We start from the raw sequence: 72,089 nt of genomic DNA, 5'->3' as shown, positions 1-72,089 counted from the left end.
ACTCTAGGTGCTTCACTATTTGGGGTTGAGTTTTACATATTTGTGGCAAATTGCTTGGCATTTAGACATAGTGAATAGTTAATAAGGTTAAAGCATAAGAAACTTTCCCAGAGCACAGTGCTGTAGCACTATTAATTAGGAATTTGCCAACATGTTGTGTAGCTAATCCAGATGGAACTGACAAGTCAATATTAAAACCTTAATTAATGGAAGTACTGTATTGTTAAACATGGTATTCACCTTAGCTAACTAAAGCAATGATTTCCTTCTTTGACAGAGTAACTGATTTGGTGGATAGGGGAAATGCAGTGGATATAATATACCTGGACTTCAGCAAGGCTTTTGACACAGTCCCACATGACTTTCTGATAAGTAAACTGGAGAAATGCGGGCTCGGCGGAACTACCATTAAGTGGATACATAATTGGTTAAACAACCGCAAAAAAAAAGTAACTATTAATGGAATATATCGGATTGGAGGGAGGTCTTAAGTGGGGTTCCACAGGCATCTGTTCTGGATTTAGTGTTGTTTAACATCTCTACTAATGACCTGGATGTAGGTATGAGAGCATACTGATCAAGTTTGCAGATGACACAAAGCTGGAAGGGGGGTTGCCAATACTTAGGAAGATAGAGCTAAAATTCAGAGGTATCCTGATAAAGTGGAGAACTGGACTTTAGACAACAAAATTAAATTCAACAAAGACAAATGTTAGATGCTACATTTAGGGAAGAAAAACCAAATGCAGAAATACAGTATGGGGGATAACTGGCTTGGTAGCAGCACTGCTGGGAAGGATCTGAGAGTTGTGGTGAATCATAACCTAAACATGAGTCAGCAATGCGATGCTGTTGCAAAAAAAAGCAAATGCAGTTTTAGGTTGCATTAACAGAGGCGTAGCATGCAAGTCATGGAAGATGATAGAATGGCTTTATTCAGCGCTGGTTGGGCCTCAGCTGGAGTACTGTGTCCAGTTTTGATCACCAGTGTATAGAATGGATATGAAGAAACTGGAAAGGATCCAGAGGCGAGCGACAAAGATGATCAAAGGGATGGAATGCAAGCAATATGAGCAAAGGCTGAAGGAACTGGGTATGTTTAGTTTGGAAAAGAGGAGACTGAGAATGGACAAGATAGCAGTGGTCAGATACTTCAAAGGCTGCCATAAAAAAGATGGAGAAAACTTGTTCTCTTTTGCCACAGAGGGCAAGACAAGAAACAATGGGTTCAAACTACAGACTAGCAGATTTAATATAAATCTCATGAAAAACTTCTTAACTTTAGAACAGTAGGACAATGGAATGGACTGTCTCAGGAGGTTGTGGAAGGTTTTCAAAAGGAGGCTGGAGAGCCATATGTTTTGCATGGTTTAGACACAAGAAGTCCTGCATCTGGGCAGAGGGTTAGACTAGATAACTCTTGCAGTCCCTTCTGACCCTATGATTCTATGATTCTAATAGAATGCTATAGAATTAATTGGATGTCTTATTCTTCTTCCCCTCTCTTTAAATGTAGAGATGCTAGAGAAATGTATATTTGCAAGCTTGTACAGGGCTGAAAAGATGTTAGATCTGCTATTCAATTAAGTCATAAAGAGAATAGCATGTTGAAAAATGGGTGTGATCTATTTTTATTGGAGCCTAGATTCTTCTGGGGAAACATGGTCCTTAAAAATGTCTGTCATTCATGTAGCTGAGACAATAAGGCTGACAGATTAACAAGATTGAATAACTGGTGACTCCAACCAATCCAACAGCAAAAGAGATGGTTTACCAGCCCAGCTGTTTCCAAAGACTCTTACCCTACACTCTGTTGCTGCAGATGTTATTTTTTAAGAAAGAAAGAACCCTCAATGCCTAGTATTTCAAGAGAGGCTAACTTCATCCACCATGGTAACTGAACGTGAGAGATACCTGGAAATATAAAACAATTTTGGGTGCAATTTTCAAGGGTAGTTAAGATAGTTAACTTATATTGAAAGTTAGTGGCCATTGAGCATCTAACTCCTTTAGATATCTTTGAAAATCTTACTCTTTATAAACAGATCACTGGCAAATATGAAGGAGATGCTGGCTCTAACAAGGAGACTCAAGGTTAGGAATAGAGCTGCTAGAAATTTTGCAAATTTGTTCTGAAAAGCGGTAAGAATTTTTGGAAAAATTTTGTTCAATAGGAAGTTCTGCCATTTTTTTTCAACCAGCTGTAGCTAGGAACCAAATAGTAAACATGCCGGAAAGGAAGATAATCTTATGGGCCTTGATCCAAAGCTCACTGAAATCAATGGGAGTTTTTCCATTGACTTCAAAGGGCTTTGCATCGGGTCCTTGGCCATCTATTTATGTAGGGACTATGATCCAAATTCATGTTGATGTTACTCCTACTGACTTGACAGGAGCTACACTAGGGAAGAGTTTAACCCTATATATTGATTGTTAATTTTCCAGTACCCTATTTGTCACCAGGTTGCTGTCATTGGGTTGGGTGGAAGAAAGCTGTGAATGCTGACTATAATTTAAAAAGGTAATAGGTTTAGTTATTTGCCTATAATAACATAGTTGTACTATACTCCATGTAGGACAGAAACAAAAGGGAAGTTTGTATGATGTATCTAGCCTGGTTTTAACTAAAAACATTCAATAATACTCTAAATATCATATTGAAAATGTAACATTTAAAAGAGTGAAGGAGGGGGAAATGTAAGGTTGTTTTCATAAATCATCATTAAAATGACCATCAGTTGAACACATAGTGACTTTTCCAATGAGAGAAAATGTACAATCCTATTGGCTTCAGTGGAGTGAGGAACAGACCCAGAACATTTATCTATTCATTTCTCATCCATGAATTTTAATTTCTTTCTGAAACTTATCAAATATGCAACTTCCAAATACATAGGTAAGGTTGGTAACTCACTCTACTGTGACTCTTTTATGTTTAGATGGAAGTTGCACACATTGCCTGGGGATCTGCATCAGAAATTTACTTGTTCTGACAGTTGCATCTGGTCTGCATAATTTCTTTAGATCTTTAACTGACAATCAGTTTCTTAAATTAAATGTAATTATTTTCAAAAAGTAAAGTTGAGGTCTTTTCCAAAGAACATATGGAGGGCTCTGTTCCTAATGAAATCACAACTTCAGCATATGACTTTTGTCATATAGTATTGAGTTTAATGGAGCATAGTACATACACTATGGGCATGTCTACACTACAGCCCTAAGTCGACCTATGCTAGGTTGATTTACAGCCACCGCCGTAATTACTGTGTCGCCCTAACTACACCGACATAAGCACTACGCCTCTCATGGAGATGGGGTTATTATGTCAGTGTAGTAGGGCACTTACATCGGCGGGACAAGGCTGTAGTGTGTACACTGACATAATTAGGTGCACGTAAGCTGCCTTATATTGACATAACGGTGTAGTGTAGACCAGGCCTAGGGTAGGAAAAGAGGTTTGTTTTGTAGCATCCCCTTAAGTACTTACAAATGAGAGAACCCACAAAAATTCCAAGTCATTTTTCCCACACAAACTCTGCTGCAATGCATTTTTTCTTCAAACAATGTGTGGGAGTTAAACAGTGTCACCACTCACCATACAGACAGTTGAGTTATTATAACTTCTTAATCGTCTTAACTTGCTAATAGGTTTCAACAAGGTGCACACAGTGTCTGAAATGAGGGATGGGAAAGAAAGGAATGTTGCCCTACACTGTTTGTGTGTATCCAAGAGTGGAAAAGTACACTGTTCAAGATGTTTGACTCATTTCAGTCTCTGGCCCCAGTCCTTCCATCTTGCTTTTGTGTAGTGTTGAGTCATCACTTCCGATGGAAATGCTTCCTCTTACTGCCTGTCAGAAAATGTCACCTCCAGCAGTGCCAGTTCAGCTTGGATGATGGCATGACAGGTGGACTAAGCAGCAGGGTAAAGGCTTTCATACAAAGATAAAGTTGAAACTAAAAAAAACTAAGAGATGTGAGTCCACATAAGAGAGAATACAACCACTTCTGTGTTCTGTAGGGTTTTTGTGAAGGTGTCTTTATGGCAGAGACAGCCCGTGTCTCCATTGTTTTAGTTTGTTCCTGGTTTGTTCCTGGTTTCTGAATTATCATTTTACCTGTATGCTTATCACATTTCAAAGTGTCAAAGGCAGTACTGCCCTGGGAAGAAAAAGTAGGAAAACTTTGAAAGCCTTCAGATCAACTATATCTGAAATTCTGAATATTAATTAATTTCAATTAAATAAAGATAAGTGTGTCAATAAAAACATCATTAGGAGAACATAATTACTTTGAAAAAACAAGGAGGAGTCCTTGTGGCACATTAGAGACTAACAAATTTATTTGGGCATAAGCTTCATCAGATGCCTGGAGTAGAAAATATAGTAAGCAGGTAAAAATATACAGCACGTGAAAAGATGTGAGTTGCCTTACCAAGTGGGGGGTCAGTGCAAAAAAGGCCAATTCCCAACAGTTGACAAGAAGGGGTGAATGTCAACAGAATTAAAATTATTTTTTGTAGTGCTAACGAGGCCAATTTAATCAAATTTTGCTGTTTGGAGAACATAACTGCTAAAAACTTGTAGCAGATAAAATAGACTATGGATTTTCAAAAAAGGCTGAGTGGCTTAGAAACAAGTCTATTGACTTTCATTTTGTGCTCCCTCTCCCTGTATTTAGGTTAAAATCTTCAAAGGTTTCTTTAAAGACTTTTTGGTGCTCTTTTGCCTATTTGAATACAGAACACGCTTCATTGGGAAAGCTCGCTTAAGGGGCAATCACCTAGTGATCTGAAAGAGTAAGGTATACTTACTAGCAATGAATGCTGCTTAATGAGAAAGCAGTGCCACTGCTTTAATGGGGATGCCTTCAGGTGATGTTTGGACCTTTTATGTGATTCATTCTCATAATGGATCTGTTTGCTCTTCTAACCTATTATATATTCCCTCCCTAACGGATACATACAGAAAGTGTATTAATTGCTTCAGTATTCTTGTACCTGCTCCTTACTGTTAGTTTTACTTATTCCCCATACCAGCTACTGTACATATATTGGGCATCCATGGTGAGGCCCCTGACACTAGGCAGACAGCAGACTCAGTCCAATAATATAATGTCTCCAATTCTCCTGAAGAGCAGCATTACTATTTATTAATATTCTATGTATTGTTAATTGGAAAGTCTCATAAGGGGTCTGATGGCCACCCACAGAAGTGACCTGATTAAGAGGATTCTACTGTGTAACTAAAATCACTTGTGGTTGTTGTCTGTTTGTAAATACAAACCGGCATCAAGTCAAGTGTATAAGTTATGTTGTCTCCTATACATCCATCATGAATACCTTGTTAAATTAGCCTCAAACCTCAATTGAACATACACCTCTACCTCGATATAACGCTGTCCTCGGGAGCCAAAAAATCTTATCACGTTATAGGTGAAACCGCATTATATTGAACTTGCTTTGATCCACCAGAGTGCGCAGCCCCGCTTCCCCCCCCCTCCCCCGGAGCACTGCTTTACCACGTTATATCTGAATTCGTGTTATATCGGGTTGCGTTATATCGGGGTAGAGGTGTATTTTGAAGTTCATAAAAGTTTGGTTAACTTTTTTCCCTCCCCTCTAGACTTCCGTATTCTATTGGAATGAAATAGCAGAAGTGCCAAATGCCACAAGGAATGTTATTCTTATGTTGCTCCCAACCTGACATCTCAAAACAAACCCTGTTTTCATAATTCTACCCTAATTTTTCAGCCTCAGTATGTAAGTAGAGTTTACTTACGCTTTATATAAGCATCTGAGCTACTGGCTGACTGTGTGTCCCAATTCTCTGAAAAAGTTTGAGGGTCACCAATCATTGCGTTCAGTGAGTCAAGTCTGCAGGACTGTACTAGGGTCTAATTAATCCTCATTCAAGCAGACTCCTTTTGAAGGCTAACGGAATTTGCCTAAGTATCTCATGATTTGGAGCTATATCTACAAATCAGATATCTGGTCCTTTCCCATCCATTTTTTCCTATAGTTACTGGGACTCTAAGCAGTCAAAGGCTGCAAGTCATTATAGACTTTGCAAGGAAGTAACTTTCAGCTGTGATATATTTTTGATCAGAACTTATTAAATGAGAATCTGGACCTACAACTAGAACTGATCTCCTGGTTAGAAAACTCATCTAGAAACTGGATAGTGTGTCACCAAAATAAATGTGCATTAAGAAAACATAATAGATTCATAGATTTTTATGGCCAGAAGAGAATAAAACAGGCCCTAGAATTTCACCAAGTAATTCCTGCATCAACCAATCATTAATGCATTTCATAATAAACTGTAGTGTTGTCTGAGAGAATAAAATAGGGGAATCTCCCAGTCTCAACTACCTCAAAACTTTGTGCTCTAGTACATTTATACCATGCTTTGGAAATACCTTAGAAAGGTATCATTTTAGCTAGATGTGCTTGAGGAAATGTGCAGGAAAACAGACTGTACAGCAGTACCTGGATCCCTTTTTGTGCTTACTTTGTCATATTTTCTGGCTGAAGAGTTAATAGATTACAGTACTGACAATTTTCACAATTCTTTTTAATTTTCAGTGTGAGAGACAATTCTGTGCTGGTATATAGCTATATAGTCTTGAAGAATGAGGTCATGTTTTGGCTCACATAATGTGCCTACAGAGAATAACTACTTTTCCAATTAAGACCATGAATCTTTTTAATAAGAAAGAGGAATTATTTCTTCTTACATTAAACAAACTATAGCTCTTATTAAATCTGGCTGTAATAGTGACTGTAATAAAACTCATAGACCAAGGTTGGCTGGGAACAAGTGTCAGGAAAAATATGTTGTTGTTAGATGACTTTTTTTTCCATTTTGCATTAAGATTAAATGTCTCTGAATTCAGGCCTCATTGCCTGAACAAACAGCTTTCTGTCTTCTCTGAGATCTCAAAATCTACTATCATTGAACAAAGTATTATGGTTGCCCTGTGTTTATTCAGATTTATCACTTGTATTTGTATCATTTCATAAAACTGCTCTACTCAGATTTACGGGGGATTACTTTTTCTGATCTGAAACGTAATAATTTTCTTATGATTAAACTCTGCATTCAGAACTTTTTATTTTTGAAAGATGTAACTTTATTCGGAGTTACCAGATGATTCTATTACAGATAGGCTTACAAATTCTATTTAACTGACTGTAAAGGAAGTTAGTTCTTGGGAAAATGCTTATTGTTAGTTGTGGTGCATTTGCTTTAGAAGCTGCATATGTCACCAATAACAGTGTGTTGTGTGTGTCCATCCTACTTTACTAGGTTCTTAAATGACATTTACAACCATTATAGCTGAGTCCCTGAATCTCTTTGACTGAAATAATTTCTTAAGTGCAGAGTTACTGCCTACAGGTTATGCAAGTAATCAAAGAAATGGAGTTGTACCAAAACATCGTAGGAGGTATGCTGCTTTTCTTAAAAAGTACAAAGCCATCATATTTTTCTATATACTGAATTTCTGACTGGTTTTCTCTTTGTTTTAGAAAACCTACATTGTTTTGTTAATTTCCATTCTGTGCTTCAAAGTAGTACACATTTTATGTTGATTTTCCAATTGTTTTATTTTGGAAAGAGTTACTTTCAAGGTACATCTAATATTTCCTGTTCTTTGTCCTTTATTATGTTCCTTGTCCAAGCTATAGATCAATCTGATTTGAATCAAGGGTACTGAGTGGGTGCATGTTGATGTAAAATTGTCCTTTGTATTACTGACATTGTTATTCTTGATGGAAACAGAAATGTATTCTTTCTCTTCTACACATTTGGAAGGATATACAAGAAACTCAGGATATAAAACCATTCTAGGAAAATCAAGTTTTATCTATGTTACAATGAAGGCCAAGATTTTAAATAGTGGATGCCTAAAGTGAGGTTCCTGGATCATATTTAGGAACCAAAACAAGTGGCTTGATTTTTAAAAGTGCAGGGTATCCAACTGCTACCACTGAAATCAACACTGCTAATAAACTCGTTAATTAGAATATTCACAGGAGGTAAATACAATTGCTATTAAACTAGCAAAAGGAATTCCATTTTTTATTTGAGCAAATGTTTATGGAAATTTTTTTTGTTAGTTGCCCAGCTCTGGTTGATGCTACTGTGTACTCACTTAGGCCTGGTCTACACTTACCCCCCAAGTCGAAGTAAGGTACGCAAATTCAGCTACGTGAATAACGTAGCTGAATTCGACATACCTTACTTCGAATTTACCGCGGTCCACACGCGGCAGGCAGGCTCCCCCGTCGACTTCGCGGTACTCCTCTCGCCGAGCTGGAGTACCGCAGTCGACGGGGATCACTTCCTGGTTCGATTTATCGCGTCCACACCAGACGCGATAAATCGAACTCGGAACTTCGATCCGCAGCCGTCGAACTACCGCGTAAGTGTAGACTAGCCCTTAGACCACATATTATTATTACTATTTAGTATTACTATTATTGTATTACCATGCCACTTAGGAGCACTAGACATGGGCCAGGATCCCATTGTGCTAGGGACTGTATAAACAGAACCAAAAATATAGTCCCTAATTATCTCTGTCCTCTTTAAGGCGTCAATTCAGCAAAGCACTCAAGGGTCTTAAGGATGAGCTTAACTTTAGACAGGTGCTTAAGTCCCATTCAAGTCAATTAAGTCCTTTACTGAATAGAGATGGACTGCTGAATCCACGCCTCACAGTGCTGCTCTCATTGTATATCATCATCATCACTCCCATAACCGCATTGGCCGTTGGGGCACCATCACTGATGAGCAATCAACTAATTGTTTCCACCCCTGACAATTGTGTGTCAGTGCTTGAGTCTCCGCGAAGTCCATTCCTGTCCACTCTTTTATGTTGTCAATCCATCTCTTCTTCTGTCTACCTCTTCTTCTCTTCCCCTGTACTGTCCCTTGGACGATGATCTTGGATAGGAAAGATGATCTTGATACATGGCCACACCACTTCAGCTTGCGCTTCTTCATGGTCATCAGGAGGTCTGCATATGACCCAGCGCATTGGGTGATGATGTTGCGGACCTCTTCATTAGTGACGTGGTCGAAGTAGGAGATGCCCAGGATTTTATGGAAGTATCTCATCTCTACTACCAGTATTTTCCGTTCAAGTTCCGCCATAAGGGTCCATGTCTCGCACGCATACAGAAAAATGGAGATGACCAATGCGTGCAGCAGTTTCAGTTTGGATTCCAGGGAGATGTTCTTATTCCTCCACATTTGCTTTAGCTTTGCCACTACTGCTGCTGTTTGGGCAGTTCTTGCCTGAATTTCTGCCTTGGATCCTTCATCAATGATGATTGCCCCCAAAAACTTGAACTGTTTCACTGTCTCCAGATCTTGACCATTGACTGTGATATGTGAGCTGATCCCATCACGTTTGTTTGTCATCAGCTTGGTTTTCTCTGCACTGATTTCCATGCCATATTTTGCAGAGGTTTCATCCAATCATTTCACATGGTTGGCAAGTTCATCTTCGCTGCCTGCCAGGCCGTCAATGTCATCCGCAAACTGAAGATTTGAGATTGTTCACCCCCCCAATGCTGACTGTGCATATGTGATCTTCTAGGGCATCAGTCATTATGTGCGCCAAGTAGATGTTGAACAGTGTGGGCAAAAGAAGGCCGCCTTGCCAGATCCAACAGTGGTGCGAAACCACTCTCCTATTGTGCCATTGATGAGAACTGCACTGCTGGCCTTGGCATACAGTTGTTTAATGGTAAGAATAAGCTTACGACCAACATTGTACTTCTTCATGGTTGCCCAGAGAGCTTCGTGCCATACTCTGTCAAACGCCTTCTTGAAGTCAACAAATATGTGGTAGATGTCCTGCTGGCATTGCAAGTACTTCTCACATAGAACATGAAGGTTGAAAATCTGTTCTGTGACACTTCTTCCAGCATGAAAGCCAGCCTGTTCTTCAGCAATGATATTCTTTGCTTGTGGTTTCAATCTGTTCAATATGACTTTCAACATCACTTTGCTGGGATGGCTAATTAAGCGTACGGTCCAGTAATTTTGACACAATTGCAGGTTGCCTTTCTTTGGCAGAGTGATGATTAGTGACTGTGTTCACGTGGAGGGCCACTCACCGGTCTGCCAGATCTTGTTGCAGATCTTGGTGAGTACATCTATTACAATTTCTCCTCCGAATGTCATCAGTTTGGCTGGGATGTTGTCAATACCTGTAGCCTTTCCGTTCTTGAGTGATTTCACAGCTGTCTCCACTTCTTCACGTAGTATTGGAAAGTCATCCTCCTCTGTTGAATCTAAGACACTAGGATCTCCATTTGTCTGGTGGTTGTACAGATCAGAGCAGTAGTGTGTCCATCTATTGATGATGTCCTTTCTTCTGTAAGACTGTTCCCTTCTTTGTCTTGATTGCATTAGCTTTAGTCCATCTTTCCTTTGTCAGATCTTTTACAACCTGGAAGGCTCGTTTGCTATTTTTATTATTGATACACTCTTCAATTTTAGAGCATTGTTTTTCAATCCATATCTCCTTGGCCACCTTCATTCCTTTCTTGATCTTTCTGCCAATTGCTCTGTATTTATAGCTCCCTCAGTGCTGTTCTTGTCTCTCTTAAGTTCTCTTCTAATGTCACAAATTTGTAGTATTTCATTTGTGACCCATGGTTTTGTCTTCTTATGATGTTTCCCAAGGATGTCTATTGCTGCCTCATTCATTACAGCATTGCAATTGTTGGTCATTGGTTCTATGTCTTCCTCTAGAGCAAGCAGTGGGACAAATTTTCTGTCGATCATTGCTTTGAAAGACTCTGCAATGTTTCGGTCTCTGAGTCTTTCTAAGTCAAACTTGGTTCTGGTGAACTTTGGCCTGATGATTTTCCGTAGCCGCAGCCAAAAATTTAGCATCACAAGGTCGTGATCACTTCCAATATCAGCACCAGGGAAGCTCCTTGTTTTAGCTCTGTTAATCCCAGAACGAAATTGGTTTTGCACCATGATGTAGTCGATCTGGCTGTGATGTAGACCATTAGGTGCATGCCATGTTGATTGTCTGGATGCTTTATGTGCTCCTAATGTGTTTGCAAGAACCAGATTGTTATAGTTGGCAAACTCCAAAAGTCTCAATCCTCTCTCATTGGTTACCGCTTTACAGAAAGGGCCACAATAATCTCACTGATCTGCCTATGTGTCAGTACCCCCACTTTAGCATTCCAATCTCATTGCAATCATTGTATATACTGAGATGAAATAGCTGCCTTTCTTGTCCTGCTCTATATCAGCACGCTGTGTTTATTTCAAAAAATGAAATAAAAATCCACAAATAATCCAGAGTAGATATTATTACATCAAAAATAAACTACATTAAAAGAATGTTATTTAGATGGCAAAGTCAAGCAATTGTAAGTTAGGAAATATCAGATGTATGGTTTCTTATGCAGCCTTAATTCTACCCTTTTGTGTGTCCGAGCTGTGCACTGAATGAGGCAGGAGTCCTGTGGAAAGAATAATATGTGATCATGTAATTAGGAACTGTATCATAATACATACACTACACACAAAGGGACAGAATTAAGGTTGCACAGCCAACCATAAACCTCACATTTCCTATCTTTTGAGTGCTTAACTTTGCCACCTAAATGTTTAATTTTTTATGTAATTTTCTAGGATTTTTAATAAAGGAGAGAGATGTAAAAAATGTTGCTCTTTGCAAGTGTAACAGTGCACTTATTGTGTATCAGCAGCAGGAGTGGGATCCTGAGTCTGCAGCCCAGCTTGTTACCACTTCAGCTACAGAACTAACAGGTAGTAGAAAAAGGCTGTTTCCCAGATGGGGAATGGACCACTAGGGATTGGTTAGGGTAGGGAGACCTGAGCCCAGCCAGCCTCCTCACTCTTTCCCTATTCCCTGGGAATTGAGGATCTCCAGCTGGATGTGGTGCCCCGAGGGGTGAAGGGGATTTATGGTGGGGAGTTCAGCCTGACTGTCTCCCTTGAACCCAGCAGAAGATGTGGAGGGTGTGGAGAGGGGTATATCTCCATATATTATTGGGGGGAGGGATAGCTCAGTGGTTTGAGCATTGGCTTGCTAAACTAAGTTCTATGAGATAGGTATATCTCCATATATATATATAGCTCCCCGGCATTCCCAATACAGTTGTGTTACTGCTGATGCTTTGGGGTAGCATCAGCTCAGCCTTAGAACGTTCACGTTCAGCTATTATTTTGGCAGGCTGAGGAATGAAGGAGAGAGGGTGGTTTTAACAGTTTATATCCCTGAAAAAGCTGGATGGAATTTCATGGGGCAAAGAAAAGACAGTTCTGTAGTCTGAGGATATTCCCTCTGCTGAATAGCAAAGACCTGTTGCAAACAAAGGATAATGTGAGAGCTTCTCAAAGAAAAAGTTTGAAGACTCTTTTATAATGGAAAGCATTAGGCATTCTAAATATTGGAGTGGCCACCGGCTCCCACTATCTCAAATGTTTGATTTGCAGCCAACCATAACTGTAGAATGGAGCCTCGCATTCATTTCAGTCTGAATACAACAGAAGGGCCTGACTGCTGCCCACTGCAGAAAAAGACTCGAGTAATAAGGGCCTGATTCTGAGAGATGCTAAGGACCAAGAGTTCCCACTGAAGTCAATGGAACTCAGGATGCTCTGCGCTTTGATGGGTGTACTCGATGCCTTGAAGGAGAATGTTTGCAAATATTATAAAAAAAATGTATTGCAAACCTTGAGCAAGTGAGAGCCACTTAGAAAAATGTACAACTGAAAAGTACCATACTGTGAAAAGAGAGTTTTCTCTCACGTGCACACACACGCCGCCTAGTGAGAGATAATAGGAAAGTACACCTGGCTTTTTTGCCAGTTTCAGTGCCACTTCCTTCCAGTGCTTCAGATTTCATGAATACGCTTTCCTTTTGACGAAACACATACTTTTAATTAAATCTTTAGACTCATTGCTCTCTTTTTCTTTTTATTCTGCAAGTGGAAAAATTTCATTTACTGTCAGCTTCTCTTTTGCTGCCTTTCTAGTTCCAGCCTAGGGATGCTTTACATCAGCAGAGTTAATAGACCCTTTTCCTGTCAATCAAAATTAATTAGTAGCCCTTTCCGTATCAAATATGTTCCATGGACTCTGAAAAATACTTTTCTAAGGCATGCACAAAGGTTCTTTCAGGAAGGTGTTGAGGGATTCTGTTATGTTAGGATGCACAATTTTTAGGGATTTAGAACACAGCTTTAAAGATAACCAGCTGGCATACACTTTTTCAGCCCAAAATAATTTTTAACACCCTTTCAAATTAATTTAGGCTAGAGAAGCAAAAATAGAGCTTAAAGAAATTCATTGGGTTTTCTTTTAACTTTAGATTGTCCATTACAGAATCTGTAAAATAAAATCAACCTAACTTTCCATGTCTCCTGTTTTATTTTCTGGGTTTATTTTGTCCATTTCCATTTTTACCTTTTGTTGTTGGCTCTCTCTAATTTTATTTTAAAACTAAAACTGAGCTTATCAGAGTTAGTAAATTTCAGGGGGAAATTTCCTCACACAATTTTGATTTTACCCCCCCCCCTTTTTTTCAATGACCTCTACTAAGGATTGATTCTTTTAAACAGTACAAATTGAGTTAGTTTTCAAAATATCAGTGAATCCAGCTAGTGTTGTGTGCAGAATCAGAGGGGCTAAAAGTGCTCACTGGGTGAACTCTCCAATAGATAGTCACAGCAAAGCCAAGAGTCATTTATGCAAGTTGTCCCAAAGAAGTGCCAATAAAATTTTATACCCCTGACCCCCGGTCAGGCCCTGATGCTCTTTCTTTCCCTGAGAAAAATTGTCTTTAATTAGGAGTCAGAGTGATGGAGCCATGCTGCTAGGGATTCCACCACCAAGTCCCTGCCCCTGGAACTCCCACTTAGAATTAATCTTTGCTGGCCTGTTCCACAGGTTGGGAGGGAATGATGGTATGGAAAGTCTCTGTGCCTCCATCCCAGTTTGTCCACTCCACATCCACTGAGCCCATATCCAGAGGGCCTGCCATATGTTTGCAGGGAAGAGACAAGTTGCTTCAGAGCTGGCAGTCATCTTCTCCCCTTCATGAATCTTGGACCAGATCTGCAGGTTTGTGCTATTCTCTGCTCACATGTAGGTGAAATTTTGGCCTTGAACACCAAGGTAAGCCCCCACTTTTATGAATGATATATTAAGTGGTCTTTTATACAAGTAGAACAGGCAGGACCTCATTTTTTAAGATCTTATTGTAGATGCCATGTGCAGTAAGCCTTATGACATACACTTTATCCACTATGAAAGGCCAAATCACCCCGAAGGTGGAAGGAAGGTTATGGTCTCTGGGAAAGTAGGTATTCCAAACATGGTACTTAGACCACAAAGTACCCCTCCCCAGGCTTCGCTGCAAATGTATTTATAGTGAATACCAGTTTTCCGTCAGGAAATAGGTCATACCTAGAGGAGGATACTCTAAAATGGGGATGACCACATATGAGACTGACATGAGTGTGAAGAGCTCACCTATCATAGCAAAGATACACACATTCCAAACTCTGTGTACACAGAATTTGGTTCCTAGAGTTTTACATCTTTCAAAGTGTCCCTTGATTTTAAATCCACTCGTCGTAGCTGTTGTAAATCCCAGTGTTTAATTCCCATCTGTACTGCTTCAGCCTTCCTTGATAGTTAACAGGAGAAAAGAATGTAAGGGGAAGAAAGTAAAAGAGAAATGAAGTGCCAAAAAAGGCAGAGGACATGGCAGGGCTATCTGACAGTCAGTGAAATCAGCAAAGAGGGTTATATACATAGTTATTTTTAATTTTATTACTAGCAAAGACAGTGCTGCCTTAAAGTTGGTTTTCCTGCTGTTTTCAGACGGGGTCACAGCTAGGTCATTCCAAGGCAGATGACTTTTTCAGTTTTGTTTCCTCACAAAAGAAGTGATTGTTCCTTTCAAACTGTTTGGGTCATTCAGTTACCCTCTCACTGTTGCATTCCACTTCATTTTCTATGCTCTGTCAGAATGCAGCATGGTACCTGTGAAGTGCTGATGTCCAGACAAGCCTCCTAGATTGCTTAGCAACTGACGTGATTTTTGTCCTGTACACTGCGCATTTTAAAAAGTCTAATACTCTGCGTACTTTTATATTATTATTTGTATTAGCAAAGCAGCTAGGAATCCTAGAGGATCCTATTGTGCTAGGTGCTGAACAAACACAGGATAAAAATGGTCCGTGCCCCAAAGATCTTACAATGTAATTATAAGACAAGAAACAAAGATGGATACAAACAAACAAAGGAGGTCAAGGAAACAATGAGACAACCCCATAGACCAAAATAGCTCTGGCCTGTGCTTCGATATGATCTTACCAATAGAGCTGTATGAAATGTGTGCCGCAAAATTTAAAACGTTCATGAGATGCTGCTCCTTGAGTTGGAGGGATTTTTTTTTTTTTTAAAGAGTAGGTAATGTGGCCAGGAGGGCCAGCAGAAGCCATTTGGGCTCTGTTTCTTTGAAGCAACGGTTTTAGTTAAATTGCTCTCTGTGAACTATAAAAATACATTTTTTTGAAAAGAGTCCAGGCTCTGATCCAAGTAATACCAGTGTAGATGGGAGTGAAGCCCATGCAGTTAATTTGATTTACACTGCTATTATGGATATCAGAATAAAGCTCCTTGTCTCAGTGCAGTTTTCCCAATGTTTCCCTCCCAACGCACCAAATTTCTAATTTATTAAACCTTAGCCTGGAGAACCAAGAAATGGGGGATATGGCAGAGGTGTAGGCTTTCCACAGAGGCCATATTGATGATGCCACATTTTGAGAGCAGGATTTCTTCCATGTGTCAATTCTTGGGAAATAGATGAGTATGCTGCATCACCCAGGAGTAGTAATGAGAAGGAGGATCAGAAAGGTACTGAGGAGTTAATGACCATGAGATAGTTATAATGAGGAGGTGGATACTACATTGTAGGACACAGTTTAGGAATGTAACCAATATAACGGAGGGGGAAACATTTCATCTGAGTGTGATATGTCAGGGCAAAGGCCCCAGCTAACAGGAAGGCAGAGCATTTGCTGTAGCAGCACCATGTGTGCAAGACTGCTACTGCCACAGCCTTTTCTTGATTCCTGTTATCTCCGTGTCATCCCTGTGTGACGCCAGGAGCAGCAGCAAGGGGAGGAATGCATGTGATGGTGTGCGTGCAGTGCCCAGGGTAGAATGATAAGAAGGGCTGGTTGCTTCTCCATAGTTACAGCTGCAACCAACTTGCATTAGAAGCAATCGCTGTGAGAAGGTGCGTGGAGGCACAACCTCTCCAAAGGTTGCCCATGCCTCCCTTGTCAGCTCTCTGAGCTAGTAGGTGCTCAGCAGCATTGCCCTGACTGCTTAGCCATTCCACCCCGACAACCTCTCGAACCTCCTATCCCTCCCTACTGCCTAGCGTTCAGGCTAATCCCCCGCCCGGAGCCACCAGCTCTGCTCTCATCCCTTTCATGTCACTTATTGGCGGACACACCTCCCTAAACCCAAATGACTTTTTCTCCCCCTACTGCCCACCCAGATTCGATTCCCTCTCCTCCCCTTTCGCAATGGCCGCCCCCAGAATCACCCACATCTCTGCTGCCTCTGCGTGTCATCCCTTCTGTTTATCCTGCTACTGCTGATGTTTCCTGAGGAACACTACTGACCTCTGTGCTTACCTAGCCTAAATTGAATCATACCGACCTCACAGCCATCTTGTTTGATGCCAAGTTGACAAAAGTGCTGGCACTTCCTTTACAGACATTCTCTTTTGCTGATTTGTGAAAGTGCCTGGAAAAGAAAATTCACCGCACAACTGTACTCACAATCACAACACACAGGTGGGCTATTTGTCAAACCAGTGACATTATGGGCCTGGTTCTGACCTCAAGTCAGTTGCAAATAGAAGTATCTATCTATGTGTGAGGTTATGACACTTTTACTCTCAGTGAGTAAAACATTACTCCACAAATGATCCCATTTACTTCAGCAGGACCATGTGTGAAGTTAGCTACTATTCAATGTAAATTAAAGATCCTGCAATCTAACCCAATGTGAGTAAAGGGTTGCTGAATTAAGCTCAATTCTTTAATTTAAACATTTACTCCTGATTTATACTGCTCTAATTACTCTTGATCAGTAGCCACCCTTTATCTAGCAGTCACCTCTTTCTTATGCAATAATACCATGCAAACCACAGAGGGAAAATAATTAAATTTAATAGAACCTGCCTTTGTATTAGAAGTCACCCTTGATTTAAATCTTCAGGGGCAAGTAATTGGATTAAACAGAAGCTGCAGCTGCTAAACATTTTATATATTCTGTAGGGATGTCTGTTCCCAACAGACCAAGTATGATAGATATTTTTTTAAAGAAAGCTTAAATACGTACATTTTTAAAACCTATTAAACCAATAGCTAGGACCGGTAAGAAATTGTCTATCTCATATTAGTTTGCAGACTAGATTGCAAAGATGTTTATACATAACATGTAACTATAGCCATAGAGAATATATCACCTCTTAAAGTGAAATGCTTTCAATTTTCATAGCATAATAACCCTATCCGTCTTGAGTGACAAAGAGAAACAAAACCGTAAGTCGGTGACAAGACCACTGTAATGACTGAAAAGAAGATGTGTAACTCACCCTAAAAAGTGATGCATTTTTAATAACTTATTTGTTGACTATGTTTTATGAATGATTGGTGAACATTTGATTTTCTTTACATGTGTTCTTGAATTGCTAGATGCTCTGTGCCTGGTAGAAATCCTACAGAGTGTCAAGTGCTGCTGACTCTTTCTTTAAATAGAGGCATTGCTTTGCAGCACTGTTTGAAATCCGGCCATAGATGAGATTTCCATGTTTAATATATTGCCTCTCTGAGACCATTTGTTAACGAGAAGAGTTTACACTATTAAAAAAGAGTGTGTATAAATAATGCAGAGAGCACAGACTCCCTAACCTTGGGGGTCTTGTACGTGCTAAACTAGGCATTATCGTTCATATTCTGAGTGAAGATGTAATGCTTTTATATTCCAGGTACGTGTTTATAAATATGAGTTATTGCATATTTTATAATTGGATTAAGCACAATAAGGCTGAAAGCACTGAAAGACAGATGCACGCTGTGTTATCTGTGTTATTCTTTCTATCTTTATATTTGTGTAATTCAGTGGTTCAGCGAACATGAGAAAACAATTTTAAACTGGCCTGCTGATATTCTGCAGTCTAGTCATTGGTTCTGCATATATATGATACTTTATAGGTCTGCACAATACTGCAGTATCTGTTACCAATGAGTACAGAGGACTTGATTCCTGGCGCAACTCTGATTTTATTACAGTAATGAGCATCCATTGCTGGAAAGTAGAGTGACCCTCACACCCAAGTTGTTATGCTCCAGGGATTTGTGGCCTTGGTGCATATGATCCTTTTGTTAATTCCAAACCAGCACCTAGTGCTTCCTTCAATAACCAACATCTATCCAACACAGGGCAGCTGCAACATAAGTAACACTTAATAGGCAGATTGGAATTTATAAACTACCAAGTAAAAACAACGAGGAGTCCTTGTGGCACTTTAGAGACTAACAAATGTATTTGGGCATAAGCTTTCGTGGGCTAAAACGCACTTCATCAGATGCATGGAATGGAACATACAGTAGGAAGGTATAAATACACAGCTTATGAAAAGTTGGGAGTTGCCTTACCAAGTGTGTGTGGGGGGGTCAGTGCTAACGAGCCAATTCAATGTAAGTTGGAAGTAGGCAATTCTCAACAGTTGACAAGAACTTCCAACTTGCATTGAATTGGCTTGTAAGCACTGACCCCCCACTTGGTAAGGCAGCTCCCATCTTTTCATCTGCTGTGTATTTATACCTCCCTACTCTGTGTTCCACTCCATGCATCTGATGAAGTGGGTTCTAGCCCATGGAACGCTTATGCCCAAATATATTTGTTAGTCTCTAAAGTGCCACAAGGACTTCTCGTTGTTTTTGCTGATACAGACTAACACGGCTACCACTCTGAAAACTACCAAGTAATATCCCACAAGGTGGCACATGTATAGAGTAAGTGATAAAGAACTTGCAATTTGGGAGGTTAAGTAATGTATGCCATAAATTAAATAGTAAATGTCTTAAGCAACCTACAGAAACAGCCCTTGCCTGAACGTAGTCTGAATCCACAGCACACCCAGTGACGGCTTAGCAGCAGGTGAATTTGCCTTCTTGCTACTGTGTTTTTGCAGCCCAGGAAGATCTTCAGCTAGGGCTTCTCTTTGCCATACTGTGTAACAGAATGTCAGCAGTCCCTTCAGAGGTGAGTGAAGACTGGTTGTGCCAGTGCAAGCATAGTGTGACTTCTCTGTCCAGCTTTTTCTTTTGGTGTCTACCATCCAGAAGCTTGTCCTAAAATGGATGCCAAAGAACCACCTCATTGAGCCTGCTTCACACTACAAGGAGCTCCCTAAGCATATGATGCAGCTCCCAAGGTACCTGCACTCTGATACACACAGATGGCACTTAGAAGTTAAGAAAGAGATGTGGGTGGTATGAAGATGTGTACTGTTTGTTTAAAACCACAGAAGGAAGCCAGGAGGTGGAGCAGAAGTTCTACAATGAAGCAGAGAGAGCAAGAGGGCAGTTTTAAGAATAATACTGTTTTTCTTTTTTCAACAAAGTTCCTTCTTCAATGTTACAAAAAAGTGATTCTTCCTGGGAGTCTTTACCATTGTCTTTACCATTGTACCATTGTTCCACTTTGACATAGTGTCAAAGGTTGACTCATTTTGAACTAACATAAATAAGAGGAAAAGAAAATGCTAATGTTCATCCTTCCATACGACTTTCAGTTTGATAAAGCCATGGAATGACCTGAGTGGAAGAAGTGCTTCACCATATTTCAAATTGCAATAAAGCTTACCCCAGAGTGGTGAGGTGCATATCAGCTCATTTAATTTACTGAGAGGTCAGTGAGGCTGAAACTACTTATAAATTGTTTTCTCTTTGCTGAGGAAGGGGATTAAAAAATACCTTCTTAAAGAGTCTAATGAGCGTTTCATTCCAAACAGGAATGGAATACATGAATGGGAGTGCTTTTACCAAAGGGTCCAGATGGCCGGAGATAGTGTGAAGGCCCTCTTTGAACAAACAAGACGGTGTGACTTTGCATTCAGTAAAGAAATCCACATATGAGATTGTTTGGTAGGTGAGATTTTAAACAAGGAACTCCAAGAAATTGAAGTTGATAGCTGAGCTAGCTCTGGAACAGCTATCACACCTACTGTAAATGCACATAGTAGAAGAATGATGCAAGAAGTAGCAAAGAAAAATTTCCCAAGAGAAAAAAGGGAAGTGCCATCAAGAAAGCCTCTTAAGAACACTGAGTTCCCTTAGCAGAAATGTGACAAGAGAGAACAGTGCAGAGGAAGGATACCCAGCCAGCGGGAGCATGTGCAGAGAATGTAAGTGTAACCCCCATTTCTTTTTATTATTTCATGGTGGTCAGCCAAAAACACTTACTGCTGTAATTACAGCTGCTGTTTCTACTTGCTCTCAGACAAGGTGGCAGTAAAGAGCCTTGAATGGCTGCAAAGAAGTAGTTGCTATTTCAGCACGCTACAGGGAGTGCGGGAAATTGTTAACCATGCTCAGTAGTTGTTTTGAAGCTGGTGTAGAAGCTTCATTAAGGGCAGACTTTCCTGCATGTACACACGTACCCCCAGAGAGAAGGTGGAAGCTCCTGGCCAATCAGTAGTGAGTTATGTCAGGGGTACAAAACTGGCAGCCTTGGTGAGCACTGGTCAGATCCAGCCCAGCCCTGCAGGGATAAGCTAGAGCTGCCAGGGGTAACCCAGACTGAATCTGTGGGTTGGATCTCAATGCAGTTGCCTGTAATTTTAAAGAAGTCAGTGGGATTGAGACTGGGACCGCACCATAAAGGAGCGATCACAGACTGGATGCCAAATGTCTTCAGCAGCTGCACTATATCATTAAACCAAAGACCGTGTGTGAGCCTAACGGCTACAGTCATTGTCAATTTTTCTTTCCTTTTTATTTGAAGTGTTGTTTGTGCCCAATATTGGGGATGCTGAAACAACTGGTTATATAGTACAAGCAAATGTTTTATTTAATTGTCAGTGTAATACCCTGGGTGAGCCTACATTAAAGCAGAAGTCAGAAGCCCCATTGTCAGAAATCCCTGTATTTATTTAGTGCCTAGGCCTGGTGTTATATTCTTCATTTTAAAGGAAAATAAACATTAGAGTACATTGTAACTGCTGTGCTGTAACAGAGGTGTATTTTTTTAGTGTTATTCATAAAAAGGAATTTGAAATTATCAACTGTGTGTGCGCGCATAACTGTCTTGTGATTAAGGCTACGATTTCATTAGGGGTATTTTTAGTAAAAGTCATGGACAGGTCAGGGGCAATAAAAAAAGAAGTCCTGGCCCTTGACCTGTCCATGACTTTTACTAAAAATACCCCTAACTAAATCTTAAGGGTTTGGGGGGGAGGATGCTCCTGCGGATGATGATGCTCCTGGGGGGGACTCCAGGGCCCCACCGCTGCTGCCGCTCCGGGCCAGGGGACAGCACCCTAGGCCCCTGCCACTGTGGCTCTGGGTTGGGGTGGGGGGCAGAGCCCTGGGGCACTGCTGCTGCTGCAGCTTTGGGTGGGGGGGGGTAGCACCCTGGCCCCTGCTGCTGCTTTGGGTAGGGGGGCGGCGCACTGGGGCATGGCTGCTGCTGCTGCCGCCACCCCCACCACTGCCCCTGCTGCCACCCCCGCCACTCCTGCCCCTGCTCCTGCCCCGCCGCCGCTGCTCCTCCATCACCCCCCGCTGCTGCTCCTCCTGCCTCTCCAGGCGGGGAGGGCGACCAGGGGTCCCGCCGCTGCTGCTCCCAGACCGCTGCTCTGGGGAAGCCTGGGACCAACTGCCTGGGGCCATCTGAGCAGCGGCCGGTGCCTAGCTCCTCAGCTGGCCCTGGGGTCAGCCACACAGGCCGCTGCAGAAGTCACGGAGGTACAAAAAAGTCATGGACTCCATTACCTCTGTGAAAGACTTGCAGCCTTATTCATGATAAAGACTGGTACTGGATTCCTAAGGAGAGAATGAAAGTGAATCCTGTTATAATTTTCACTTTTAGTATTTGGAGGCTTTCTATAGAAAATCCAGCTGTGGATACCAGCTGTAGTCTCTTGCAAGGATAGGAATCATGTTCTATGCAAAGACTTTGTCAGCTAGGAGAGTCCTGTAGCACAGAATTGATAAGTAAATTGACCTGCCTGCCCTCTACATAGGTTACAGAAGAATGAAGGATATTGAGAGTGTATCAGCTGAAATAAAAATGATGGCCCGTACAAGGGTGGGTGGTGCCTATTTCTCCTCCTGTCTCTTGACAGTAATCCCAGACAGGCTTGGCCTGTTAATCTCAAGGTTTAGAGAACTGTGGTTGACTTAAAGTAGATTCAGGGTAGAGGCAATTGTGATTTGTAAATACACTTTTAATGAAATGAGCCCTAGCTTTTAGTAGGAGCAGCCCATGTAGGACAGATAAGTTGCAGTCCTATACTATGACAAAAGCAAGGTGTATGGGGCAGATCTAGAGCTGTGCCTGACACAACTTGAAGGTTGTAGAGTGCGGTGTCTTTTAGCCCCTTTTTGCAGCTTTCTGATCCTTGGAGTGCCAGTTCAGTCGTGAGGAGCAGCTTAGGGTATGTCTACATTCCTTATGGTGGCGTGTCAAGTACATTCACTGCACTCACCCCCTGGCATGGGTATTAATAGCAGTGTAGATGGAGAGGCACTATTTAGGCAAGTAAAGCCATGCCAGCACCTTAGAGTATGTCCCCTACATATCTCTCTACATGCCCAAGCAGTGCCTCCCACCTATTTTTAGCAGTGTAGTGTCCCGCTCTTCACTGCAGTGTATAGCTACATGTAACCTACACGCCGCTGCTATTGTGGACAAGGCCTTAGAGTAGTCTCAAGGTTGTTCTGAGTTGTTGTAGCCCTCAAGGGGCTGTTCAGTATCTGGGGAATCACTGGACAGCGGCAATACCCCTTTCTCCCAGCCACGCCCTCCTATGATGAGCAGATCATCAACTGGCCAGTCAAGTTGTCTTTTCATCTGTTTTGCACTGCTAGAGCAATACAAAGCCTGTAGAACAGGGGCCAAGGTCAGGTCCTTGCTGGCATACGTCACAAGTGAAATGAATGTGGAGGTGTCAATCACATTTTAGTGCCAGTCTACAGCAGTCTTAGCCTTAAACAATAATACAATTAAACAGAGACTGTCTGTCGTGCTATGGATACACCCAAAGCCAGTATTTGAATAGCAGCACTGTTCCTGATCAGAGTGGAGAGGCAGAGAAGGGGCCATTATGATCTTCTAGTCTGACCTCCTGCACAACGCAGGCCACAGAATCTCACCCACCCACTCCTGTAACAAACCCCTAACCTATGTCTGAGCTATTGAAGTCCTCAGCTTGCGGTTTAAAGACTTCAAGGTGCAGAGAATCTGTACATATCCAAAGGCACACTATGTGCTGGTTTGCCTGTATTTAATCAAAAGACCGTATTCATTCAGTACTTGATGCTCTTTGTATTTGAATCTTCTTCTATGCAATAAAAGTTTATGTACTCCCCAGACTGATGCTAATCCATAACAAAGCTAGCACACAACTTGCCAATTTGTGCTGCTGATTGCTATCTGTCTGTAACAACCTTTTGTCAATGTTGTCAATGTAGAAAAATATATATATATATATTATAGTTAAACACACATACATACAGTTGGAGTAAGAATAAAAAGGGAAAACAGGATGCACCGTCTGGTTCATCTTTTATAAAAGGCTTTTGCAGCTTTCCCCATCTCTGTGCTGAGAGTACAGAAAATATAGTAAGAATAAAAGCAGCTCTCCAGCTTGTGATGCACAGCTGTGGAGCAGCCCTGGGCTTTCAGGGATGACATTTATGGCTGACATCAGGTCTGAGTATTTGCATTGGATTTTAGTGTCAGCATTGGAGGTGGGGCTTAGCAAGGACTCTGTTTTGTGTTTCTGATCTAGCTAAGAGGCAGCTCTGCCTGGAAAGATACTAATTTCCCCCCTTTCTGCTATCCTGCTTGGATCTGACTCCTCCCTCCTGCAGCTCTGAACAGCGCAGGCTGAATCAAAGAGCCTCTCATTCTCTACTATGTTTCTCCCTGAACCAGTAGGGCTTGAGCATACCTGACATTCTGCCTTCATTTCAACTGAACTCTCGAGTAAGGCACATTGTCTGCTATCTGTCAAAAGTGAATGGTATTTTATTCCTGCAAGAGCCCAATTTAATCATCCTCTTGTACTTGGAAGGATTATAAAGAACCAGCTCAAACCCCAAAGTCTGTTTTAAGGAGGAATTGCTTTTTTATCTGCATCGTGTGCTCTTTGGTACGTGTTAATGTTTCCTTTGATGGAGCCTGCTTTTTGTGTGTGAGTTATCCTGGGCGTAGAGGACACACACACCTGAATGTATCCTGATCAAGCGTCAAAAAGGAGAGTCTATGAAAACAAAGAAGAAACTTCTGATGTGGAGCAGTTCCGATTCATCTGACGAAAACTTGCGGAGTCGGTGAGAAGGCAAAATAAAATCCCTAACAACCATGTCGGTAACACCTAGTCATTTCCCACTGAATGGGACAAGCCTCTTTACTGAAAATCATGGCATTATGGATATAACCAATGGACAGAGAACTTTGAATATCTTTCTTTTTTGCTTGACGTTTATAATTACGCTCACTACCCTGCTGGGCAGCATTTATTCACTAGTTTCCTTACTGAAAATTCAAAACAAAACCACACTTTCAATGATTGTGACTTCCTTGTCTGTGGATGATTTGATAAGCGTGGTGCCAGTGACTATCTTTATGTTCATGCAGTGGTCAAGCGAGGCACTCCCCCAGACTCTGTGCACCACATCAGCGCTGCTTTATTTATTTCAGGGCATTTCTAGCAATCTGAAAGGTACTCTTATAGTTTCTTACAACTTCTACACAATCAACAAAACTGTGATGTGGAGTCAGCGGACCTCCAAACAGCCAGTGAGCATGATATGGGCCATTCTCACTATCTGGATTGTCAGCTTGCTGGTGTGCATTTTGCCTCTCTGTGGTTGGGGCACCTATGTCCCCACCTCTTGGGGTTGCCTCACAGACTGCACCAGTTCCTATGTCCTGTTTTTATTCATTGTCTACTCGCTGTGCTTCTGCCTCCTCACCGTGCTTTCTGTCCCTCTAACTTACCAACTGTTGTGCTCAGATGAGCAACAGCGTCTTTATGTCGATTACCAGGAAATCACCCGAGGCTATTTCACCCCTGGGACGCCCCCAGTCTGTAGCACCGCCCTATCCCTTTCTCCGGAGGATCCTGTGGATAAAACCCTGAAGCATTTCCGAAACGCCTGCCCCAGCTCGGAGATAGTATTCAGGCAAAGCCCAGCTGAGAGCTGTGGGCTGGACTCCCATTGCACAAACAGTGTGCAGAGCAGGAGCTACACTGTGGAGTTTGCTCAGAAACGATTCTCGCTGATTCTTGCGTTGACAAAAGTCATTCTCTGGCTTCCAACAATGGTAAAAAGTCAGACTTCTTTGCATATTTGTAATGATTTATTTACACAGGGACTGAGTTTATGTGATATTAATTGAAACAGTCATCCAGAAATTATGAGCAGCATAAATCATATCCATAGAAGTCATTTCAAACAGAGCTGTGTTTGTGTATTTATTTATCTGGCTTTCTTCAGGATTGATACATTCATACAAAACCAGTGCATTTTAAAAATGAAAAGCCAGATTCATCATTGTTTTTCCAGTTTTATATCAGTATAACTCCACTGAACCCAGCGTAGAGCTAGGCTAATGGTAGGGGTGAATCAGGTTTTGTGTTTCAAGCAGTCTGGCAGGCATTAGGTTGACTCTGAGATCTGTGAGTTTTACTAAGGCAGATTTTTTTTCCTCCATCCTCACAGTTCTGAGTCACGCCCTTTGCCAGTCATCTCTGGGTAAGAAACTGAAGCTTGTCTGAGAAGTGATGAAGAATGTTTGTATCTTTGTAATTATTGAAGCATTACTACATTTTGATGCAATGTATGGGAAGGATAAATATAACAAAGGTTACCTACAAGTGAGTCCTTTGCTGGGCATGTGAACATGTTGGGAATTGTTCAGTGTCATCCTTGTTCTATGGATGTGTATGGAGTCAGCTTCTTTCCATAAAGAATGAGAATTATAATGCGCGTGAAGCCCAATCCTGCCTGGCACTGAGTGCCCTCAAACCCCATTGACTTTGGGAGTGGAGGATGCTCAGCACCTCACCAGATTGGCTCAGTTATCCCTAAGAATTGCTTGGAATCTGAGCTGCTTCTTTGGCAGACCTCAGGCATCAATATTTATCATTGCATTTGCAGCATAAGGCATTCTGAGAAATAGAGAGAGAGGGAGAGGGACTGTATAAGGACATTTGTCTTCTAGCATCTGTCAAAATCACAAAGCCTAGCGGGAAATCAATGAAAATCTGTGACCTCTATTTTTGTCACATTAACAATGTGATGTTTTTGTTATTCCTGGAAATACAGTATGTGACTGAAGTGATTTAATTTCTTAATGTTCTGCCTTTCAGATACAGATGGCTGTCCAGCACATAGTTGGTTTTCAAAGCCTTTCCTTTGAGACATTCAGTTTTCTGCTGACTTTACTAGCTGCCACGGTCACCCCTGTGTTTGTTTTGTCAGAACGCTGGATCCACCTGCCCTGTGGCTGCATCATTAACTGCAGGAGGAATGCATATGCCATTTCTTCCGAAGAAAGGAAAAGTAAGTGCGGGAGGTTGAAGGATGGGATATTGTCTCACGTGATGTTCCATATGGCAACAGATTGTTAGAGTAAATTTTATAGTAGATTGCATAGAAGGTTGTCTGCAACAGTAACAATAAACTGCACTCCTGTAGCATATTTCATATGAGGATCTGAAAGGTTTTCTTGGACATTAATTAAATAAGCCTAACAACATACCTATAAGATGGCTAGAGAGTATTATTATCCCATTTTACAGTCAGGGAAATTGAGGCACAGAGAAGTTAAGTAACTTGCCCAAGACCACACAGCAAGTCATTGTCAAACCTTTTAACAGAAACTATGGGTTCAAACTCACTCCTCCTCTAGCCTCTGGACAATACTTCCTCCCTAGAAAAGCAGTTCTGGTCTCCTATGTTTAAAAAGGATGAACTCAAACTGGAACGGGTACAGAGAAGCGCCACTAGGATGATCCGAGGAATGGAAAACCTTTCCTATGAAAGGAGACTCGAGGAGCTCGGTTTGTTTAGCCTAATCAAAAGAAGGCTGAGGGGGGATATGATTGCTCTCTTTAAATATATCAAAGGGATAAATACCAGGGAGGGAGAGGAATTATTTCAGCTCAGTACTAATGTGGACACGAGAACAAATGGATATAAACTAGCCGTGGGGAAGTTTAGGCTTGAAATTAGACGAAGGTTTCTAACCGTCAGAGGGGTGAAATTTTGGAACAGCCTTCCGAGGGAAACGGTGGGGGCGAAAGACCTCTCTGGCTTCAAGATTAGGCTAGATAAGTTTATGGAGGGAATGGTTTGATGGGATAACGTGATTTTAGTCAATTAGGCATTAACGTGCCATCACTGGTAAAATGAGGGTCCGGCTGTAGAATCTTGCCTGTATGCTCGGGGTTCTACTGATCGCCATATTTGGGGTCGGGAAGGAATTTTCCTCCAGGGTAGATTGGCAGAGGCCCTGGAGGTTTTTCGCCTTCCTCCGCAGCATAGGGCACGGGTCGCAAGCTGGAGGATTCTCTGCGACTTGAAGTCTTTAAATTAAGGGAAAGTGGGTGGGTCAGCTTTTGTGGCCTGCATCATGCGGGAGGTCAGACTAGATGACCATATTGGTCCCTTCTGACCTTAAAGTCTATGAGTCTATATGACATGCATTAAGAAAATACATTGACTGTGCTAAACACATTTTAAAGACAGGCAAAAACACCTCTGAATTCTGAGTGACTTCATGCCCCTGAATAACAGGAATTTTGTCAATGAGAGAAAAGGCCCTTCGGATCCTACTGCTCACACATCCATCATGCAGCCACTGAGAGGCCTTCGATGTTGACAGGACCTCACAGCCACAGCAATGTGGTGCAATTACTTTCACATATAATAATTATAATCGTTTTCTGTATTAGCCATTCAGCAGTGATCCATAGAAAATTTAAATCAGTAGAAAAATTCTCATTGACATCAATTGGTTTTGGATTAAACTCTTGTTCCCTATTTATACCGGTGTAACTCCATTGATTTCAGTGGGTTTACTCCTGATTCTCATGGGAGTAAATGAGAGGAGAACAAGGTTCATGATCTTCAGAAAAGCACCTTTTGGCTCAAGTCATTTGTTCTCTCTGAATTGGATTCTTCTGTCAAATCCAGACCATGAACTTTTAACCACTATCCCAAGGAGAGTGACTGCAGTTTGTCAAGAAAACTATTCATTCCAGATACAGCTTTGCTCTGAATCTAATCTAATACTTACAGAGGTAAACTTATGATGATGGTAAAGAAACAATTGTATGATAATGTAAATAGTAGGGCTGTCAAGCAATTAAAAAAATTAATTGTGATTAATTGCACTGTTAAACAATAATAGAATACCATTTATTTAAATATTTTGGGATGTTTTCTACATTTTCAAATATATTGATTTCAATTACAACACAGAATACAAAGTGTACAGTGATCACTTTTTATTTATTTTTGATTACAAGTATTTGCACTGTAAAAAATCTGAAAGAAATAGTATTTTTCAATTCACCTAATACAAGTACTATAGTGCAATCATTTTATCATGAAAGTTGAACTTACAAATATAGAATTATTACAAAAAAACTGCATTTAAAAATAAAACAATGTAAAATTTTAGAGCCTGCACATTCATTCAGTCCTACTTCTTGTTCAGCCAATCACTCAGACAAACAAGTTTCTTTACATTTGCAGGAGATAATGATGCCTGCTTCTTGTTTACAACGGCACCTGAAAGTGAGAACAGGCACTCGCATGGCACTGTTGTAGCTGGTGTCGCAGGATATTTACGTGCCAGATGCACTAAAGATTCATATGTCCCTTCATGCTTCAACCACCATTCCAAGGGACATGCATCCATGCTGATGACGGGTTCTGCTTGATAATAAACCAAAGCAGTGTGGACCGACGCATGTTCATTTTCATTATCTGAGTCAGATGCCACCAGCAGAAGGTTGATTTTCTTTTTTGGTGGTTCGGGTTCTGTAGTTTCTGCATCGGAGCGTTGCTCTTTTAAGACTTCTGAAAGCATGCTCCACACCTTGTCTCTCTCAGATTTTGGAAGGCACTTCAGATTCTTAAACCTAAATCTCACATTGGTACCTTCTTTGTGTTTTGTCAAATCTGCAGTGAAAGTGTTCTTAAAATGAACAACATGTGCTGGGTCATCATCCGAGACTGATATATCATGAAATATATGGCAGAATGCGGGTAAAACAGAGCTGGGAACATACAATTCTCGCCCAAGGAGTTCAGTCACAAATTTAATTAACGTATATTTTTTTTAACGAGCGTCATCAGCATGGACGCATGTCTTCTGGAATGGTGGCCGAAGCATGAAGGGGCATACAAATGTTTAGCATATCTGGCATGTAAATACCTTGCAATGCCGGCTACAAAAGTGCCATGCAAATGCTTGTTCTCACTTTCTGGTGACATTGTAAATAAGAAGAGGGCAGCATTATCTCCTGTAAATGTAAACGAACTTGTTTGTTTTAGCAATTGGCTGAACAAGAAGTAGGACTGAGTGGACTCGTAGGCTCTGAAGTTTTACATTGTTTTGTTTTTGTGTGCAGTTATCTAAAAAAATCTACATTTGTAAGTTGAACTTTCACAACAAAGAGATTGCACTACAGTACTTATATGAGGTGAATTGAAAAATACTATTTCTTTTGTTTATCATTTTTACAGTGCAAATATTTGCAATAAAAAATAATATACACTTTGATTTCAATTATAACACAGAATACAGTATATATGAAAATGTAGAAAAACATCCAAAATATTTAATAAATTTCAATTGGTATTCTATTGTTTAACAGTGTGATTAATTGTGATTAATTTTTTTAATCGCGATTAATTTTTTTGAATTAATCATGTGAGTTAACTGCGATTAATTGACAGCCGTAGTAAATAGAAATGCTTTGTTTTTAGGATGTTCATGCTAAAGGCTATTCTGGATTTTTAATAGAATAATTGTTGAGTTTGTGATTTCACACTTAATACTATCTTTTGAGAAACAGAATCTGTATGCTGAATAAAGACACTATTTTATAAATGGTTCTCTGTACTTTGTCTTAAAATGTTCTTAGGTAGATTTGATAGGAAGATGCTTTCATGATTTGATAAGAGACATACCTTTAATTATTGTATCTAGTCATATGAAAATGGGAATGCAGGGTGAAGAAATGGAGGGAATTTATGGTAGAGGAGAGAAGTAATTAAGGGGATATGTGGCGGTAAAGCACTCTTACCTTAATTCCTGAACAACTATATCATCTAAAATAATTAGCCAGAGTACTGATGTTGGAATATAATTTTACATGTGGAGTATATATATTGTCTCTGTATGAAGGTAAGTTGATTATGGAATTAGTTCACCTACATGATTGTTTTCTAACGTAGAAATGTATTTTTCTTATTTGCCTCTTGGCACTGAAGTACAGTTCTGATTGATTCTCAGAAGTAGAATGTAGGGAGGCTATGGAATCACTGGAGGTTTTTAAGAACAGGTTATACAAACACCTGTCAGGGATTGTCTAGATAATACTTAGTCCTGCCTCAGTGTGGGGGACCAGACTAGAAAACCTATTGAGGTCCCTTTCAGTCCTACATTTCTATTATTCTAAGTGTATTTTTCTGAAAGCATGCTATGTTATCTTTTTGGGGTTTGGGGAATTTCTCATTAGCTGAAACTGAGATATACTACAAAATGAGCCATAATTTGGTTATTTGCTTCTAGTATAACTTTTATAAGGCTTTGCAAATCCTGTTCTTTAAAAAATGATGGGTGAAACTATTCCTATTTTCTGGCAAACAACCACCTTCAAAACATAGAAATTCTACCATGTTTTGACAAAGGAATAAATAAGCTAATTACCTGAGTGTATATAATGCTATGGTGAGTATTTAATTTTCCATAATAATTCATACATTATGGATACCAAAAAGTCTGTTGTTAAAAGTAACCAACTTGTATTTTAGTTTTAAATTTACAGATAAAATTAAGCATTTTTTAAAATATATTTTCTAATTGTGTTTCTTGTACGTAACTTTTTTATATTTTAATTATAGAAGCTTTTCTCTTTCTATTTAGCAAAAAGGAGGGGTTTTGAATTCAACCTATCATTCCAACAAGGTTATGGAATCTACAAGATATCCCATGAAAACCACCACCATGATGACAATGGTGATGATAACTCTATATCATATCACAACCTGATGAACTATGACTGTGAAAACACACAAGAATCTCAGAAAGATAGCAACAAAATCCTTAAATCTGCCAAAATTGAGTTCAGCACCATACCCATAGAGGATAGCTCCATGTTTAAAGATTTCAACAAGGGCAAAAGTATGGAGACTAAACAAGAACTTGGCAAGGACAAAAGCATGGACTGTCTTCTTTCTGACAAACTAGGAGCCTTTAAAAGAGAGGAGGTCAGAAACTTTGACAAATCAACATTTTTTGAAGCGCAGGAAAGAAGGCTGTCTCACGAGGAGAGCCGTAAACCAGAACTCTCAGATTGGGAGTGGTGCAGGAGCAAATCTGAAAGGACTCCTCGTCAGGTAGAGCATGGTTTTGTTCTTCATTCTTTTTTTCTTCTTTTGAAGAGTTTTAAAGAGTTCTTGTATAAAAGCATCTTAAAATACATTTCTGATTTTGTTGAAAAATTCCCTGCAGCTCAATTATTTGTAATAAAAATACTAAACAGGTTCTAATTCCAAACATTTAAAACCGTATATATTTTGGCAACCTCTACTCACTTTCCATCTATTTTCTAATTCTGCTCTTGGAATTGTGTCCCATTTGAACCAGTAGTCATGGATTTTCCTTATGTAAAGTGCTACATGTGTCGAGTTGGTACACTATAATAAAAAGTTCATGTGAAGGGTTTTAAATGATTTTAAGTTTACATTGTGACACAATACTCCTATTAAACAAAAGATCACATTTTCAAAAGCAGTTTTTAAATGTGTGCCAACACTTTTTCATGCCTAAATTTTGGATGGGCAAAAATGTGTAAGCATGAAAAAATGAATATGTAGAAATACAGGAGTGAAGAACATGTGTGCAGAAATGGGTGTGCCTAATTTTAGAAGTTCAAAATACAGTAACTCCTCACTTAAAATCATCCCGGTTAACGTTGTTTTGTTGTTACGTTGTTATGTTGCTGATCAATTAGGGAACATGCTCTTTTAAAGTTGTGCAATGCTCCCTTCTAACGTAGTTTGGCAGCCGCCTGCTTTGTCCACTGCTTGCAGGAAGAGCAGCCCGTTGCAGCTAGCTGGTGAGGGCTTGGAACCAGGGTGGACCGGCAGCCCCCTATCAGTCCCCCTATCAGCTCACCGCTCCCCTAAGTTCCCTGTGCAGCAGCTGTCCAGCAGGCTATCAGTTGCCAGCAGTTCAGCTGTCCCTCCCCCCACTGCCATGTGCTGCTCCTGCCCTCTGCCTTAGAGCTGCTCCCCAAGACTCCTGCTTGCTGTGCGGGGGGGAAGACGGGGGCTAATGTCAGGGTGTCCCCCTCCCCCCTGCTCTTGCACCCCGCTTACCCCATCTTCCATAGAGCAGGGGGGACACACGACAGGGCTCAGGACGGAGGGAGCTGGCAGCAGCTGCGGTCTCAGCAAGCTGATCTAATTAACAAGGCAGTGTACTTAAGAGTAGAGTCAGCGTACTTAAAGGGGAAATGCGCATCTCTCTCTCACACACACACACGGTGTACGTCTCTGTCTCTGTCTGCGATGCTGTCTCCCCTCCCTCCATTCCTGCTGCCTTGTAGAGTGTTAGAGTTAACCCTTGAGGGCTCAGCCGAATGCTAGTTCATCATTTAGCAGTAAGGCATTCCCTGGGAAATATCCCACCCTCTGACTCCTCTACCTCAACCAAGCTTCACAATCATCATCGCTGTGTACCAGTATTAAATTGTTTGTTTAAAACTTATACTGTGTGTGTGTATGTTAGGGGGTTAGGTTCCAGGGAAATTTTTTTCACCAGACAAAAGACTATATTAATATATAATATATATTATAGTCTTTTGTCTGGTGAAAAAAATTTCCCTGGAACCTAACCCCCTCATTTACATTCATTCTTATGGGGAAATTGGATTCGCTTAACATCATTTCGCTTAAAGTTGCATTTTTCAGGAACATAACTACAATGTTAAGTGAGGAGTTACTGTAGCTATAATATATAATAGTGATCTTAGTTGATTCACCTCTGATGTGTTAGTTCTCTAGAAAGGGAAACAAAACAAAACATATTTGAAATCTCTAAAATGAGCATTAATACATTCTGCAATTCATAATTAAACAATATATAGATGCTTTAATGTTTTGAGCTTTTGCATGTGTAGATTTTCCTATGAGACTCTTCTGTGTGTAAAAATGGATGCATTAACCACACAGGGCAAGATTATGGCCCTTGCTGTATGCTTGTACAGGAGAGTAAAGGACATAAAGAACCCTCTTCTTCTCCTGCCCTTGCTACCAAGGCCGGCCCAGGCTTTTTTGCTGCCCCAAGTGGCGAAGGAGGGAGGGGAAAAAAAAAAGCCGCGATTGGCGGCACTTCGACGGCAGCTTAACTTCATTCCTTGGCGGCAATTCGGTGGCGGGTCCTTCGGTCCGAGAGGGACTGAGGGACCCGCCGCCAAAGACCCGGACGTGCCTCCCTTTCCCACTGGCCGCCCCAAGCACCTGCTTCGTTTGCTGGTGCCTGGAGCCGGCCCTGCTTGCTACCCATATTGAGGAGAACAGCTGCCGTCAGTCTCCTCCCACTCAGGTGGACAGGGAGTGCGTGGAGCCTTGGATTCCCCTCCCCTAACATGCCAGCCAGTGCATCTGAGCTGGCACAGAGGGAGAAGTAAGCTGTCCCAGGAAAAGGGCTGGCACTTTACTTCCCTCATGGAGCAAGAGAGGAAAGGGACTGAACTGTGACTCTGACACTAGTTCTTATTCAGCGCAGACTGTCAGATGGGAATCTATCTCATAGTAGGTGTTTTAGCAGAAAACCCAAATGAAATGTGACATCCTTTGGATGACATGCCGGGTATTTATTCATACAACTGAGTGAAATGCAGTTGACTATGGATTTCAATATGGGTATCAAGATCACCGTTCTTTTTGACCCAGAACATTGCAAGTCTTAGTATGATTATCCCTTTGTTTGCTTTATAACTTGGATAGTTACTAACAATAAGCAGTGCTCAGGAACTGGTTAGTCTTCTAGAGCACCGTGGAATAACTGGTTCAAGATAAACTCCTTATATATGTCATTTTAGCTTAATGATCTACTTAGGTGTCCATAAACTGGTCTCTTATTGTCCTACAGATATAGGGCCTGATTCTGCTCTCACACTCAATTTACAATGGTTTAATTTCATTGACTTTAATGCAGTTAATTATGGCTTAGACTAGAGTAACAGGAGCATCAAGGGCATAGGATGTATGTCATGTAAAACTGGGCTGGTCCTGATCCTGCAATCTGGACTGACTCATATGCCTGCAGAGAGTCTCACTGAAGTCATTCTAGTTTCTGCATGGTGGCTGGGATCTGCCCATGTGGATCAGTTTGCATGATTGGGGCCTAGATGCTCCCTCTTCATTCCTAATGCCATTGCACATTCTTGGGTGTTGGGGACATGGGAGTTTTTGCATTGATTTCTGACTATAATTGAGTTCAGTACCTAAAAGAATTACTGTTACTGGTGATTACTTAAAACTGTCATTTGTAACAATGACTCTGATAATTTGAAATGGGATCCAAAAAAATAAGCACGGGTATAGAACAAACCTACACCGCATTAATGTCTTGTATACTGTATCAAGGACACAGCAGAACTCAAACAGAAATGGGTACGACTATTTGATTTTCCATAATTAATGTGTTTGTTTTAGGGGGGTGGAAAGGCCTAACAAGAAGTGATGCTGAAGAAAATCACGTTGTGCCTAACAGAAAGGAGAAAATATTGTTAGCTGAGCTCATCTGTATTGAATGCAAAGATTGTTGGTAATGCAGTCAATGAGCACTTGGATTTTCTGCCTCCTAAAAGTTAATGATTATGAACTAAAGGCCAAATACTGGCTTCAGGATACATACAACCCACAACAGCTGTATCTATAATGGAACCTATAGTGAGCAAGCATCGTGCCTCAATCCTGTCTCCCCCATGACTGTTGAGTTTACAGTCCAGAGACTCTTTATGTGTTGAGCTGTGGAAAACATTCCAGGACTGGTTTGAGGAGTGATAAAGGGTAATGCATGTGTTATTGCACAGCCCTATGATCTGCCCATAGCTTAGAATATAGAATATCAGGGTTGGAAGGGACCTCGGGAGATCATCTAGTCCAACCCGCTGCTCAAAGCAGGACAAATCCCCAGACAGATTTGGTTTTTTACCCCAGTTCCCTAAATGGCTCCCTCAACCATGGGGTTGAATTTACAACCCTGGGTTTAGCAGGCCAATGCTCAAACCACTGAGTTATCCCTCCCCCCATGCTTACATATGCCTTCTCTAGCTCCGCGTGGTCATGCTTCTGCACAGCGATTTTTGGCCTGCCTTAAATAATGCCAATAATGATATTTTAATAAGCATGAATGTGTGCCCATTTTCAAGTTAAACCCCAGGGAAGCTCTTTGAGGGGAGCGCTGCCTACCCTGTTCTATGTCTGATAATCTAATTACTGCTATAAATTGGTTCTGAGATGCTTTTAAATATCAGTTTTGCCTACTCACTTTCAGATGTCACCAGGCTCCTTTGGTTAAATCCTGAAGGATGTGATCTGAAGATGAGATGTCCAAAAACAAACGGGCACACAGGCAAAAGAATGTAATGCAAACGCTAATACAGAGCTTTCTTCATTATTGAATTACTGGTCAATTTGATCCTTCATTTTATTTGATTGAAACCTCAGGAATCAGGTCACTTGTTTTGTAAATAACAAAATTTCTGACCTTTATGCTGATTGCATTTGACACTAAGGAGTGCTTAATTAGTTCATTGGCCATAGGAAAAGCGCCATTTAATCAATAAGGTAGTCTCCTACTGGCTTTTATACAGGATTGTAACACTGAAGAAAAACAAGAATCTCTCTCCTTAAATGAACAAGCAAAATATTACACATAAAAGAGAAGACTAGAATGCTCAAGAAAGATGGTTAAAATTTAAAAAGCTGTGTTACTGCATCAGTGACATTTTAGGACACTACTGGGCTGTGTGAATTATTATAGGTCCACTGCCCTCCAGTGGTCACACATATAAAACAATCAGTTGCCTATCCAAGTGATAGGAAAAAGTGGAAGACTCTGTAAACTCCTGGAACACATTTCCAGGGGAGGTGATAGGGTTTAATCATCCCACTGCCAGAAAGCAGGAAAAAAGGGTTAATAAGCTTCCTGGGAAGAGAGGAAAAGTACCTGCCACACCCCGCAGGGAATATCTAAACTGCCTAGGTATGGAGGGAGGAGATGACAGCTGGGTCTGATTAAGAAAGTAGGCTTTTGAAAAAGGCAGGATTAGGTCATGGGTGTGGTCATAGCTCCCAGGGAGGAATTTGCCTTTCCTATGAGAACCCTGCCTATAGGAGCCAGTGCTCAAGAGTATGGTGGGTGAGACATTGATCTTGGACTGTTTGGGATTCCTGGTCCTATTTGTGTAGCATTCCCTGCAGAATGGGGAATGTGGTGCGAGTTAATTTTTCAAAAGGGTTGGGGTGTAACTGAGAGCCACATTGGGGTCAGGAAGGAATTTCCCCTCAGGTCAGATTGGCAGAGACCCTGGGGGTTTTCGCCTTCCTCTGCAGTGTGGGGCATGGGTCACTTGCTGCTTTGAACTAGAGTAAATGGTGGATTTTCTGTAACATGAAGTTTTTAAACCAAGATTTGAGGACTTCGGTAACTCAGCCAGAGGTTATGGGCGTATTACAGGAGTATGTGGGTGAAGTTCTATGGCCTGCGATGTGCAAGAGGTCAGATTAGATAATCATGATAGTCCCTTCTGGCCTTAAAGTCTATGGGTCTGAAAGGCTTTCGTTAGGACCTACAAGTGGAGGGGTGTGCCATTGTTTGTTTGAACCCTGAAGTCACTTGAAACCCTGCTGGAGCTGCCACAGTGAGCTCAAGTTAAATCAATAGGGGCAGATATTTGGGACTGGATGGCTCCTACCTGTTCATAAAATAAAGAGACCATTTGAATGCATTGGATTTACTCTCCCTTTTTTTAAAATGCAAGTGTTTGGTCACTTACAGCCTGCAGTGATGAACAGTTGTGCTCTTAGCAAAAAGTAAATGACTGTTCAGCAGTTTTAATGTATTGGCCTTTGCTCACGTATCCTGTATAATCTAGTTGACAAAGTCAGATTATGCTGTAGTATGTTTATCACTAACTGTGACTGTCCTTGCGGTAGCCTCCAGTCACTTTTTCAACAAGAACTCCTCTACCATATTCTTTGGCTGTCCTTTCAAATTGCTAGTCCTGTTGTGACTTCTGCTTATAGCTAATGCCATCATCTCTCTGTGAAGCAGCTAGCAGTGACTGCATGTGGCTGGCTTCCTTTGCCCTGAAGACTGTGTTTGTCACTTCTTAGACAGACTACTTCACGACTTGCCATTGCCCAGAATCCCAATTGGTGCTTTACTGACATTTTCCAAATTCTAACACAGTGTGTGGTTGTCAGGCTATCCTGCTTCGAAGGTCAAAAGTTCAAGATGCTAGTTATAGGATCTCTTTGTTTCTGACATTCAACTCTAACTTGCAGATCTCCACAATGCTGACATTTGCCCCATTGGTGAGAAGGGCAAGACACAGACATTCCCACCAGGATTAAAAGCAGAATTAAACTGCTGGGATCTTGGGCTGACTTGGTAGATGAATTCAACAGCAGAAAGGATTGTACGTGATTAATAATACATGTAGGTTAATTAATGTTTGCAAAGTGCTTTGAAAAAGCAAGGTACAGTATAAGTGCTAAGCAATATTGGGCCAGGTGCTCAGCTAGTATAAATCTGCATAACTTCATTGACTTCAGTGGGGTGGAATCAGCTCTCAGATCTGTAAAGAGGAATTTTAATAACTTAGTACAAGGGACATAAGGTTAAAAGTGAATTTTAAATATTGTTGCAACCAACTAAGTGAACATACATTTTTTATGTGTTGAATACCCAAATAGCAAAGGACTTAAAAACTAGTTTGGGGCTAACTTTTCAAAAACTAAATATTCGGTATTCTGCGGGTTATATTCGTTGGAGCAATGGACCTGAACCATAAGGATGTGGGCAGGTGTTATCTAGTTGTAAAGTTTTTTTTCAATAGCTGTTTCCAAAGGTTCTGAAAAACAACATTACATGATTTTGAAAGTTCTACAATTATTATTTGGCGAAGGGAAGGGAAACAACTTATTTGAGCATCTGCTGACTGGCTCTGTCGTACCAATTAGTTCCTAGTAACAGTGATGTCTGAGTAATGGATTTTTGGAGCATTCTAGTGATAAGGTATGGACAGAAAATCCATGGATGTGGTTGGCTTTATTTTCCTCTTACAGAAGGGTAGTTGCAAATTTAAAATTAGAGCAAACAAACTACTAGGAAATGTACTGAAGGGAACCAATCATTTCATATAAATGCTATGTTTATATATTATATACAATGTTTTAATAATTTGGAGATGTAAATACAGTACATTGTGATTAGGGTGACCAGATCAGAGGAAGAAAATATCGGGACAGGGGGGCGGGGGGAGCCGAGTGCTGCCGGCGGAGCAAAAAAAAAAAAAAGCCGAGTGCTGCCGCGAGACAAACAGCTAAAAATCGGGACCCTAATTGTGATCAGCAGAGATCAACACTCATTTAGCTTTATACTGGCTATCTTACATTCAGGAGGTGCATTGCAACTGGTCTTGATGCTTTTATGCTAGGGAGGAGCATGGTTTGCCATATTGCTTCCTGTATGAGTGTGGAAGGCATCACATTTCCACCATTTAAGTGCACGTTATCAGACAAGAATGCTATCAGTTCTGTCATATAGTTTTCCTTATGGCAGGTCAATGCTGTCAACCAGTTTCAAGGTGTGGATACAAGATGAGTGAAAAGCAACATGGGGGAGAGAGGGAAAGGGGAGTACACTCAGTCACATACCCATGTTACTTAGAGCAAAATAGCTGTAAGTCCACCTTGTTAAATGGCAATTGTCAGGAGCCATTAAAAAAGCACTATTTAAATGCAGCATAGAAATCAAGAATGCACTTCTCTAACCCAACTAACCTCCTTTTTCTGATCTACCTTTTAGGGAGACCATTAACTAATTTACCACCCTCGTTCTCCTTCACCCAACTAATTGCAGTCAGCCAGTTCTAGTGATTACATAACTGCTCTTTAACAGCACAGAAATAAATGATTACTACAAAGGAGCAGGGTATGAAGTGTTCTGTTTTCATACCCAGAAACGGGGCCATATGTACAGAATATCCTTCCCCTTTATTTTAAAAAACCAATGGTTTCCTATAATAAAGGTTCAAAACCCTGTGGTCACTCTATTGTAACCTCTAATGTTTTGGGCTATCCCTGCTGATTATGTATTGCAGTACATTTTATATGGGCTCCCATCAAAATGAACATGGAGTAGATTTGACTGGCTCCCTACACAGACTGTTGTCTCACTCTATCTTTGAGAGTTGACCCACATGCTACTGTACCAGTTTGGGGTCTAATACAGGGGTGGGCAAATTCTTTGGCCCGAGGGCCATATCTGGGTGGGGAAATTGTATGCAGGGCAATGAATGTAGGGCTGGGGCAGGGGAGAGGGGGGTTGGAGTGTGGGGTGTGAGAGGGGGTGTGGTGTGCAGGAGGGGGATCAGGGCAGGGGGTTGGGGTGCAGGAGGGGTGCAGCAGGGGGCTCAAGGCGAGGGTTAGGAGGATCAGGGCAGGGGGTTGGGGTGCAGGATGCAGCAGGGGTTCAGCGTGCGGGCTCTGGCCCAGCACTGCTTACCTTGAGTGGCTCCAGGGTGGCAGCGGTGCACAGCGGGGCTAAGGCAGGCTCCCTGCCTGCCCTGCCCCCATTCCACTCCCGGAAGTGGCCAGCATGTCCGGCAGTAGCTCCTGGGGGTGGGGTGGGGCAGATGGCTTCGCCGTGCGCTGCCCTCACCTGAGGGTACCACCCCCGAAGCTCCTATTGGCTGCGGTTCCCTGTTCCTGGCCAATGCGAGCTGCGGGGGCGGTGCCTTCAGGCAAGGGCAGCGCATGGAGCCCTCTGCCCCCACAGGCCGTAGTTTGCCCTCCCCTGTTCTAATATATAGTATTCTAGTCAGAGCCTAGTCCAGATGTTAGACCAAACTCCTCTCTGGTGTAACTCATTTTCTCTTCAGTGCAATTACCTCAGGGATTAATTTGATGGGTCCATTTCACCAGTGCATTGCAACAGCTTTATATTGCTGTAACTCCACTTATTTCTCTTTGTCACAGCTATGTTTGGTGCATACATTTTCTGTGCCATTTTGTGTAAGGATTATTATTCTTTGAGCAACATTCACAGAATTATAGAATCAACATAATGCCACTAGAACTATGGGTTGAGCTTCAAGAATTCTCTTTATTGCATGTGTAGGCTATTAGCTCTTTGGGCCCTATCCTGTGATATTTTTTATGAGCAGTCATGACACAAATAGTCCTAGTGAAGTCAAGTAGTCAGTGCTAGTATTCGTGTAAGATTGCAGGTATGGGCCCCTTACTACTTGCTGGGTGCAAGGAAGCAAGTCTGAGAGAGCAGGGAATGAAAATGTCTGACAACACGAAAAGCTTCTTCTTCCACTTCTAAGCCTTCCAGAACAGATAGTTTCAGCTAGAAGTAAACTCATCATTGTTTTTTATATAAAAAATATAATATGCTCCCATTTTCCAGTCAAAGCCACTCTTCCTCTTTATGGGGAAGTTCAGGTATATTGGGAATTAGATTTGTAGGCTGCCTGAATTATTGTGAATTTTTGTTACTTTAAATCTAATCATGAAGGTTGAGATTTCAAAGCTATCTATGGGATGTAGATGCACAGTTCCTATTGAAACAGATGGGAGTTGGCCACCTAAATCTGTGGGCAGCTTTGAAAATCTCAGTGGGATTGTGTTTTCTCTGATAGATGGTTCTTTAAAAACAATATGTACAAATGTTCCCCATAGTGTTTATTTTGATCATGTCCATGTTTGTTTGTGCAAACGTTCGGGGAACGGCTGTTTTCCCTCCAAATACTTGGATACAAATGTGACAAGGCTATTCACTATTTGTTACTCATCACTCATTATTTTCTTGCTTTGAAAGTTTCCCTTGACCAATCAGGGAGCAGAAACAATACCATATTAAAAGAGCCTATATTGTCAGTAACTTAGTCACGATTAAGAAGCAGACCAGGTCTAGCTCTGTATTGGAATTCATAAATGCAATAAATCACAATGGTTACTTTAAAAATAAAATTTGGAAATTAAGGTAGGAAGCAGTAGTGTTCCTATTTACTTGCCATTTTGTTTAGTAACTGCTTGATAAAGTTTGTGAAACCATGGAATGTCAGAGTCGTTGGGAGACAGAATACAAGGTCCGGCAAACACGAGGTCAGCTCCTCAGCTGGTGTAAATGGAGCTATTAACAAGAAGACTTCCCCACTCAGTGTGGCAGCGTTGATAGCTATAGGCTGAGAATGAAGTAGTCAGTTATGCTTCTGCCAGGCAAAATACAGGTGTTGGAAAGTTAAGGATCTCCAGCTTTACAAAAATGTAAGATATAGGACACAAACACTTAGCGTTGGAGATCCAGATCCAAGTAGCTGTGATGGGAATGGAGAAAGAGCTTTAGCCTCAGCCTGGAGGGTGGGATTTCTGAAGCTGTAGTGGCTATAATGTGCCCTCTCGCAAAGGGAGGCTGAGAGGAGCTATGTAGTGGCAGATACTTTGGAACCTCTGCGTTGCCATAATCCCAGTCTGACCCATATCCTGCATGCTGGCAAGTAGGGAGCCACCGTGGTTCTCAGTTCCATACTGCACAGGAGATGTGAGCCTACTGCATTTCCTTGCCCCCGACTTGCATATCAGAACTGAACCACTTTTGGAGCTATGGAGGAGGAGCAGCAGAATTTGTCCCTAAGATGCACATCATCAAAATAATCTTAAAATACCTTCATATTTTCAATAAATTAGGGTAAAATAGACTTAGAGCAGCAAGCTTCTCCTGCTGTGGAGCACCTAAACCCTGCAGGAATGCAATCTTTTAGGAGCTATAGACAGCACCTGCTCCTATCCTTTTACTGTATTGTGTCTGTTTAGCATGTGGACATCTGCAACAGGATAGTCTCATCTGTTTGTAAAGGATCCAGCACCCTGTTGGTGCCATATAAATAACAGTAATACAATATTCACTTGCTCCTTTTTGGTCAAATCAGCGCCAGGTGGCATAGCCGGTCCCCTGAGAGGCAAGCAGAGGAGGACTCAAAATTAAATCTACTGCTGGCTCAGGCTCAGAGACCTGTGGACAGTTCTACTCACAGATTTCCGTCAGGAAATTTAACCACAAATTACCTTTTTAAAAATTAATTTTCTATTCAGTCACAATAGAGAAAAATAGAACAATTTCCTTGGCCATTCTTCTGGTTTCTTTAAACGCCATATTTATACAGAGCTCCATTTCTGGAAACACCCTACTCTGAGTGGCCTATTGACCTCAGTGGGACTACTGTGGAGCAAGGAACTATACAGGATGAGTGAGGGGATCCGAATGTGGCTCACTGTGGTTAAGAAATGAGTGGACGTTATCAGCATGGTAAACTAAATGCTGAACTGATTAATGAGAACATGCATATCTTGTAACACTAGTTCATATTTTATCTATCTTTAGATTGGCATGTGCTCCTATTTGTCACTTCTCATCTATTTATATACTCCAACACCTCTCTATCCTCTTCTCCCTTCCTTCTCAAGTTCCTTCCTTGCTCCGTCACTTTCTAATAGATTTGCCTGACTATCTTGTTGCCCCAAGAGCTATGTTTCTGCCTCTATTTTAACTATGGTAAAATATTAACACAAAAATAAAGCTTCTGTAATTTTTTTTTTCTGCAGAGCAAGCAAAGTCTCTGCTGAAAAGATGTGGGTAGAGTCAGAATTAACAGATGCAGTGTTTTGTACTAAATCACAGTGTAGATGAATCAAAGCTATCGAGGGATATCTTGCTTCTCCCATTAATGTTAATGGAAGTCAAGTGGCTAAATCCACACACAGTACATTGAAAATGTACCCCTTTCTGTCTTCTAAAACTGTCTAGTACATTTTCTTCCAGGTCTGTTCCAACACAATGTGTGTTCAAAGCTCATGCTGGTGGTTATATGCAGTATTCGCTAAGTCACCAGGTAACTCCAGTCTCATACATTCTAAAATCCTCCTTTTTGACAGGAAAATAATTCATTTTATGAGACACAGTGTACCTTTCCCTCATCATCAAACTTACAGATGTTGGGAAAGGTGTTCTTCTGCACTGCCAGATTTTCTGTCTAAAAACCCTGTAGGGAAAGGGCACTGAGATGGGAGCCAAGAGTTCTGATCTCACCTCAGTGTCACTTCAGGCACAGCTGTGAATAGCACCTGGGTCTCTGATGTGACAGAATAGCACCTGGGTCTCTGATGTGACAGAACCGAGTTTTAAACATTCAGCTACCCTGCATCTCAGAATGAATGTGCAAAATCTATGGCCTTGGATATCCTGTCTGTAGTCATTGTGCTACCCATTAGACACACTCCCTCCAAAAGACAGACGTAAAACCCGGGATTCCTGATCTTCAGTAGACTATTATTGTCTAGCAAATCATTTTGTAATCCACTAGTCAAGTTTGTGTTGAGTCCCTCTCTACAGAGTGGTCCACCTAGGGGATAACAATTTCTCCTTTAGCTTAGCTAGTAAAGGTCTGTGCTGGAGATCTCAGAATATGGAGTTCAAACTCAGCTGATAACCCATGTGAGGGAATTCTTATTTCTGCACATGATGAAATTTGTCTTTCTAGTTTTTTTAAAAAGCTAATTCACACAGTGAGAAGGCATCCTTAAAATGGATTTTATAGTTGCACACCATTATCTATCATTGCATATGGTACAGATGTTAAGGACATTTCAGTCCTTTTGTCACATTTTGTGTCATACAGGTTTGAAGGCTGAGAGTTAGACTGTCTGACCTTGTTCTAAAAACACTGGGGGAAAGAAGAGAGGGGAAGCAAAACTTAAAAATAAATAGTGCTAAAAAGTAAAACTGGCTCAAAGGAACAAATGCATTAATCCAGTAGCTGAGGATATGTACCGTAGTTTGGGGTAGTGGCAAGGGTATAAAGGTCAGAGATTTCCAGGGGTGTTGGAACAATTTGCATAATGGGGTGCTGAGAGCCATTGAATCAAACTGTAAATCCTGTATATGATGGACACCACTTCAAGGCAGGGGGTGCGGCAGCACCCCTAGTTCCAGCACCTATGGAGATTTCTGATCTGCTTAGATACTCTGAACAACGCAAACTTTTTCAAAATTAGAAAAACTATTTTACTGAAGTTGGTGAATAATGATAGCCTGCCAAAAACTAACTAAGGTCCAAATTTTGCAGTTCTTGGCCAGGCAAAACTCCCATGTTATGTAATAGTAATTTTGTCTCAGTAAAGGATTCGTCCCAAAGCTTTCACAATTAGAACTGTCATTGCTTACTTTATGCTTGGTCAGAGTTTGGGAAAAATTCTAGTACTACTTCATGTGGACATAACTTGTAAAGAGACTGAACATTCTTCAGGGTACTCTACTGCTCCCCAAGGTAGATAATTCAGGAAGAGGAGCGGGGTAGGGTCTCAGACTGTGTGTAATGCTCACTTACCTGAAGTAATTCAAGAAAATAGGAAAGGCATGAATAATCCTCTTTTACAGCTGCCTCCTCACCTTGCTTTCTGACTCACTCTTCATTATCCAGCGATGCGCGTGTAAGGATGCCCATTTTAATTTGTATCTTAGAAAGCAGCATTGTCCTTTTTTTGTTGTTTTAAGACCCTTAAAGAAAAACAATTTAAAGGGCACCAATCATTTTCATTTAATGTTTTCAAGAAATAGGTTTCAAGAGACTGTATGTTGGACCCCTAGACAGCATGTTGGAGCCTTGGATATGTAGGAGTCTGTTGCCTGATTGTCTTCTCACTTTTTAATGTAATGAATCAAAAATAACTCCACTGATGTCAATGAGAGTTACTCCACTATAAAACTGGTGTCATAGGGTAATGAGGCCCTCTGTCTTATATACCCACACACTAGCTCCTGTAGATGGGTATTGGAAAAGAGAAGTGCTCAAAACAAAAAAGGCTTAGAAAAATTATATTTGTCACTTGCTAACTCCTTCTCAGCTGCAATTAGAAGAAATATCTTTAACGTTTTATGAAACCTTGTAGTTTTTTTTCTCTTAGAAAGCATGGTGGGTTGAACAGTTGGTGCCTATGTGATAATGTATCACTTTTGCCTCCAGCTAGGTGCCTTTAGTCAGCAGAAAACTGTCAGAACCCCTGAGAATCTAATATATTACTTTATAGGCTTTACTGATTTTTCTCTTGACTTGATATCTCATGTACTGGCTGCCTGAAGCAAACTCTTTCAAGAGGCTCTTACATATATAGGTCTCATTTATGTGCACTGCAAATAGAAGGAATGAAAGGATTTGTAGTTTCTTTTGGTTAGCTAGACTGAATGTTATATCAGCTCACCTATTTACAGTCGAAGATGTTTCACACTGACTCATGGTGATAAATACAGAATTAGATAGTGATCTATGCATAGAATCATAGAATCGCACAGAGGTACTGGAACAATTTTTATAGTGGGGGTGCTGAGAGCCATTGAACCAAACTGTAAACCTTGTGTATAATGGAAACTACTTCAAGCCAGGTGGTGCAGCAGCACCTCTAGTTCCAGCATCTATGGAATCATAGGACTGGAAGGGACCTCTAGAGGTCATCTAATCCAGTCCCCTGCACTCATGGCAGGTCTAGGTATTATCTAGACCCAGTGGCGTAGCCAGGTTCTGAGAGCAGGGGGAGCAAACATTAAAAAGGCGCTACCGCTTGGCTCCTCTGGCCATGCCCCCTTGGCTCCTCCTCCGGCCGCGCCGTGCCCCCCCCCCCCATGGCTCCTCCGGCCGCGCTGCGGGCTGCCATGCTGCGCCCCCCCTCGCTCCTCCGGCCGCGCCGCGCCCCCCCCCCCCATGGCTCCTCCAGCCGAGCCGTGCTGCCCCCACGGCCCCCCTCCCCATGGCTCCTCCGGCCGTGCGGCCCCCGCGGTCCCCCCCATGGCTCCTCCAGCTGTGCCGCCCCCCTCCATGGCTCCTCCAGCCGCGCTGCGGGCTGCCATGCTGCGCCCCCCCTCGCTCCTCCGGCTGCGCCGCGCTCCCCCAATGGCTCCTCCAGCCGTGCCGTGCCGCCCCCACGGCCCCCCCCCCCCATGGCTCCTCCAGCCGTGCCGTGCCGCCCCAGCGGCCCCCCCCCATGTCTCCTCCGGCTGTGCCGCCCCCCCCCCCCAGTCTCCTCCGACCATGCCACCCACCCCCCCATGGCTCCTCCGGCCATGCCGCCCCCCCCATGGCTCCTCCGACCGTGCCGCCCCCCCCCTTGCCTGCAGGAGCCCAGCGCTGGTGTAACGAGACACAAACAGCTCCTGTTCCCAATTCCCTACTTTGGGTGACTTCGGGTGAGCATGCTCAGTACACCCAAACTGAGCATGCCCAGTAACCTTCGCTGTTGCCACTGCCCTCTCTCTGCCGGCCCGACAGGCCAAGCTTCAGAGCAGAGCGTGGGCCCCGCCCCCTGGCACCATGGTAACCCCTAACTAAGGTGCCGCTTTTGTATAATGTGCTGAGGGGAAGCGGCTGCTTCCTCTGCACCCCCTAGCTACGCTACTGTCTAGACCATCTCCGACAGGTATTTGTCTAACCTGCTCTTTAAAATCTACAACGGTGGAGATTCCACAACTGCCCTAGGCAATTTATTCCAGTGCTTAACTACCATGACACTTAGGAAGTTTTTCCTAATGTCCAACCTAAACTGCCCTTGCTGCAATTTAAGCCTATTGCTTCTTGTCCTATCCTCAGAGGTTAAAGAGAACAATTTTTCTCCCTCCTTCTTGTAACAGCCTGTTACGTACTTGAAAACTGTTATCATGTCCCCCCTCAGTCTTCATTCTCCAAACTAAACAAACCCAATTTTTTCAATCTTCTCTCATAGGTCATGTTTTCTAGACCTTTAATTATTTTTGTTGCTCTTCTCTGGACTTTCTCCAGTTTGTCCACATCTTTCCTGAAATGTGGCACCTAGAACTGGCCACAATACTCCAGCTGAGGTCTCGTGTATCTCTCATCCTGTCACAGGCACATCTCATTAGATTGTCAATAAGGGTGCGACAAATGTGAATCCCTGCAGAGAAGCCAAAGATGTGAATGGACATGGAGACAGAACTAGCGTATTCCTAGGCAATATTTACACTAGACTCTCTCTATTTCCCCCCTCAGGCTTCTCAGTGTTGCTACTGCCAGTGCAGTTCAAATGGTGGGCGCCCCAGTGTAGACTGCACGTCAGTGTCATAACTGCCCTGTCCTAACTCTGCTCCGAATATGGTCATTAAATCACCAACAGCCACTGGCAGCTTTTTTACAGGAAAGTTCCCTCCATTGATAGAATCCATGGAATTGCACTGGTGGTAGTAACAGTGAAAAATGTGAGTGGGCTGGGAAACTGAGTGTAGCCAAAGCTCTAGAGAAACTATCCAGGTCAGGGCTCAGTCACATTGGCACAATAGTGTGAGGAAGCCTGCCTTGCATTGTGGCTGCTTATTCTGTAGTTCTTTGGTGAGTAAATAAGTGTTCAGAGCTGTCACTGAAGAAGCATCTTTTTGTGAACACTAAACTCCCACAAAAAAGCACAGAAAAGCATAAGAATACCAAGATATCATCAAAATCAAGATAGGCATTTCATCCTTCCGCAGCTGTATTTGAAGAAGTATATTTGTATACATGAGAGCAAATCCTGCTCCAAGCCACTACTGATATCAGAGAGCCTGTTCTGAGTAAACAGACAATACCATGAACAAGATCGATATCACTCTGATGAAATGACCTAGGCTCCTCCTACACTATGGGTATGTCTATACTTCGAGCCGGGGGTGTGATTCCCAGCTCAAGGAGACATACTCAGGCTAGATCTCATCTAGCTAATGCACTAAAAACTAGAGGATAGCTGTGGCAACAGGAGCGCTGGGAGAGGCTACCCACTCCAAATACTTACCTATGATCTCAGATGGGTACACTCAGAGCAGCCGCACACTAATGATTTTACACACTCTTTATCGGGGTGTGATAAATGGTTTATTATATGATTTACCATAAATACATAACAGCATTATGAAAGCAGATGCCCAAAAGAAGTGAAAAATGATCAAATTCTCAATTGCTCACCTGAAAAAAATTATGCATGTAGATCAAAATGAGCAGTCCTGTGTTCCCAGTTATTTTCCACAGTAACTGTAGCATGTAAAACAGGTGTTCAGACTGAAAGTAAATGTCTGGCAGAAACAGACCTTACACAAAGTCCTGCTGGGCGAGTCTGTTTCTTTACTAACTGGGTTCTATGCTGATGTCATGCACACGATTTTGCATCCTGAACCGTCAGGTGTTCAGCCAGCAGAAGACCTATTTAAATTTAATCTATGTGAGCTACAAAGATCCTTTTTTGTAGCACCATCTTGATCGTTTATAATAATGTTAGCATAAGCAGTGTGTAGTGATAGAGCAGAGCATCTTGTATTCTGCAGGACATCAGCAGTTCTAAAATGTAAAGAAACTGAGGCCCATGATGAATGGCTCTCCTAAAATTTCACAGCAGGAAAAAAACATGTAGCCATTTGAATAATATGAAGATGGGCAAGTAATGGTATCTTGCTTAGTTGGAGAGAATAAAAGAAAACTGTTACTGAGTGGTGTTTCTTTATCTTCAGTTAAAACTTTCTGTATACAAAATATATCTAAATATAAGACTGAATAAACATGGCCTTGTATTTTATATAAATCTTTAATTAAAGTGTAGACGTGAAGAATGCTGTTGATGAATTGCAAGAGTCATCTGAAAATACTAGGCCTGATTCACTAATATCTATTTAGCACATAGCTGCTTTAGACCTGGTTTAACTGGACCCCGGAGAACTCCCTCTGTGTACGGGGATCCAGTTGTGCAGCATCTATGCTGTGCTTCCACGTGGTTGGTGGTTTAGGGAGTATGGCCTGGGCATTCCTGAGCTTGACTGCTCCCGGGGTGCTGTAGTAGCTGTTGGCAGCTAGTGTACATTACAGCAGTGGCTCTCAACCTTTCCAGACTACTGTACCCCTTTCAGGAGTCTGATTTGTCTTGTGTACCCATTTCATCTCACTTAAAAACTACTTGCGTATAAAATTAGACATAAAAATACAAAAGTGTCAGCACATTACTGAACAATTGCTGACTTTCTCATTTTTACCATATAATTATAAAATAAATCAATTGGAATAGAAATATTGTACTTCCATTTCAGAATATAGTATCTAAAGCAGTATGAACAAGTCATTGTCTGTATGAAATTTGAGTTTGTACTGACTTCGCTAGTGCTTTTTATGTAGCCTGTTGTAAAACAAGGCAAATATCTAGATGAGTTGATGGACCCCCTGGGAAGACCTTTGCATACCCCCAGGGGTACACATACCCATGGTTGAGAGCCACTGCATTACAGTATCCTTTGTCTTATTCTGGTTTCTACTAGGGAGCAGGCAGGAATCCAGATAATGTCATGGTTAGGAGAGAGACAAAGGCTCTGAAATGCATTTTGCACTTCCTAGGTATGCTTCCCCAATGCAGGGCATGGCTAAATACCCCCACGTAGCGCTATCTAATTGCTGACTATTAAGGAGTGCTGGCTGCTGAGCTCATTCCCTTCTCTTGCAGACAACAGACTACAAAAAGCACAAACTTACATTTGTATAGCTCTTATTTTGAACAAAAACAACAAGGAGTCCTTGTGGCACCTTAGAGACTAACAAATGTATTTGGGCATAAGCTTTCGTGGGCAAGAACCCACTTCATCAGATGCATGGAGTGAAAAATACAGGAGCAGGTATAAATACAAGAAAGGATGGGGGGTGCTTTACCAAGTGTGAGGTCAGTCTATTAAGATAAATCAGTTAACAACAGGATACTAAGGGAGGAAAAATAACTATTGAAGTGGTAAGAGAGTGGCCCATTACAGACAGTTGACAAGAAGGTGCGAGTAACAGTAGGGAGAAATTAGTATTGGGGAAATTAGGTTTAGGTTTTGTAATGACCCAACCACTCCCAGTCTTTATTCAGGCCTAATCTGATGGTATCCAGTTTGCAAATTAATTCCAGTTCTGCAGCTTCACGTTGGAGTCTGTTTTTGAAGTTTTTTTGTTGAAGAATTGCCACTTTTAGGTCTGTTATTGAGTGACCAGAGAGACTGAAGTGTTCTCCTACTGGTTTTTGCTGATACAGACTAACACGGCTACCACTCTGAAACCTGTCACCATGCAAGGCACTTATTTTGAACAGTGTCTGTTGCTCCTTTTTATATGAATTTGCTTCCAAGTACAGATCTGAACAGATTGCCATTGTCCTACCCAATTACTGGTTTCCAAGTCACTTGGGGGTGACCTCATCTCTTCCTTTAACTACCAGCCTCTAAATTTACTGCAGTCAGCCTTCCAAAGGCCAAATTACTGCAATAATAAATGTTACTGCAGTTAATTTTTATTTTAGGGGATTTGAAGACTGTCTATTTTAAAGTAAACAGAAAAAACATTGTCCATGAAAAGCAACAATGAAGGCATCAGTGGAAACATTCTAAAAATATAGTTCAGCTATAGTCTGCATTCCTTTAAAGTTATTAGGCGCACAACCCCCTTCGAGCAGAGGTGGGCAAACTATGGCCCACGGGCCACATCCAGCCCACGGGACCCTCCTGCCTAGCCTCTGAGCTCCTGGCCCAGGAGGCTAGCCCCCGGCCCCTCCCCCCGCTGTTCCCCCTTCCCCGCAGCCTCAGCTCACTGCACCGCCAGCGCAATGCTCTGGGCGGCAGGGCTGCGAGCTCCTGGGGCAGCGCAGCTGCAGAGCCCAGCCTGACCCGGTCTCTGTGCTGTGTGGTGGCGTGGCTGGCTCCAGACAGGCAGTGTGGCTGTAGCGCTGCCAGCCACTGGTGCTCCAGGCAGTGCGGTAAGGGGGCAGGGTGGATAGAGGGCAGGGGAGTTCGGGGGTGGTGGTCAGGGGGCGGGGGTGTGGATAGGGGTCAGGGCAGGGAACAGGAGGGTTGAATGGGGGTAGGGGTCCCGTGGGAGCAGTCAGGAAGGAGGGGATTGGATGGGGTGGCGGGGGGGGCAGTCAGGGGCGGGGTTTCTGGGGTAGTCAGGGGACAGGGAACGGGGGGGTTATGGATGGGGCAGGGGTCCCGGGGGGGCCGTCAGGGAACAGGGGGGATTGGATGGGGCAAGAAGCAGGGGGGGTTGGATAGGGGGCGGGGGCCACGCTACGCCTGGCTGTTTGGGGAGGTACAGCCTCCCCTTACCGGCCCTCCATACAACTTCGGAAACCTGATGCAGCCCTCAGGCCAAAAAGTTTGCCCGCCCCTGTCTTAGAGGTTTATTCAGTTTTAATGTTATTTTGCCACTAGGGGAAGCAGACAGGGCACTGGCCTAGGGGATCAGGGTTCTATTGATGGCTTTGCTGCTGGGTGACCTTGAGTGTGTCGTTTCGCCTTTGTGTGCCTCCGTTTTTCCATCTGTAAAATGGGGATAAGACTGATCTCCTTTATAAAGTATTCTGACATCTAGGAAGGAAAAGCACTACATAGCTTTTATTATTAAGGAGTAGATTCTTTGGGTTTTGCTATGGACTTCAATGGGGCAAGGATTTCACCCTCTGTGTTTGTTTATAACTAGCTTTTTGTTGCAAACCTCATTTTAGCCCTCTGACAGGGTATAGTACAGGGGTCGGCAACCTGCGGCACGCGTGCCAAAGACGGCACGCGAGCCGATTTTTGATGGCACACTGCTGCCTGCCGGGGTCCCAGCCCCCCCGCCCACCGATTTCTCCAGCAGGGGCAGGAGGCAGAAGCTTGGTCATGCCGGCAGCCAAGCTCCCCCCTCCCCTGCTTCTTCCCCCAGCATGGTGCTTTCCTGCCCCTCCCCCTTCCCCTCCCTCTCCCTGCCGCCGATCAGCTGATCACCCTTGGGAGGGGGAGGGGGAGCAGAGCGGAGCCGAGCCGCAGCATGCTTGCTGCTCTGGGGAGGAAGCAGAGAAGAGGTGGGGATGGGGCCCTGGGGAAAAGGGTGGGAACGGGGCATATCCCCTCCAGCCCCCTGCCGTGAGCACCCCCACGAGCCAAGCACCCCAGCCCTCTGCCCTGACTCCTGCACCCCCCACACATACCCAGCCCCCCCACACCCCATGCCCTGACTCTTGCACCCCCCCACACATCCCCACCCTGAGCACCAAACGAGAGCTCCTGCACCCCCCCATTCCCACCTGCACCCCCGGTCTGGGGTCTCTGCCCTGACCCCTGCACGCCCCCCCCACACACAGCCCTCTGCCCTGACCCCTGCATCCCCTCACACACATCCAGCCCTCTGCCCTGACCCCTGCACCCCCTCACACACCTCCAGCCCCCGTTCTGACTCCTGCACACACACTCCACACCCAGCCCTCCCCACACCCCATGCCCTGACTCTTGCACCCCCCCCACATCCCCACCCCCACTCTGAGCACCAAACGGGAGCTCCTGCACCCACCCCCCACATTCCCACCTGCACCCCCGGTCTGGGGTCCCAGTTGCCGGCCCCTTGCCAGCCGGGGTCCCGCAGGCCCCGCGCAGCCCGCTGCCGAACTAGGTGAATGGAACCCCAGGACGGCAGAGGGCTGAGTGGGCCGGCGGCGTAAGATCAGCATTTTAATTTAATTTTAAATTAAGCTTCTTAAACATTTTGAAAACCTTGTTTACTTTACATACAACAATAGTTTAGTTATATAATATAGACTTATAGAGAGAGACCTTCTAAAAAACATTAAAATGTATTACTGGCACACAAAACCTTAAGTTAAAGTGAATAAGTGAAGACTCGGCACACCACTTCTGAAAGGTTTCCGACCCCTGGGATAGTACCTGTCTAGGTCCCAAGAGGGGCAAGGGTGACAGGGTCGGAAAGCCCTGGCGCTCCAGACCAGCAAAGCAAGGGTTAACCAGCAGAGCTAGGAAACAACTGGAAACAACAAGGAGGTACAAGTCAACAACAGCTGTTGAAAGTGAGGAAGCAATTTAGGATGACAGGCCAAGCCGAGCTCTATTTCTCACAAGGTTACTGCTTCTATGGACTTGTCTACACATCAGAAAATTAATCCAAATAAATTAAGGGTGTGAATTTAAAGTGGATTACTTAAATTGCATTAAGTGTCTGTGTGGTTGTTCTTATTCGGAATTAAAGTGGCATTAAATTCAATTAAGCCTAATTTACTTCCACAGTTAAAAGATGTTGAGTTTCTTGTAGCATGCCTCCGATCTTTTCTTGAAGGAGGAGAAGGAACACCAAAGAAGTGTTTCTAACAAGTGTGCTTCCAAGTCTGGCTTTATTTTTTGTTTTGAGGAATAAAGGCTCGCTACAAGGCTGTTTTCTAGCATCTTGCTATTCCCAAGTTACTTAATGCTGGTCATAGGTGAAAATCTTCTTACGTTATTTTGACTGTGGCTGTCTGCAGGCTAGCTACAAACTTTACTCTGTTCGTGTGGCTTTGAAGAGGGAGAGGAAGTGGTCTTGTAGGAAACAAACCTCAGAGGCTATTTAGATATGAGACTAGGATGTCAAAGGGTAGATCACAAGAAATGGCTCATATGTGGCCTTCTCCAGAGGAGAATGTTGGTTTGTAATGTGATAAAGTATTGATGAGAAACCATTCTAATTTAGCTGAAGTTGGTGGATTTACTGTAGATTTACATTTGTGTGATTGAGATCTTAGTCTAGTTCTACATGGAACCTGATGAAGCCTCTTCTAAAGAGTCCCTGTTTAGTATCATCCTAGTCTCATTGCATGATTCTCTAGTCAGAAACAGGTATTCACACTCACGCTGATAAGTAGGCACAGCTATGGTACAGAGCACTCCCACCTCTCCAGGTTGAGAATCTTCATACTTGCAGTGCTCCTGCTTTCTGCAGAAATCAGAAACACTGGACTGACAAACTGTGATGTGATCTCTGATCCAGTGTGAAGCAATGTCCCTGGTTCCCCAGTGTTTGCAGTTGTGTGAATAAATATTTATGGTAGCCAGGCCTTATCCCCTCCTATTGTGCGTAGATGTGCAAAGGTCCTCAGAATTAGGATGATAAATACAGACCATAGATGCACAGTACATAATGAGGATAAAACAATTTCATTCTGAATGCTGAATAATCTTTGCCTTTAATATTTTTAATGTCTTCTTCTGTTTTTAAAGAAATTGCCGTTTGTAGCCCTTATGGTTGTAGAGAAAAAGCTTGAAAACATGAACCTAAAGAATCCAGAATGTATTTTTCTTAATCTCAGATTCTTATGCAAACATCGTGATTTGGGGGGAGGGAATAATTCATGATTTTTGGAATGCTTGGGGCTGGCAATATAGCTGCAGTCATTTTTGTCTCACTATTTCACTGTGTCGGAAATTACTTGAACTATCGTTCAACCTCTGTTTTGTTGCAGCGCACTTTTTCTCTGCTTTTAGCACAAGGCAGATGCTAACACAAGTATTGTCTGGCTGAAGACATACTCTTGGAGCAGATCTGACTTTATTCTCTGGATAGAGTGTATTAATAATCAGTAAGGACATTCAGAGAATGGAGCTGGATTTTTTCCTTTGCCACTATGTAGTTCCTGCTAACAAATCTTTCCTAAAACGCTTCTTAGTAGGAGTTAAGCATGTGCTTAAATGACTGCACAGGGTACAAGGCAGTGGAGACTCATATCCACTGAGTTCAGGTTCCTCATGTGTGAATAGAATAAGGTCAGTTGTGTTCATGCAAAATGTCAAATATGCATAGAAAAGTTTCCCTGGTGAAATTAAGGTATACTAATAAATCATCCTCAAGCAATGCTTTTTGCCTCACTTTCTAGGCTCCCTCTAGCGAAATAAATACTTCATCTCCTCCCAACCCACATTTCTAAACAAAAATATTTTGCACATGAAGTATAATTCCCACAAGATGCAAAATACATAATTGATTATAGTGAGATCTAGCTGAGGAACACATTAATTGCTTCACTCTGAGGGAGCTCAGCAACACCTATTGAAATCAATGGGAGTTAAAGGCATATGGTACCTTTTGACACTTTGCAGGAGCAAGCCCTATTTCAGCAGATGGGGATGTTACAACTTCCCTGAACTATGTATTTGCAAGTTACAATCACTTTATTACTCTTTCATGGGTGCATAACCAACATTTCTTGCAAAACTGGATCGAGTAGTTTTTTTGCCAGTTTGCAAAGGGAAATACAGAAGAAGATTCTAAAACTTTTTTTTCCTCACAGAACGCCTTTATTATGGGTCAGATCCATCAGTTTCTACACAGGCAACATTTCTAGTGAGTTCGGACTGCAGAGAGACTACAGGAGTAGGCTCCATAAATAGAGCTTGATTATAACAAGAATTGCAGTTTACGCGTCTGGATGCGTTCAAACAATTTGAGACTCTGGGGTTTATATTGCAGCCCTTTCTCTTGTGAGTAGTGCCATTGATTTCAGTTAAGTTACTCATGCGTCAGGCAGCAGAACTTGCCATTTTACTTTAGCTTCACTGTAAACAAGCTATACGCTGCACACAACCAGCATTCTTTCTATCTTGGCTTCCTTTGGATATGAAATCTTATGGATAAGACACGGCCCTGGACTCTTTCCTGCACTGTGATCTGTTCAGCACAGGAGCAAGAGGAAGCCTTCAGAGAGCGAGCTATGCTTCTGTATTTCTTATGGTGAATCTAAAGCAGTCCTAGACTATTGGTGTTACAGCAGCTCTAACTTACACCAACAGCTTGGCCATGTGCCAGTTGACTATATTGGTAGACCACAGCTGCCCCCCTTTTTCACTCCCTCTGCCATGGCTCCTTGGCCAGGTGGGTGTAGGAGCTGGCTATGCCTCTCTGCACCAGCTGAGAGCTCCACAACATGGAGGAATTCTCAGCTGGCGAGCGAGGCTCAGATTCTGCCTAAGCAGCACAAAGTAGCCAGAAGAGGAGGGAGAATCTAGTTCACTCTGTATGTGTGAGTGGGGGGAGGGTCATACCTGCCTCATACAGGGAGGAATATTTTCAATTCTTCACAAACATAATAGGCTACAGTGTGAGACTTACATTAACAAAAAAGATTTGCTGCCGTGATTCTGCAGAGATTCCTTTGCTCGGAATGACTGCCTCTGAGGTATGAATGATGTATGTGAGGTATGAATACATCTGTTATTTATTCCACTGTAACTTTTTGTTTCTTCTTGTTAAAAAATGAATGTACTGGTATATGTAGTCCTCCAGTGAAAATGATGTCCTAGATTCCAACAGACAAGCTTGCCTACAGCTATCCAGACAGGAATTCATACAGATGAAAAGCCCTGTGGTGAGACGTGATGGAAATGCACACTGTTCACACAGTAAAAATAGAAAATAAAGGGCTTGATTCTGCGTACACACTGTGTGCAAGGAACTCCTAGGGAAGTTAGTGCAACTTGTGCACATGGAATTGGGCCCCAAATCTTTACTTTTTACTAAATCGCATGTTTCTGGCATGGCATCACAGATGCAGAAATAATATATTTAAACATGTTTTAAAATATTAACATTTTTTTACAGATTGAAGCACTTACATTTTAGTGGAAAACAAACTGGACTGATGTAAGGTGCACTGTACATACTGCTAGTTAAATTGTTCTTTGTGAAGCAAGGACCAGATCCTAGGCCCCGTTCTACAGCTCTCGTGAGACACTACGCTGTATGTGTCTGATCCTCAAAGGCCTGAGCATCCTTTGCTCCCATCAGTTACAGTGGGAGTTGAAGGTGATAAGAAGCTCTTGAAAGAGCTACTCATTACCACACAGGACTAGGTCTTCTAAAATGAATTCAAGTGTCCATTTGGCCTGAAGAGTTACAATAAAAAAAGACTGGTAGTGGCAGCATTTTGTTAAGAACACATGCAGATCAGACTTCTGTGGCCTGCCTCTATGAAACTATAACAACTCATGGTAGAACCAACACAATGTTAGACTTAAAGAATTTGTAAGCAATATTCTAAATCTTACTCTAGCAGATTATGCTACTTTAATGTGTGAATCTAATATGCAGCTAGACTGCCCATATATCATGGATACTAAAAAGCATTTTCACTAGAAAGAGGGAGCTTTTTTTATTTCTAATAGCTTTTCACCACTATGCAAATGCATAATTCCCTGCTGCATTCAAATGGATGATGCGTTAAGTCAAGACATCTTCAAAATTCTGGCTCTCTGAAGATGATCAAGAGAATCAGACTATCAGTAGGATTCCTGTTCCTTAGTTAAAGAACCTTTATAATTATGCTTTTAAAAGAGGAGATGTAGTATATACTGTGTGGGAGGGGTCTGAATTTTAAATTTATTTTAGAAATCATACTTTTTTTTAAGTGTACTATTGTAATGTAAGGCACAGGAAGGAAGGAATGTTGAAAGAGACAAAGAGATGGAGTCTTCCTCCAAAAACATTTTGGGCTTGTGAAGAGTGCCGTTGTAGATTATTCAAAAAGAGAACAGCGGATCGCTTTCTAATTTAATTGTATTAAGAAAGAATCATATCCCTGCTACAACTGCAGATACCATTGTTTCACTTAGATAACACAGTGAGGGTGGTATATGAACCTAACTAGAATAAATGGGAGTCCATCACTGAGTTACTCAGACAGCTTCCTGCTTTTAATGTTTTTAAATTAAAATTGCATTAAAAGATTTATAATCAAAACATAAAATTAGGTTTACAAAGAAATAGAAGGCAAAATTCTGCCTCACAGAATGTACCAGAATCAGGCTTGTTTTGGGACAGAAGTCATACTCCAAATGCTGTACTTAATATTGGATTATTTAGAGGTGCTGAAGTAGAAATAGTAGACCCATAATGGACATCTTTAGATAAATAAAATGAACAGCCAGCTCTGAAACACCACCACTATGTAGTCATACAATGACAAGACACACTATTTAATGTTACATACTTGTAGGCAAACAATACCTTATTTTATAAAGATAATCAAGGTTAATAGACTCTAAGGTCACACTTTGCTCTTATTCATACCAATTTACATCCAAAGTAATTCCACAGAAGTCAATGGAGTTACTCCAAGTTTACATGGGTGTAGACAAGACCTGTATCTGGTCTTCTCTCTTGCAGAATTAACAAAGTTCTTCCTGTTCCAAATCTATTCTCCCTTATATTAAATATGGTATGTGAGATACAGTTCCTACTTAGGCTATTTCATTCATGCATGAGATTTGCAACACAAGCAAACCAGCCTAGGTAAGAGATGTGAATCCACAATAGACTTTAACCTTTGGCTCACATTGTTCAGTTCATTTTCAGTTACTAACAAGTCTACATGAATGAGTGTCAGATCTTGTTTGCATTACTGAGACCTTAATAGAGGACTAATCACGGTGGATTTGATTTAAATCACTAGTCAGAAAGACTCAATTTTATCATGGATTTCTACATAAAAGTGCATTCTTGTTGGTTGTTATAACCTTAATACATATTCTTCACAACTCAGAGATAGATGTAGGTTTCATTTTTAGAAGGTACACACTATACATTTTTAAGTGATTTATTCTGAAAACTTTTCAGATTAGTTTTACAGCTATATCAGAAAATGAATGATTGTTTGGTTATTTCATTTATCAAAGGTAATTGAAAATTTATGATTATATTTATGAAGTCATTGGGAGGTGAACTATCTCCAATTCAACAGGTTAATCATTTATATTTGGAGGATTTTCTTGCCATTGTGTATTAGGAGGAGAACATCACCAGACAGACATTTAAATTGTTTTATTTAACTAAAACAACAACGTTATGTATTCTGGATTTTTTTCTTCAACAGCAAACATATAATATTTTAACAAAACAAGCATATGAATTTCTGAATTTAGTTAAACATTCAAATTTTTTAAAATCAGGTTTGTTTTTGTTAAAATTGTTTTACTAAAATAGTTAAATGAAATATATTTTTTTTAAAACAAAAATTAAATTGACTATGTCAGCCAGGTCAACATGAGAAACTTAAAATATTGGCTTCTGCAGCTAACTCGGTCGTCTTCACCTTCATTTTTCTGTTTGTTCATAATCTGGAAAAGAAAAACAAGCTTTCCTGCTTTTTCGGGTCCCAAATGATTTCTCAATTTGGAATGAATTAGTCCAAAGGAAGAAAATATTCTTTCTACACCGGCAGAAGAAGCTACTGCTGTTAAAAGTGAGATTATCACTTCAACAGTCTCTGAATCCAAGTGCTTAAGTAACTTCCACCAGTTAACTGGTGTGACTTTCTTTAAAACATCATCAGAAAACATATATTTCTTGAATGATTCACCCTTAGCTCTGAAGTTTATTATAGTCGGCATTATGGAGGGATGATTGCTAGATCTGCTACCACTGTTCTCAGTGGTAGCAGATGACAGAACAAGAAGTAATGGTCTCAAGTTGCAGTGGGGGAGGTTTAGATTGGATATTAGGAAAAACTTTTTCACTAGGAGGGTGGTGAAGCACTGGAATGGGTTACCTTGGGAGGTGGTTGAATCTCCTTCCTTAGAGGTTTTTAAGGTCAGGCTTGACAAAGCCCTGGCTGGGATGATTTAGTTGTGGATTGGTCCTGGTTTGAGCAGGGGGTTGGACTAGATGACCTCCTGAGGTCCCTTCCAACCCTAATATTCTATGATTCTAGAAATCCATGTCATAGTCAACTCCTCTTCTTCAGGTGTTAAGGTTTGACCCTGGTACCGAGTATTGAGAATATTTGCAAGAAAACGAGCTGGAGATGGTGCTTGTCCCATTCCTTTTTTAATGCTTGTAATTTAACTCTGTCATTGCATATTTCTCTTTTTAAGATCTCACTCAGTTCCTTCCAAATTTCAGCAGCATCAGCAATAAAACAGCTATTTCCCTGCATTTTGCTCAAGGCTACAGACATAGGCTTCGTGGTACTCAGCATGTGTACAACATTTCTCTTAAGCCCAATATTGAGAACTTTGGCTGTGACAGTGCCATCTATTTTTTCATGATTTTGTTCACAAACTGTCATCAGATTAGGCCAGTTCTTGATATAGTCCTCAAAACAGTCCACTACTGAGTTCCATCGCACGTCTTGTGGGAGAGTTAGATTGGTTCCTCCCACTTTTTTCAGAGCAGCTGCTGCAAAGTGGTTGTTATGGAAGTATTTTGCAATTTCAACAACATTAGCCTTTATTTCTGGAACACTGATGTCTTTGGCTAGGAGGTGCATCAAATGAGCACTGCAACCGTATGTTATTAGCTTGGCACTCTCTTCACTCTCTTCTAAATTTCTTCTCATCTTGGATACATTTGCAGCATTGTCTGTGACCAAGCTGCGTACTAGACATTTGAATTTCCCCCCCCAGTTTGTTATAGCTTTTACTGCTATTTCTTGTAAGTATTCTGCTGTGTGTGCATTTCCTGATGTATCAATTGTTTCTGTAAGGAAGACATTCCCTTCTTCTGTTGTCACACAAGCACATACAACAGGATCATTGTGGACACTGCTCCACCCATCAAGACTCGGGTTAACAATTTCACCCTCTAGATCTTTTGCACACTGCTCAATTTCTCTTTCATACACTTTATCCAGCAATTTGCCTGTGACATCTGTTCTGTTCGGTGGACTGTATCCTGGTCTTAATGATTGAATCATGTTAATGAGAAGTGTGGGTTCTCAATCATATGGAAAGGAGAGTTTGTTGCATAAACAAACCGGGCAATTTTTTCATTAATTACCTCTTTTTGTAATCTGCTGGTTCTTATCACAAACTTATCAATGGTTGTTTCTGGATGGTGGAGATTTTTTTTTTCTTTTTGCTACAGGTGATATACTGTGGCTATGTGGCATACATGATGTGACTGAAACACTATCATTGGCAGATAACTCTGAAACTATAGAAAATGATGGTGATCTTGAAGGTGGATAATCTTCAGAATCCAGTATGTTGAGGATGGATTCTCCTAAACAAAATAAGTCAATGCAGATATTTAATTATTAATACTGCTCATTTAGTATTACTCATTGCATTCACTGACACTCACTACTACTTTAAAGGTGAAGTTGTAAAAGGAAAATCTACCTATTTCAGCTATTTATTTTTTATCACAACTGCATCTAAAATGATGGTACCATAAAGTAACAACTATATTTTTTGCTCAAGTATGAGAATTGAAGAATAGTCCAGAAGGAAGACAGGCAGTCCTTAAGAAAGAAGCATGAAATAAAAAAGTTTACCAACCTGAAGATCCTGCATGTTCAGACATGTTCCTTTCATCATCGTCAGTGCAGCTTCCTCCTGAGAAGGAACACTTCTCATGATGTTGTTTCATGTGGGCAATCAGGACTTGCATTTCTTTGTTGCACTGTTTGCATTTTGCACGCATGCCTGTCTTACCCACAGGTAGAGGAACTTCATTAAAATATTCCCAAACTGGGTCTCTTTTACGGCCTGCTGCCATTATAGGTTTCCCCTTCTACTGAGAGAATGCTATGGTAGGTCTCAAATCAATGAAGGCTACACTCAGAAAGACCTCAAGACTTCTGGAATATGCTGCTCAAACAGTTTCACTCCCTTCTCACATTTATCTCCAGACTTCTTCTCCTTGCCCAGATCTATTCCGCCCCCAACAATCTTCTATTCATTAAACTTTTTGAAACTTTGCACTTTTAGAGAGAGGTAAGGGATTGACTCTGTGTACAGAAATTTGCAGAGGGACAATAGGGTTGACGTCTCTTATTTCTCACCTCTATATATGATTTATTTATTTATTTAAAAACATTTTTGCTGTTAACAAGTATGTTATCTCTGGAGACACAAATCCAGAGTTTGAGAACTGCAAAACTAAGCATCTCTGATGGTATCTTCTAAACTGAACACTGAGTCCCATTGGGTAGATAGAAAGATTAACCTAAATAATCTATACAGAAACCCCTGGAACCCCATAAGATTGGGTCCCTAATCCATGAACTGTTGGAACTCATTTACAAAACTTTTCTTAAACATTACATGACTATATTCTCATACTATAGAATTAGAATCCCTATTCCATGATGAGATATCTTTGAGCTATAATGTATCTTAATTAAAACTGTCTTTAGATAGGTTTTTTTCCTCAAAAAGCATTTTATCAAAATCCGATTTTAAATTTAAAAAAATCCAATCTTTAAAAAAAATGTTTTGTTAATCATTGATTTTTATCCACCCTGGGACTAATGGCCTTGTGCTAACTCAGTAGGTTAATAGGGTGCTAGATTCCGCAAGTGTTCAAAGAAGGTCAGCTGCTTAGAGAGCTTTCATCATCTCTGGCTAGTCAGGAGGCTGCAACCACTCCAGGGGACCACTCAGTTTTCCTTCATGGCCCTGTCACTTCCAGGCAAGACTACAGTAATACATTCTAATTAAAGCTACACTTGCTGACCGAGTTTCACTAGTGTAGAGTGCAGAAGCACTACTCTTTAATGTGGTCAGCCAGTATGAACATGGAATATCAATACCCAAATCTCTGTCCTGGCTCTCACTTCATCTCCTAGTGCAATAACAGGTGTTGCTTTTATATGTATATTATAGAGGGGGAGAGAGAACCCAGAATGCTCTGGGATGCAGTTAGTAACCAGAGCTGGTTGAGAATTTTCTATGTTCTGTTGAAAAAAATGACAATTTGTCAAAACTGAAACTTCATGAGAAAGAGTCAGTTTTGAAAAAATTGTGAAAAAAGTTTTGAAACTGTCAAAACATACTACTTCAACATTTCAAAATAAATTCTGGATTTTGGTTCACAATGGCTTTTCATTTTCTAATTTGAGTGAATTAGAGAGTGAATTAAAGTCAACATCAAAATTAAACATTTCAAAATTATCAAAATGAAATATTTGGTTTCAGAGTAGCAGCCGTGTTAGTCTGTATCCGCAAAAAGAACAGGAGTACTTGTGGCACCTTAGAGACTAACAAATTTATTTGAGCATAAGCTTTCGTGGGCTACATCCGAAGAAGTGGGATGTAGCCCACGAAAGCTTATGCTCAAATAAATTTGTTAGTCTGTAAGGTGCCACAAGTACTCCTGTTCTTTTTTGCAAAATGAAATATTTTCAATTGACCAAAACCTGATTTATTTTAAAGATTTTTCACTTCACAATATTTTTTGAGGTTTCAATATTTCATCCCAATTTGGGAAAGGGAAAAAAGTTTGAAATCTCAAAAATGTTCCTAGGACGGGAGAATCATTTTCTCCCCATCTCTTTTAACAAACACCATGGGACAATATAAGGCCTATTAACTTTATTTAGTATTAGGCTGATTTTGGTTTTTGTCATAATATTTTGCATTTTTTAACATGTTTGTTTAATTAACATTTGCTCTGTTAAGGCATGCAGGAGATAGATTACTGGCCATTTAAGTGGCAATTTGTGAGTTTATGATTTTAATTCTGTGTCTGCTACAGCTATAATGGCTATGAAGATTAATCATATTTATTGGCCATTAATACACAGCTAAATTATGATGTAACTATTGAAATGTTATAGTTCACTGAACACTGGGAAAAGTATAAATTTGGCATGAACATTTGGCTACTTAAGATGGATGTTGATCTCTTACTCAAAAATAAACTATGCAGAAAGAGCAGTGAGAACTATGGCAGTGGCAACTACTCATTCTGTTCAAGAAAGAATTCACTCTGATGGCCTCGGATATACTCTGTCTTTTAGACATCCAATTCTACAAATCTGTAATATCTTAAACAAGAATCTAACCTTGCAATTAATAGGTGCTAGAATGTTCAGTCCTTATTGATCTTGTTTTTTCATACACTCCAAATGTCCTTCACAACCTAAGTGTGTTTTTTAGAAAGTACTCCAGACTCTGAACCAGATTAGCTGCCAGAAATGCAGACACTAATGGACCCTTGAACAGAGAACTTCAAATGGTGCAGACTAGGAGCCTGCACAGCACAAAGAAAGCAGCTGGAGCCAGGGCTGAGAATTGAGTCCTAGGTCTTATCACTTATTTGGAAATGAATTTCTGAACTACTTCACTCTCTGGCCCACTATCCTCCACTGCTGCAAGGCCCACCATTCCTGCCCTCCGTATGAATTCAGTTTTACCCTGTGAATTGAATCAGGCTTTTACACATTTATAGACAGAACTAAAAGTTGTGGTATGTCTATACTCACCTCCGGGTCCGGCAGTAAGCAATCGATCTTCTGGGATCGATTTATCGCGTCTTGTCTAGACGCGATAAATCGATCCCGGATCGATCCCGGAAGTGCTCGCCGTCGACGCCAGTATTCCTGCTCCGCGAGAGGAGTACGCGGAGTCGACGGGGGAGCCTGCCTGCCGCGTCTGGACCCGCGGTAAGTTCGAACTAAGATAGTTCGACTTCAGCTACGTGAATAACGTAGCTGAAGTTGCATATCTTAGTTCGAAGTGGGGGCTTAGTGTGGACCAGGCCTTGGACCCAGACACAGAACATCAGCTGCGTCTGTTACTTAATGTAAACTGGGGCAATTCTTGACAAATTCTTTCTCTGACAAATCTATAAAGAAGGCAAATGTTGTTTTTATTTCCTTCCAGCAGGGCAGGCCAATTTCTGGCAGGGCAAATCAACTTCTTTTCAGGCTAGTTGCTTTATCCAAGCACCAGAATAGGCCTGAGTCTAATAAGAGTCTCTTGCACAATAGGATCCCATTTTTCTTTGCAAGTGCAGCCTTTTTGTATCTGTGTTAAGGATTCATACAACTTGATTAGCAGCATGGCAGCCCTGTAAAACTCCTGACTTATTCTACCAGGTTCCATCACAAGATCTTTTCCTTAATAACCCGCAAATAATTGCTTTCCTGGCCCTCTCAAGAGCAAATTTACCTTTCATGTCAGTGGGCTAAACTGCTTTGATACTAAAGATTTGCTCAGCTTGACTGTGAAAGGAGATGAAAATCAGGGCCAGTCAAAATGGAGGAACCCTCTTTCAGTTCCCAAGTAATCCCAATACACATCCCTGCTTCCAGTTATTTTACCTGGTTCCCTTCTAGTAGTTAGCCATTAAAGAGAATATGGCCCCTCTACTAGCATTAGCTGAGAGAGTGTCCCTTTGACTCAAGCAGTGAAGGCCTGTGTTTTTTGGAACTGAGGAACTAGGGTTCTACTCTGAGCTCTCCGCAGTGTAGGATTTATCCAATATTCATGTCTGCCAGCTGTATGTGGCTTCATCACAAATCAGGGGGAAATTTTGCTGACCTTAGATACTTTCCATCCCACCCCTTTTTAAAGCCCTCCCTTGGGAAGGGTTAGAGGGCAAATAGGTGCTGCTCCCACTCTGCCTGCCTTATAAACTTGTACCATGTCTTCACAAATTTGCTGATGTCTCTCCTTTTCTGTCCATTTTTTTGTCCATTTTCTCTCTCCAATCCTGGTTTTCTGTGGATTTTTCCCTCCTTGTCATCCTTTTTCTTTCTGTTTATTGCCAGACCCCTTTTGGCTGATTCTTCTCCTCTCCCTTCCTCCTCTGGTTACTTCATTCCCCAGTTTACCAGAAAGCTAAGACTACTGCGTTGGAGCAGCAGATGGGGAAGGGGTCCAGAGAAGAGTAACTGGGGCTGGTGGTTGCTTCCTGAACCTTCAGCCCTGTATACAGCAGCTAGGGGGATCAGATGTCCCAATTTTATAGGGACAGTCCCGATATTTGGGGCTTTTTCTTATATAGGCACCTATTACCTCCAACCCCCTCTCCCGAGTTTTCACACTTGCTGTCTGGTACCCTAACAGCAGCTGTTCCCGTAGCCAGCTATGTTGGACCCATAACATGAGCAGGGAGGAAATCTGGGTGACTCTCAAAGAGCTACCTGAGGCCTTACCTGCAGAGGTGGCAGACACTTAAGGTCTGTCTGCAATGCAACTGGAAGGTGTAATTTCCAGCACAAGTAGAAATTCCTGTACTGGTTCTGACTGAGCTAGCATGCTAAAAATAGAAGGAGTAGCCATTGTAGCGAGAGGGACTAGCCTCCCCGAGTACGATCCCATCCTGGACCTGAGGTACATACTCAGGGTGACTAGTTCCTCCCACTGCTTGCGCCACCAGGGTTATACTTCTGTTTTTAGGGTGCTAGCTCAATCAAAGCTGATGCAGGTACATCTGCTTGGGCTGGAAATTATACCTTCCAGCTCCAATGTAGATGTACTAAGTGTCTGGGGGTGTGGATTTGGGCTCTGCAGCTTTCCAGAGTCACCGTGATTTTCTCCTCTGCCCTGCATCCCTCCTCTTAACTATTCTGGCATCTCCTCCCAGGGTGGCCCACTGCAAAATTGGCAAGTATTTGTCTGCCTTGGGCAAAGCTCCTCCTGCCTTGGAATAAGGCTAATTAGAGATGCTGACCACTGCCCCTCTGGGGACACTCAAGGCCCAAACTGTAGCAGATCTGCTGGGGAGCAGGAGGTAGAGAAGCCGTGCTGGGGCAACTCTCCAATCCCTGTGTGCCAGGTAGCTCAGCCGTTTGTAGTTTTGCAAGGACTGCAGTTACTATTGTAACAGCTGCCAGCATAGCCAATGCCAGGGATTGAACTGGAGACCTCCAGAGTTAAAAGCCTGAGTCTTCACAGTTTGAGCTAAAGACCCAAGCTCTGTAGCAAGGGGCTGTAATCGATAATCCTCCTCTGTGGATCAGGCACCGAGGGGGGACACAAGATATACAGACTAACCGCAGGGGTTTATGCTACTACAGTCCATATAGAAGTGCTCAATTTCTTCTAGTCCTTTTCACGCAGATCCTTTCAATGACTCTCTTTGTAATGCCTGTACCTTTACTAACATGTTTTTTGGGAGGAATGTAACTTTTGGAGAGACTTTTCTCCTATAAACTCAAATGCAAATGCTAAGAATTCCTAGCTGCGGCATTACACAAGGTAGTTCAGGACTGCAATGGAGTTCACTTTCCAATGGTTTTAACATTGTGACTGTTCCTCTGTTGCGGGGGGGGATTGCAACCCTTTAAAATCCTGACTTGCTCTGGGAGCAGAACAGTGCTTGCTACTGTACAACCACGTTGAAGCATGGTAGTTGCTAGCAGGGTTGTAACACCATTTCTCTGTAACCAAGTTAGTTCTGTAATAAATCTGTGCTATAGAGTGCCAGTTGGCATAGTTTATCTAGCACCCTTCTCACCATTCCCTCTCCTTCCCGTCCCGCCAACTGTGCTTAAATATGTTCATAGCACAGTCCTGATCCCCATGTGGACCAGGCTTTGATTACATTTAAATCCTATAGAAATCTTATAATGAAGTCACTTTGTGTCCATGCCTATAACTGAGCCATAGTCACTCTTATTATAATAACCTTGCCTTTTATATTAAAATGCATCATAAAGAGCCTTGCTCACTGAAAACAATAGGTGCTTTAAACCCTTTTAAAAAAATCATACTGTTGATTTAAATACCAGGCTTCTAATGTTACTAGAGAAAATGTACAGTAGTGAAAGCAAGCTAATAAGCTAGGCATAATTGGCTTGTTTATAATGGATTCTGACTTCAGAAATGAACATTAAATAATGGCAATTCTGTTTCTTTCCAGCGCTCAGGTGGGGCCTTAGCTATTCCTTTATGTGCATTTCAAGGGACTGTATCTCTCCATGCACCCACGGGAAAAACACTCTCTTTATCTACCTACGAGGTAAGCACCGAAGGGCAAAAAATAACACCCACATCAAAGAAAATTGAAGTATATCGATCAAAGAGTGTTGGTCATGAGCCAAACCCTGAGGATTCTCCTACTACATTTGCAGACACAAATGTTAAAATTCATTTAGAAGTTCTTGAAATTTGCGACAATGAAGAGGCCATGGATACTGTATCAATCATCAGTAATATCAGCCAGTCCTCTACTCAGGTCAGATCCCCATCCTTGCGTTATTCACGGAAAGAAAACAGGTTTGTTTCATGCGATTTAGGAGAAACTGCTTCCTACTCTCTCTTTATACCATCAAACAATCCTGACAGCGATATTAACATATCAATTCCAGATACTGTTGAAGCTCATAGGCGGAATAGTAAAAAGCAGCATATGGAGAGAGATGGTTATCAGGAAGAAATACAATTGTTAAATAAAGCATACAGAAAAAGGGAAGAAGATGGCAAAAGCAATTAAAAGACACTTAGAGTAGTAAATCTGATTTGACTGACACTCCTCCTCTGATTCAATTGATCTATCAAACACAATGACTTTTCTCTTCTGTAACGTAATTTTATTTTGTTTGGCTATACCAGTGGTTCTCAACATGCGATCCATGGGCCGCTTGCAGCCCAATCAATACACAGCTGCGGCACATGTGACATCCTCAGGGCCATAAAGGTGCATTGTGTGGATGCGGCCCACATAACGAGGAGCTGCGTACATGGCCCACAATGGTAATTAGGTTGAGAACCACTGGACTATACCAATAAGAGGGTTTTTAAAAATGTATGGATGGGAAAACATCAAATAGTTAATTGCTTTTATAATATTGATTAGAGAATTGCAACACTGGTGGTGGTGGTTGTGTTTTAGCTTTTGTTTTTTGTTACTATAATTCCTAAAATCTTTTCTGAATAGAAGCTTAGAAGCTGCTTTGGTTGCTTGTTGGCACTGGGCAATCTACCCATGGAAACCTGTGAAAACTGAATGATCAAACCATTCCCATCCAAGGAAAGATTCTTAACTTATTTTGGCCTTCTGTCACAATTCTGTATGACTGATGTCTTGTGCCTGAAGTATTTATCAGAAAAAAATAGCTAAAGCCAGAAGATGAATACAGGATTTGGTTAAATACAGGATAAAAGAGGCTTAAGTGCTTTAAGTTTCCACTGTTATGTACACAATTCCTATGTACCACATAAGTAACTAACCATTATAATATCAACTTTGAATCTGAGTAGCTGAAATGTGAGCATGCACATTCTGTAAATATGGTAACATGTATTTCAACAAAGTTCTAATCGCTCAACATTCCTTTGTACATGTGTATCAATGTTCAGTTTACTTATCCCATGGAATCTAAGGAACCCGCTTCCTGCCCCCACCTTCTCTTCCCATGTAAGGAAAAGAAGCTTTCCAACCTTACAGGGTGTCCATACTTGATCCAAACAAGGGTCATGTTGGCAACATGCCAGGAACAACACCATCATGCTTAATTTGCATAAAATGCAGCTGCTTTCATCTTTAAAGGTTATCAAGGCCAGAGTCATCCCCATGCAAGCACTAGCATAGAAAGTGTAGGTGAGGTGCATTCCACCTCTTCAGAGGCTGCCAGGGATGGTGCAACCCAAGGTACAACCCTGAGAGTGACCCTAACTTTATTGCAATAGCCTCTACATGCCATTGCAGGGTCACAGTATGGCTGAGGTGCAGGTCGGTCCCAGCCACACATCCTCCTTCAAGGGATCTGTTATCTCTCTCCTCCACAGCCTGCCTGAGAATACCCCCAGGGCTATGGGAGGAAGGAGCCTGCTGCCGAGCTGGTAGAGCCAGAAGGGAGGGATTACACTTGTTCTTTGACCCCTTTGTATCAGTCTAGCAAAAGGACTGTAGCAAAATGATGCATCAAGCCCTTTTCTTCCAACTATTTGTCAGGCATTTGAGTTAAATAGGGATGAACAAAATTAAGAGTTTTAAACAAAAATCACATTCCTTCTCAATCAGCTTTCATTTTCATGGTATATGTGATGCCCTAATCCCTTGTAGAGCTATAATGATCCCATGTTTTCCAGGAGAGAAGTCTAGAAAAAGCCTGCATTTCTAAAGGATGGGGAGAAATAAGCAGAAACCCTTTCAGACCTTCTTTAGAGACCACAAAGAAGCAAAACAAAACACGGGCTGACTTTATTTTTCTTTGCAGTTGATCCTCAATATGGAGGTGTGAACACAAATGACCTGGTTCCCCTCTCAATTACACCAGTGTAACTCAGAAATAATTCCATTGAAATCACTGGGGTTACACTGGTGTAAATCTGAGGAGAATGAGGCCCAAAGACTGGAGGTTGCTAAGATGGAGATGGATCATGCTGTGCTAGGAGTTGTGGTTTAATGTGCCACCCTTCTACACTGAAATTGAGGGTGGTAACACTATAGCTGCTTCTGCATTTCAGATTTAACTAGAAACTATATTGTTAAGAAAAATCTATTCTAAGATCTATTCCATAAAAAAATATTTAACTATATTTTTTCAACAAATCGTAAATAGGCACCCTGCTATTTCTGAAGTTACTGCTTTCTGCTGTCTTCTACAGAAAGCAGGTAGAAGGCAGTGTAGAAGCAAAGCTTGATCTGATAAGCCCTTCTCAGTTGAATTCCAGTCTAAAGCACCAGATCAAAGGATTGTAAACATCTTGCTAGATACAGGTCTTTTGGCCCAGCAAGAAGACTTGGCACTCTTTAAAACTGGAATGCTTGATTCAAAAATGAGGTGGCAACTTTTCTCACATCCTTGTTCAGCGCAGGAAAAAAATCCCAACTAAGTTTAAGCAAGTGCTTTCATCAGAGCAGCGATGTATTAATCTATGGGCCACATTACCCCAAGCCCAGGACAACAGGAAATGAAGGGTGAAATCCAGTAGCCAAGATTGAAAAGCAATACACAGATGGAGTCCTCTTAAAGTGGCTCCACTTTCCTTTTGCTTTGACTTGTTGGTATGTTTTGCTATTGCCCACTGGATGCCATCTGATTTACATGTTCCTGGATATATTTTAAAGTTTTGTTTATTTGCTAAATTCAGCACCGATACCCTAGGTAGCACTCCGATTGGGGCAACATACCCATGGGGGAGTGGGCTTGAGGGGCAACATTTTTCCCCGAGGGCACCAAAAAGGGTTAATCCATCATTGCCTTGGAGTCTTCTTTGTTGATTGGTTGGTTTTCACCACCTCCTCCACCCCTCCCCAAGAGAGATTAGTATTGTGTGTAGGAAGAATATTAACTGATGGTGTGTTAACATCTGATTGTATTTAGGAGGGATTAAAATGCAATCTAGATGCAGCCCTCAACTTGACCTAATTGTAAAGTACTGTCTTACTGGTCTATAATAAATATGTTTTCTTTAATGATGATTCTGTAAAATAATCTGCTAATGTATTAAACGTCTATTTTATGTTTTGTTTTAAAACAGTTGCTACAATTAAACATTTGAAACAGTGTGAACACCCATGTCTTAATTATTCAACAGATATGAGCCATTTGCAAAGTGCTCCAGAAAACGTGCTTCATTTTCTCCTGGTTCATCTATTAGGACTGGTCTACACTACAAAGTTAGGTTGCTGTAAGTGGCCTTGCATAGACCTCATTGTGCATGTGTCTACACTTAATTTGTCTGCCACCGATATA

The 72,089-nt window shown here is 41.7% G+C and overlaps 1 protein-coding gene across 1 annotated transcript; it reads left to right on the top strand.

Moving 5' to 3' along the window:
• The first annotated feature begins 24,696 nt into the window (after window positions 1-24,696).
• GPR149 (G protein-coupled receptor 149) lies at window positions 24,697-68,881 on the top strand. The gene is made up of 4 exons (XM_065411456.1): window positions 24,697-25,662; window positions 26,711-26,903; window positions 31,504-31,976; window positions 68,309-68,881. The coding sequence occupies exons 1-4, from the start codon at window positions 24,697-24,699 to the stop codon at window positions 68,879-68,881; spliced, it is 2,205 nt and encodes a 734-aa protein (XP_065267528.1).
• The last annotated feature ends 3,208 nt before the right edge of the window (window positions 68,882-72,089 follow it).

Source organism: Emys orbicularis, chromosome 9 (assembly GCF_028017835.1).
Source record: "Emys orbicularis isolate rEmyOrb1 chromosome 9, rEmyOrb1.hap1, whole genome shotgun sequence".
NCBI lineage: Eukaryota > Metazoa > Chordata > Testudines > Emydidae > Emys > Emys orbicularis.
The sequence above is the reverse complement of the archived record's forward strand: the minus strand, read 5'-3'. Positions and strand labels throughout refer to the sequence as shown.

What these genes read in the sequence shown, in the direction of transcription:
- GPR149 (XM_065411456.1), top strand. Translation starts at nt 24,697, where the DNA reads ATGTCGGTAACACCTAGTCATTTCCCACTGAATGGGACAAGCCTCTTT. An exon ending in TTCTTCCGAAGAAAGGAAAA is followed by an intron (nt 26,904 to 31,503) that starts GTAAGTGCGGGA and finishes CTTTCTATTTAG; the next exon opens with CAAAAAGGAGGGGTTTTGAA. An exon ending in CTGAAAGGACTCCTCGTCAG is followed by an intron (nt 31,977 to 68,308) that starts GTAGAGCATGGT and finishes GTTTCTTTCCAG; the next exon opens with CGCTCAGGTGGGGCCTTAGC.